This window comes from Arachis stenosperma, chromosome 4, assembly GCF_014773155.1.
Source record: "Arachis stenosperma cultivar V10309 chromosome 4, arast.V10309.gnm1.PFL2, whole genome shotgun sequence".
In the NCBI taxonomy this organism is placed as follows: domain Eukaryota; kingdom Viridiplantae; phylum Streptophyta; class Magnoliopsida; order Fabales; family Fabaceae; genus Arachis; species Arachis stenosperma.
This window is the reverse complement of record NC_080380.1, coordinates 112,544,876-112,616,964: the sequence shown is the minus strand read 5'-3', so window position 1 is coordinate 112,616,964 and position 72,089 is coordinate 112,544,876. Positions and strand designations below refer to the sequence as shown.

At 39.5% G+C, this 72,089-nt stretch overlaps 3 non-coding genes across 3 annotated transcripts; 1 reads left to right on the top strand and 2 right to left on the bottom strand.

Annotated features, from left to right (window-relative positions):
- Positions 1-15,957: 15,957 nt before the first annotated feature.
- LOC130978237 (small nucleolar RNA R71) lies at positions 15,958-16,061 on the bottom strand. Its single transcript, XR_009085891.1, has one exon. It is a non-coding gene; the product is annotated as a small nucleolar RNA R71 (small nucleolar RNA).
- Positions 16,062-44,449: 28,388 nt separating this feature from the next.
- LOC130978500 (small nucleolar RNA R71) lies at positions 44,450-44,553 on the bottom strand. Its single transcript, XR_009086128.1, has one exon. It is a non-coding gene; the product is annotated as a small nucleolar RNA R71 (small nucleolar RNA).
- A 25,967-nt stretch (positions 44,554-70,520) lies between these two features.
- On the top strand, positions 70,521-70,628 carry LOC130977902 (small nucleolar RNA R71). Its single transcript, XR_009085573.1, has one exon. It is a non-coding gene; the product is annotated as a small nucleolar RNA R71 (small nucleolar RNA).
- The last annotated feature ends 1,461 nt before the right edge of the window (positions 70,629-72,089 follow it).

Below are 72,089 nucleotides of genomic sequence, written 5' to 3'. Positions count from 1 at the left end.
AAACTTGTACAGATAAAGGCGAGGGAAAAAGTAACTAATACGACATAAAACATCGTTTGCACAAAAGAGAAACAAAATGGGCTCTTCCAAACTTCGTCGTCCATAATCTGAAAAGGAAAGACCTGTAGGAGAGTGAGAACATCGTCTTCGCTGGTTCTCACTATAGGGTTACAAAATTGCTATAATAAGATACGTAAAATAAATATTTTTAAATTACAGTGATCATTGCTCGTCTTATGTGCCTTTTCAAAAACCAATGATTCACATTTAAACTCCAGAAATCCTTTTCAAAGAGAACTTTGTTAATTCCTCAAAATCAAAAACCCTTTTTCTTTCTTGTAAAATCATAAAAGTTTTCCTAGATAGTATGAATGACCAACATGTCCCAAGCGTAGGTTCAATTAAGTCTATGCTGTAAGAGTTTAATTTTTCATACTTTACTAGACCATAAACATAAAGGCACTTACCTACGTGGTATAAATGATCATCCTATTCCAAGCATAGGTTCATTAAGTCTATGCTGAACCAATCAGATACTTTATACAGAACTAGACCTCATACATACCAACCATGGCCTCAGGCCCATCCAATCCAACACGGCCCCCAGCCCAAACAACTCAATCATCAACTAATTCAGCACAAGCCAGCCAATCAAACACAATCACTATTAATGTAGTTCAAGCACAATCAAGAGCAATTACAACAAGTATAATAGTTAGCAGTTAACATAAGTATTCACATAGGCAAATTAGTTACAATATGCACACCCAAACAATGTCACGCAGATGCAAATGATGAATGTCTGTCCTACTAGTTGTGATATCACATTGTCAGTTCAACTGCCAACCCAACACATCCCCATGGGAATGTCGCCTTTCGGTCACGAATATAAAAATGGGATCCCCCCACGGATATAGTGCCGGGTACACTACCCGCGGATATAGTAACGGGCACAATCTTGTGATCTGAAAGGATGTGAGCGGGACTATCTGCCTCCATCCTCACATAACCCATAGATATAGTGCCGGGCATAGTCTTGCAGCAAAATATCTGCCAGGCCAAGGATATAGCACCCTGCACACTCACCCACGGATATAGTACCAGGCACACTCTTGCAGCAGAAGATCTGCCATGTCAGGGATATAGTGCCCTGTACACTCTTTCAATAACCAACAATCTCTTATTCACCTCCAAGTTCCAAAACTTATCACCAATTCCAAATTTCTCAAATTAATTTCCTTCAAAATCAAAACCCATTTCTTTGGTAACATTTTCCCGAAAATTCCAAATATTTCAAAATCATATCAATTGTGATTCTCTTCCAAGAGTCATAAAAAATCATTCATTCTAAATCAGGATTTGGTTATAAACTTCCTCAGCAAAGTTTGAAAGCTTTAAGGGAGAATAACCTAATTCATTTTCTTAAATTCATTTAAAACCTCTAAAATCTTAGCTTTTTTATTTGCCAGATAAAATAGAATTTAAAACAAAACTAACTCATATAGCCAAATATTCCGAACCAATTTCAAAGTCCACTTACTTAAACAACCACCAAATCATTTAAACCTAAAACTAAATTTCAATTTCATTCTTAAATCTGTTTCCAAAAACTCGAAAATGATTTCAGTTTTGCTAAATCAAAGTTTTAGAGACTACTTCAACTTTTCCAAAAACGGCATTAAGTGAAATTAGTTAATCAAAATTCAAGTTTCTTTTAAATCCACTAAAACTCCTCCAAATCTGTTTACTTAAATAAAATTCTAAAACATAAGAATTTTCATATTTAAATTGACTTTAAAACATAATTCTTTTCTTATATAAATTACATTTAAAATATAATAATTTTCTTAATAAAGTTCAAACATAATTCATTTATCAATAATTCAATTCAAAGTAATTCATTATTTTTAAAATAACATTTCAAACAAAGTCTCGAATTTTATAGAAATTTCGGCAACATCTCCCCTAAAACTTGTACTTTGCCACCTTTTTCGGGTCCCAACTAAACCAATCCTCAACTGTAACACCCTAACTTCTAGCACCTCATGATCGTACTAAAAGTCCAAGCGTTACTAAACTCTACTCCTTTAATTTAATACTATATTTATTTAATATTGAGCCTTCGCGAATACAAACCGAATCCTTAGTTACAAAATCGAAAAGCCTTTACTTAATTCACTTAATCACACAATAACATCCACATAATAATAAATACATAGACTTATTCAAAACTCAAAATACAAGTCCTGCCCCTTTGAAATCTCAAAATGACAATTGACGAGGGGTAAAAATCTTAACTAAACCATCAAACAGAAAAAAATACAACATATATGTATAAATCTTGTAGATTAGTCGTGGCTTCACGCCAACACTTCCTGAACCTATCACTAAAAATAAAATCTGTAGGGGGTGAAAACATCATCCTCACAGGTTCTCAGTAAGGGCAAAAATACTATCAAAGTAAAGAGATACTTGCAAATAGAATTAGTTTCATTAAAAAAAAAAAACAGTTTATCCTTGAAATAACCTTAAAAAATGCTTTACGGAAAGTTTACTTTGAAAAGCCGTAAGAAAACTTCTTTAGTTTACAAAAATAGTGCGGTGAATAATTTAAAATTTAAAGGACCACAAGCGTGTCTAAAGGGCTTTCTACCTAATAACTTCCCCCATTCAAAATTCAAAACCATGTATAACTACAACATATATTCTCAAGCTTTTATCCAAAACTCCACTCAGCCTATCTCTTTCCATTACCACAGTCTATCAGCATATAATTCAACAATTCAGTATTAAAACTCAGATTTCAGCAACATTCCATCATCAACATCAAGTACAACCTTCAGCATCACCACCGCCAGCATGAGGGATCTCTCGATTATACAAACACAGGCAACGCAGACAAATAATACACAAGTAGGTTCAAGTAAGGCAAATAGCACATAATCTCATAAAATGGCATATACAATTAGGCAAACCAATACAAATAAGAAAATCCAAATATTTCAAACATATGCAAATGATGTATACCTGTCCTATGGCTGATGATATCATCTGTCGGTTATGTAGCCAACCCGACACATCCTGGTTGCTAACCATGGACTGAAACACCCATTGCGGAGCAAGTAGATTTGAGCTACAACCCCCTTACTACTACCCGCTCAACCCAGAGCCAGTGGAATAACCACTACTGCGACTATTACCTAAGCGGGTGTTTAAAAACTCAACCTAGAGCTAGTGGAATAACCACTACTGTTGCTACTACCCAGGCGTCACAATCACTGACCTAGAACAAGCAAGACAAACCACCATCCTTGCTACTGCCCAGGGTCTCAAACATACATTCATTTAGTTTAAATCAAGCATCATCGTTATCAAATCTCAAACATTAACTTGGAGCAAGCGGGACGAACCACCATCCTTGCTACTACCTAGGTATCACAAACATACATTCATTCAAAACTCCATAATTAAATTCATTTTTCCTAATTCTTCTTCCTCATCTCATACCAGAGCAAGTGGACATCGCCACTGCCTACTACCCGGGCAGGTGTATCACAATCACTTTCAATCTCAAGCATAATCTTCAAACTCACACTCCTATTCGTAGACCCTTGAATTTATATTCAAATTGCTATTTTAAAGACTTTGAGTAGTTAACAAAATTCTCTTTTTCGGTATTATTAAAAATCAAATAAGTTAAAATCATAAATCAACCAAGGCATAAAAATTCGATTCTCTTTGAAATCCTTTAAAACATTTAAAACTTGTCTCTCTTGACAATTAATTCAAATCAAACTCGTTTTTGAAATCATAACCAAATCAACTCTAAATTTTTAGAAAAATTTTGACAGCATCTCCCCTAAAAACCAGAGTTTGCCACCTATCACGGGCCCCTTATTTTCAATCCTCAACATAACCAAAACCAGCCTTTCAATTAACAATTCCAAACCCATTATTCATAACCATTTATTATTAATTTCTATTTAAAATCCAAAATTGACGCATTCAATCAATTTTTACCAGAAATTTAGAATCAATTCAATATCAAACACAACATATCAATCTCAACAGAAAATCATTTATATCACAGGCATTTATCCATTTGCATTAATCTACTAAAATTATTAGGTATTCAAAGCCCAAAACATTTCTTGTTAACACAAACCCCTACATAAAAAGTCGAATCCCTTTTTATTCTTAACTCACGGTAGCAACCTCATTGACTTCCAAGCAATATCAACAGCAACAATCAATGTTCACAGCAACGACGACTTATCTGACATAAATCAAAATTAACGTGGATTCGATATTAAGCAGAATTAAAATAGAATTAGTGATAGAATATTGTGGTAAATAGGAATGAAACAAAATAGTCTCACTGCAAGAAACGAAGCAGGATGACACCACATCGGCTTTTATTTTAATCATACAATTTCCGAAACTCAACCCTGGGATGTTAACATTGTGAAATTCTCAATAATTTATAGCAGAATAATAGCGGTAAGGGTTTCAAGACTAAAATAACTCACTGCGGCTAAAGAGAAATGAGGCAACGAAGCAACAATAACTCCGTTAACTACCTCAAGTGACGGCAGCAGCCCGAATCTCTGATGACAACAACTGTAATAGCTATGTAGTGACAACAAGGTTCCAGAAATTCAGAAGAATGAAAACTAGAAGCAAGTACGCCCTTACCAGCAGTGGATCCTGATGACTTGCATCATTTACCCTTTCTACCTATGCAAAAAGACCATAAAAGATCACATATCCATTGTTTTAATGCAATTTCATGAGCTAAATGATAAGTATTATGGTACATTGCTTTGAAATGGGTTTGTGCGGAATTTCAGATGAAAAGTGCAACAAAAAGGGAATAAAACAACAAAACAGAGCTGTGCGTGTGAAATTGGCGTGCCACTTAAAGCAAACGCCATGAAAGTATATGGGCGTGGCACGCTAGTACAAGTTTTCAGAGAGCAATGCTAGAAGCCACAAGAGGGTGTGGCACGCCAGGATGGGCGTGGCACACCAGGATGGGCATGGCACGCCAGCACCATTAACTACTATGGGCGTGCCACTTGAAACATGGGGCGTGGCACGCCAGTTCATCAATCCAAAGGTCCAAGCACTTGGGCGTGCCACTTGAGATCGAAGGCGTGGCACGCCAAGCCCTCATCATCACTTGGGCATGCCACTTGAGGAGCCAGGCGTGGCACGCCAAGCTTAAAGAAGGCCATCATCACTTGGGCGTGCCACTTGAGCAGCACGGCGTGGCACGCCAATACAAATTTCCAGAGGCAAGATTGAAGGTCCAAACACATGGGCGTTCCACTTGAGATCGAAGGCGTGGCACGCCAAGCCCTCATCCTCACTTGGGCATGCCACTTGAAGACCCAGGCGTGGCACGCCAAGCTTCAAAGAAGGCAAAGTAGAGCTGGGCGTGCCACTTGAGATCGAAGGCGTGGCACGCCAAGCTCCCATCTCACTTAGGCGTGCCACTTGAATGCCAAGGTGTGGCACGCCAATCCTCATTGATCATTTGGGCATGCCATTTGGATGTTGGGCGTGGCACGCCAGCTCTTGGAACGAAGAAGAATTGTGGGCGTGGCACGCCAGGAGCTTGGCGTGGCACGCTAGTTATATTTTTCAGAGAGGGAGATAAGAGGCCAACCACTTGGGCGTGCCACTTGGTGTCAAAGGTGTGGCACGCCAGCTATCATTCCTCACTTGGGCGTGCCACTTGGGTCTCAGGCGTGGCACGCCAGCATCACCCATCAACAAGAAGAAGACATGGGCGTGCCACTTGAGCTCTGGGTGTGGCACGCCAATGAAGGAACCAACCCATACAAGGGGCGTGGCACGCCAGACACTGGGCGTGGCACGCTAGTACAACTTTTCATAATGGAGTGGAAGAAGACAAAGGATTAGGCGTGCCAATTGAGCACGAAGGCGTGGCACGCCAGGCTATACAAGTGTTTAAAGAACCTTGGGTGTGCCACTTGAGCTAAAAGGCGTGGCATGCCAGAGATGTCAACGATAAGGGCGTGCCACTTGAAGAGTTGGCGTGGCGCGCCAAGCCAAAATTGGAGCTGGGCGTGGCACACCAATGAAGCACCAGACATACGCCAGTCTCTAGAGGTCACGTTTATTGAGTTTTCTCTTTCCCTACACTTGTAATTTTCTTTTCTTTTTGTATTTTCTTTATTCTAGTAGTAGGATTAGTATAAATAACGCCTCGAAGTACTGAGAAAGGAGGGTCATGTGGTTGAGTAGTAGTTTGTTAAAGTAGTTTTAGATCCACTTTTCATCTCTTCCATCTCTCTTGCACTTTTCGTTTAGCTATGAGTAGCTAAATTCCCTCTCATTGAGAGAGGGAGCTCTGTTATACTTGATGGATTAATGATAGTGAATTTTTTCTTCTCTTCATCTTCTCTTTGATTTGCTAGAAGAAATTTTGTTTTGATGCTAGCATTCAATCATCCTGGGAAAGAGGTTGAATATAAAATGGGTTTCATGGGAACCTTGGAAAAAGAAACATGGAACCATGCTTGAAATCCCTTCTCACACTTGAGTAAAATCTGGGTTTTGGTGATTGGATATGGTGACATATAATCCACCCTCTATTCTGGATGTACAAGGATATGTGGTATAATCAAGGACCAAGCATATCTCTCTTCATGAGCAATTAGACCAAGGAATTGGTTGATTATCAAGATTTGAGAGATTGAGTCACCAAGGGATTGGGGCTCAATCAATCATGATTGCCAAGAGGTCAATGAGTTGCATGATTGAAGATGAGATGAGCTGGATTTAATCCAAAGAGAACAATATCTCCCAATCTCAAAGAATTCCCATATTCTTATCTTCCACATTCTTATAGCTTTTCTTTATAATTCTGTCAAATCCCCATTCCCATTTACAATTTAGTCATTTATGATTCTGCACTTTACTTTATTGCCATTTACTTTTATGCACTTTACTGATTCCCTTTACTTTTTGAGTTATTTACTTTCATGATCATTTACAATTCCGCAATCCTATTCTATATTGCTCAGCTTAACTAATTCACTAATTGATTAAAATTGCTCAAATCTACCAATCTCTGTGGATATAATCCCACTCCACTATGGGTTATTACTTGACGATAATTTTGGTGCGCTTGCCAAAAGAACGGATTCATAATAAAAAATTTTGAGGGGTGTGAATTCCAGCCATTAGATTCCGGGAATAGAAACTTAGTGGCGCGACTTACAGTGACGGTGATAGCTGAGCAGTGACGGAGCTTTTGCAATGGCAGGAGACGCTCAGCGACGGCGGAGACAACAATGTCGTTCTTCCCTCGCGTGCGTGCACGCGCTTTCCCTCTTGCATCGGGCTCCTACCACGCGTCCCTCTTGTTTGCAGCTCTATTTTTGATGAGGTTCAAGGACGATAGGCAGTGATGACTAGATCTCTAGCGGCGGCGACAAGGATGCACGGTAGTGCCTTCTCCCTTTTGGTCCTGGCTCGTGCTCGCCTCTCTCTCCCCTGGCTCCCTCCGCGAACTCTCTCTCTCTCTCTCTGTCTCTCTCTCTCTCTCGCTCTCTCCATGGTCTGACAATGACGCAACGACGGCGGTGAGGTCTAGCGCACCGGCATGGTCTTCCCCCTCATATTCTCTTCTTTTTCCTCAGGCTTGAGTGCTTTTTGTGTGGGTGTGTTGGTGTTTCTGATTTCCCCTCTCCTTGTAACCGTGTATGTGCGTGTAGTGAGGTGAGAGTGTGAGTGGAAAATTAGGGTTAGGATTTAATTTGGGAAAAAAGTGGAATTTAGGAATTTTATGACTAATGTAGGTATTTTGGTAAAATTGGAGAGTAGTGTAGTAAAATAAAAACCTAATTTAATCAAACAATAATTATTATATATGAAAATAATGTTTATTCATCAACTTGCAAATTATCTCTAAATAAGTATTCTAATTTAAAATATAAGATAATATAATTAATTTTCTTTATTCATTAAAAAAATAAAATTATTAAACTCCGAATCTCAATTATTTAAATCAATTCATATAAAATACTTATTATTTTACAATTACTAAACTCTATAATTTAAATATGGAATTTATCCAATAATTGAAAAAATAAATAAAAAATCTAATTTAATTATCAAAACTTGATTTAATTAGCTTTAATAAAATAATTTTTGAAATTTAAGTCATTAATGAATAAATAAATTAAATTTGGCTCATAATAAGATTTTCAAAAAATTATGGGTCTTACATCAACTCTTTTCAAGGGTTCAAGACCAAATCAGTTTCCAATAAGTAAAATTCAGACTTCAAATATTAAAATCCTTTCAATTCAAAACAAATCAGAAACCTCCATTTTGGACAAAATCAGACATTCTTTCAATCAAACCTACAACCATATTCATCCAAGATAAATCAGACAATTCATAAGACTTACATAATCACCAGAATACATTTCGCACATCATATCTATTTATAGCAATTCCAATTTAAAATAGAATTAGATTTTAGAAAAAGCCCCTACCTCGACAAGCCGAAACGATAACCCAAAATGCATCAACGAAACCTTTTCTCTCAACCTGAATCCAACAACAACCACAAACTCAGTCCCTGCTCACTTTTTCAGCACTCACAACAACTTAAAAGCGACATGCGATGCCCAGAACACGACCCTACGTTACCAGAACCTCAAAGTTTATAACGAAACATAACAGAATACTAATGCAGGGTTTTCGAAACATAAACACTTAATATAATAAGAAAAACAAAATAGCAGCGGTTTCTAAACTGATATGGCGGCAGCCACCCCAAGCGGCAGCGGCGACCTGAACAACATGCAGCTATGATAAAGTTCCCAAAAACTCAATAGAAAGGAAAACCAACTTAAAACCCTTACTGGCAGTAGATCTCAGTGGCGCCAGTGGCATTCCCGATGACAGAGGCTCAGTAGAAGCTTCGGCAACAGCAGATTTGGTGGCGGTTTGGATGAAGACGGTGCCAGCAACATGAACAGCGACTGAGCATGGTGGCTGGACAGGCCACAGCCCTCCCTTCCTCGCGGATCTCTCTCCTCTACTTCACTCATGGACGATGGCGATGCTGGTTCCCTTCGATGATGGCGATGACGCGGACAACTGTAGCAATGGCAACAGGATTCATGGCGAAGAGAACGACGGTGAAAGAAGTCACTAACGGCGACAGTAGAAGCGGCGAGGAAAGGCGGCGGACGGGAGGCAGCAGTGGTTCACGAGAATGGCACGAGCTCCTCCTTCCTCCTCCGGTGCTGTCCTCTCTTTGATTTTCTCTCTTCCTTTGTCAAGAGCGACGACGACGGTGGTAGTGACACCCACTGATGAGCGGATATTTATATACTTTTTAGTACTATTTACTCATTGTTTTCAGTACGTTTAGTTAAGTTTTAGGGATAAGTATGATTTTGGTCCCCAACGTCTTTTTTTCGCTATAAAATGGTCCCCAAGGTTTCAGTTTGTTTTAAAATTGTCCTTTTTACCAATTTTATTTTTTTATTACTAAATTACCCTTCATTAAAAAATTATAAAATAAAATAAATATAAAATAAATAAATAAAAAGAAGAATGAAAATGATACAGAAAAGGGGGGTCGGAGAGAAAGAAAGGGGGGGCGAGAAAAAGGGGGGAGGAGGGGGGAGAGAAGGGGGACCACCGCCCTGCCGCCCTGCCGCACTGTACCGCACCACCGTACCACCACCACCATCTTCTTCTTCTTCTTCTTCTTCTTCTTCTTCTTTTTCTTCAAAGGGGGAAGGGTCTCTAGAGCTCGAGGTTGCAGGTGGGGGTGGGGATTTGGTTCAGGCAAGAAGAGGGGGAAGGGCCACCGTTGCTGCTCCTCGCCGCCACCACGCCTCGCCGCCGCCGCACCTGCTCCTCGCTGTTGGATCTCACTACGAGGGTTGAGCCATTTCTGCTCCTCCTCCTTGCCCTCGTGCCAGCAAAACCACTGTCCACCACCGCTTCAGCTCCTCTGCCTTCTGCTTCAACTTCTGCTTCTATTTTTGCTTTTGTTGTTGCTTCACCATTGTTGATTCACCATTGTTGATGAACCTTTCACAATTGTTGTTGTTAATTTATTATTGGTAATACTGCTTCTGATTATAGTAATTGCATGATGATGATTTTTTTGTTTTCTGAGTTCTGAGTTCTGCATCTGGGTTCTTGTTTTTCTTGGTTCTTGGCAATGATGATGATGATTTTTTGGTGTTTCTTCTGATGATGTTGTTTTTGGGATTTTCTTCTTCTCTTATTTTGGGTTTTTATTGTTGTTCTTCTGATTTCATTATCTTCTAGGTTCTTGCTTTTGTTGTTGTCCTTCTGCTGATTCCATTATCCAATTGTTGTTCTGCTTCTGGTTGTTTGTTTTATTAGTATTGCTTCAGCTTCAGCTACAATGTCTGGTTCAACTATTGTTATTTTGTTCCTGCTTGTGCTTTTGCTGGTGCTTCTGCTTGTGTTTTTGCTGGTGCTTCTGCATGATTTTGGGGAAGAATGGATAGAGGAATTTTGGTCCGAAGGATAGTTTTAAAATAAATTGAAACCTTGGGGACTATTTTGTAGCGAAAAAATGGTCAGGGACAAAATAAATTTTAGGCCTCTATGTTAGGGACCAAAATCATACTTATCCCTATGTTTTATTAAGTTTTAGTGCAAAAATCACTTTTTGGATGCTACTATGAGTTTTTGTGGTTTTTCTATGATTTTAGGTAATTTTTGGGTGATTGTGGCAATTTCTAGGAAAGTCTGATTCAGAGGCTGAGAAAGGACTACAAATGCTGTCATATTCTGACCTCCGTGCATTCAAACGACCATATCTGGAGCTAAAAAGATCCAAATAGAGCATCCTCAACGGCGTTGGAAAGCGAACTTCTAGGGCTTTCTAGCAATATATAAGAGTTTATACTTTGCTCTAGAAATGATGGTCCAAAATAAGCATTGAATGCCCATCTTACCCTCTGTCTGGAGTTGAACACCCAAAAGGGAGCAAGCCTGGAGTTGGACACCCAAAAGGGAGCAAGGCTGGCATCCAATGCCCCAAGGGGAGTCTCAACACGTGGACTCACTCAAAGCTCAGCCCAAACACTCACCAAGTGGGCCCAAAAAGTGAATTTTCGCACCAAGAGTCTAGTCTATCTTATTTCTATAATCTCTAGTTACTAGATTAGTATATATAGAACAAGGATCACCCTTGTTCAGGAATTTTGTGTATTTTTGAATTCACCATTGTTTCTCTGTAAAATATGAGCAACTAAACCTCCTAAGTTAAGGTTAGGAGCTCTGCTGATTCTCATGGATTAATAATATTACTCTTTCTATTTCAATCAGTGTTTGATTCCATTCTAAGATGTATCTCCGTTCTTTAATCTAATGAAACCCAGTGGAACGAGTGTATGACCCATTTTCTACATGGGTTCTTGCGAGTCCTTAGGAGGATAGTATTGAACCACAAGCTTGATTATACTTCTTTTAGACGGTGATGACTTGCATCATCTACCTTTTTTTCTTACATAAAAAGGACCATAAAAGAGCTTAATCTCATTGATCATTACAATTCATGCAATATTTGATGAATATTATAATACATTACTTTAAAATGAGTTTGAGCTGAATTTCAGGTGAAAAAGACATCAAAAATGGGAAGAAAACAACAAAACAAGCTGGGCGTGTGAAACTGGCGTGCCACTTGGAGCAAACGCCACAAAAATGCACTGGCATGGCACGTCAGAGCTAGGCGTGGCACGCCAATGCTGAAGTCCAGAGGGGATCCTCAAAGCATTTACATGGGCGTGGCACGCCAGAAGCTGGGTGTGGCACGCCAGTACAATTTTCCAGAGAGCAACAATGAAGGCCACTAAAGGGGCATGGCACGCCAGGCTGGGTGTGGCACACCTAGCATACCACTTACTATGGGCATGCCATTTGAGCCATGGGTGTGGCACGCCAATTCATCACTCAAGAAGGGATCATCACTAGGGCGTGCCACTTGGAGTCGAAGGCGTGGCACGCCAACTTCAAAAGTTACTTGGGCATGTCACTTGAAGAGCCAGGCATGGCACGCCAAGCTTAAGAAACCCACAAATGAATGGCCGTGCCACTTGAGCAACATGGCGTGGCACACTAGTACAAAAATTTAGAGAAAAGTTAACGGCTGATGAGCGGATAATTTATACGCTTTTTGGCATTGTTTTTATATAGTTTTTAGTATGATTTAGTTAGTTTTTAGTATATTTTTATTAGTTTTTAAGCAAAATTCAAATTTTTGGACTTTACTATGAGTTTGTGTGTTTTTCTATGATTTCAGGTATTTTCTGGCTAAAATTGAGGGACCTGAGCAAAAATCTGATTCAGAGGCTGACAAAAGACTGCAGATACTGTTGGATTCTGACCTCCCTGCACTTGAAGTGCATTTTCTGGAGCTAAATAACTCCAAATGGTGCGCTCTGAATTGCGTTGGAAAGTAGACATCCAGGGCTTTTCAGCAATATATAATAGTCCATACTTTGCTCGAGTTTTGATAATGTAAAATGGCGTCAAAATGCCAGCTCTCTGCCCTTTTCTGGCGTCAAAACGCCAGAACTAGCATAAAAGTTTGAGTTAAACGCCCAAAATAGCACCAAAGCTGGTGTTTAACTCCAAGGAAGACCTCTACATGTGTAAAGCTCAATGCTCAGTCCAAGCACACACCAAGTGGGCCCGGAAGTGGATTTCTGCATCATTTACATATTTCTGTAAACCCTAGTAGCTAGTTTCATTATAAATAGGACCTTTTACTATTGTATTTTCATCTTTGGATCATATAGAGAATTCTAGATATCATATTTTCATATTTGGGGAGGCTGGCCATTCGGCCATGCCTGGACCTCCAGACCACTTATGTATTTTCAACGATGGAGTTTCTACACACCATAGATTAAGGTGTGGAGCTCTGCTGTTCCTCGAGTATTAATGCAATTACTACTATTTTCTATTCAATTCAAGCTTATTCTTGTTCTAAGATATTCACTCCCACTTCAACCTAATGAATGTGATGATCCATGACACTCATCATCATTCTCACCTATAAACGCGTGACTGACAACCACTTCCGTTCTACTTAAGATTGAGCGTGTACCTCTTGGACTACTGACTCATGCATGTTGATTACCTCTCCTGACAATAGAGCCTTCAACTCCTTGAGATCAGAGTCTTTGTGGTATAAGCTAGAATCCATTGGTAGTATTCTTGAGATTCGGAAAGTCTAAACCTTTTTTGTGGTATTCCGAGTAGGAACTGGGATGGGATGACTGTGATGAGCTTCAAACTCGCGACTGTAGGGCGTAGTCACAGACGCAAAAGGATAGTAAATCCTATTCCTACATAATCAAGAACTGACAGATGATTAGCCCTACGTAACCCGTAGCTGGACCATTTTCACTGAGAGGACGGGAGGTAGCCATTGACGCCGGTGAAACCCAACATACAGCTTGCCATAGAAAGGAGTATGAAGGATTGGATGAAGCAGTAGGAAAGAAGAGATTCTGAAGGAACAATGCATCTCAATATGCTTATCTGAAATTCCCACCAATGAATTACATAAGTATCTCTATCTTTATTTTATGTTTTATTTATCTTTTAATTATGAAAACTCCATAACCCAATTGAATCCACCTGATTGAGATTTAAAAGGTGACCATAGCTTGCTTCAAGCCGACAATCTCCGTGGGATCGACCCTTACTCACGTAAGGTTACTTGGACGACCAAGTGCACTTGCTGGTTAGTTGTGCGAAGTTGTGACAAAGAAGTGAGATTACAATTGTGCGACCAAGTTGTTGGCACCATTGTGTATCACAGTTTCGCGCACCATGTTTTTGGCGCCGTTGCCAGGGATTGTTCGAGTTTGGACAACTGACGGTTCATCTTGTTGCTCAGATTAGGTAATTTTTATTTTCTTTTCAAAATGTTTTCAAAAATCTTTCAAAAGTTTTTTATTTGTTTTCGTTTTCCAAAATAATTTTCGAAAAAATCCAAAAAAAAATTCATAAAATCATAAAAACTCAAAAATATTTCATGGTTCTTGTTTGAATCTAGTGCCAAATTTTAAGTTTGGTGTCAATTGCATGATTTTAATTGTCTTGCAATTTTCGAAACACATGCATTGTGTTCTTGATGATCTTTAAGCCGTTCTTGATGAATTGCCTTGTTTGATCTTCATGATTTATTGATTTGCACTGCATGATGTTCTACATATGCATTCTTGCATTCATATGGCCCAAACATGAGAAAGTTCTAAGTTTGGTGTCCTCCATGTTTTCTTTCATTAAGAAAACTGAGTTCTTCATATTCATCTTGATCTTCATGATTGTTCTTGGTGTTCATCTTGACGTTCATAATGTTCTTGCATATATCTTGTGTTTTGATCCAAGAATTATATGTTTTGACTCATTTTGTTGTTTTTCAAAATTGAAAATATATCTTCTTGAATAAAGGATTTAGCAAAATGAAGATCCAAGAACATAAAGCAAAGGAATTACAGAGAAGAAGCTGGGCGTTCAAAACTCCCAGTAAAGAAGGAAAACTGGCGTTTAAACGCCAGCCAGGATACCTGGCTGGGCGTTTAAATGCCCAAACCATGCAGTAATTGGGCGTTAAACGCCCAAAACATGCAGCTCCTGGGCGTTTAACGCTAGGATGACACTAAGGGAGGAATTTTGTTTTCAAATCAAATCTTTTTCAAATCTTCATAATTTTTTTTTTTCAAAAGCAAATCTTTTTCAAATCAAATATTTTCAAACATATCTTTTTCAAAAATCAAATCTTTCCCTCATATTTTCAAAAATCTTGATTCAAAATTTTCAAGTTTGTTACTTTCTTGTTAAGAGAGATTCCATATTTGAAATTTAGAATCATATCTTTTAGTTTCTTGTTAATCAAGTCATTAATTTTAAAAATAAAATCTTTTTAATTTGTTTTTCAAAATTATCTTTTTTTTAAATCATATCTTTTTCAAATCACATTTTTTAATTCTAATTTCAAAAACCTTTTTTCTAACTTCTTATCTTTTCAAATTTATTTCTTATCTTTTTTCTAACTTCTTATCTTTTTCTAACCATATTTTTTTACTTCAATTTTCGAAAATCACTTCTAATTTTTCAAAATTTCATTTAAAACTTAATTCTTTTTAAAAATTTAGTTTTCAAAAGTTTTCCCCCCTCTCATCTTTTTCTATTTAAACATTAACATTCCTCCTCCATTGTCAATTCGAACTCCATCTCTTTTGTGTGTTCAAAATTTTACCTACCTCCTTCTTCTATTCTTATTTTCCTCTGACACCTCAAGGGATCTCTACTGTGACATAGAGGATTCCATATTCTCTTTGTTTTATTCTCTTTCATATGTGCAGGAACAAAGATAAAGGCATACTTGTTGAAGCTGATCCTGAACCTGAAAGGACTCTGAAGAGGAAGCTAAGAGCAGCTAAAGCACAAAACTCTAAAGAGGACCTCACTGAAATTTTCAAAAAGGAGGCAGCCAAAGAAACAATTGTGGCCAAACCAAACAACAATGCAAGGAAGATGCTTGGTGATTTTACTACACCAACTTCCAACTTTTATGGAAGAAGCATCTCAATCCCTGCCATTGGAGCAAACAATTTTGAGCGAAAGCCTCAATTAGTTTCTCTACTGCAACAGAACTGCAAGTTTCATGGAGTTCCATCAGAAGATCCTTATCAGTCTTTAACTGAGTTCTTACAGATCTGTGATACTGTTAAGACCAATGGAGTTGATTGTGAAGTCTACAAGCTCATGCTTTTCCCTTTTGCTGTAAGAGACAAAGCTAGAACATGGTTGGACTCACAACCCAAAGATAGCCTAGACTCTTGGGATAAGCTGGTCACGGCCTTCTTGGCCAAGTTCTTTCCTCTTCAGAAGCTGAGCAAGCTTAGAATGGATGTTCAGACCTTCAGACAAAAAGATGGTGAGTCCCTCTATGAAGCTTGGGAAAGATACAAGCAACTGACCAAAAAGTGTCCTTCTGACATGCTATCAGAATGGACCACATTAGATATATTCTATGATGGTCTGTCTGAATTTTCTAAGATGTCTCTAGTCCACTCTATATGTGGATCCATTCACCTAAAGAAAATGCATGCAGAAGCTCAGGAACTTATTAAAATGGTTGCAAATAACCAATTCATGTATACCTCTGAGAGGAATCCTGTGAGTAATGGGATGCCTCAAAAGAGATGAATTCTTGAAATTGATGCTCTGAATGCCATACTGGCTCAGAATAAAATATTGACCCAACAAGTCAATATGATCTCTCAGAGTCTGAATGGATTGCAAAATGCATCCAACAGTACTAAAGAAGCATCTAATGAAGAAGAAGCTTATGATCCTGAGAACCCTGCAATGGCAAAGGTGAACTACATGGGTGAAGCCTTTGGCAGCACCTATAATCCTTCATGGAAAAATCATCCAAATTTTTCGTGGAAGGATCAACAGAAGCAAGGCTTCAATAATAACAATGGTGGAAGAAACAGGTTTAGCAATAGCAAACATTTCCCATCATCATCTCAGCAACAGACAGAGCATTCTGAGCAAAATCCTTCTAACTTAGCAAATATAGTCTCTGATCTATCTAAGGCCACTCTTAGTTTCATGACTGAAACAAGATCCTCCATTAGAAATTTGGAGGCACAAGTGGGCCAGCTGAGTAAAAGGGTTACTGAAACTCCTCCTTGCATTCTCCCAAGCAATACAGAAGAGAATCCCAAAGGAGAGTGCAAGGCCATTGATATAATCAACATGGCCGAAACCTTAGAGGAGGAGGAGGACATGAATCCCAATGAGGAAGACCTCAGGTGACGTCCAATGGTCAGTACGGAATCCCCTAATGAGGAACTAAAGGAATCTGAGGCTCATACAGAGACCATAAAGATTCTCTTGGACCTCCTTTTACCATTCATGAGCTCTGATGACTATTCATCTTCTGAAGAGGATGAAGATATTGTTTAAGGGCAAGTTGCCCAATATTTAGGAGCAATCATGAAGCTGAATGCCAAGCTGTTTGGTAATGAGACTTGGGAGGAAGAACCTCCCTTGCTCACCAATGAACTAAATACATTGATTCAGTAAACATTACCTCAAAAGAAACAGGATCTTGGTAAATTCTTAATACCCTGTTGGTGCACGAAATTGTGATCATCAATGGCGCCATCAACATGGTACGCTCAATGGAAATCTCAACTCTTTATCTCAACTTCGCACAACTAACCAGCAAGTGCACTGGGTCGTCCAAGTAATAAACCTTATGCGAGTAAGGGTCGATCCCACGGAGATTGTTAGTATGAAGCAAGCTATGGTCATCTTGTAAATCTCAGTCAGGCGAATTCAAATGGTTATGGAGGAATAATTATTAAAAGATAAATAAAACATAAAATAAAGATAGAGATACTTATGTAATTCATTGGTGAGAATTTCAGATAAGTGTATGGAAATGCTTTGTCCCTTCCGTCTCTCTGCTTTCCTACTGTCTTCATCCAATCCTTCTTACTCCTTTCCATGGCAAGCTGTATGTTGGGCATCATCGTTGTCAATGGCTACAGTCCCGTCCTCTGAGTGAAAATGTTCAACGCGCTCTATCACAACACGGCTAATCATCTGTCGGTTCTCAATCAGGTTGGAATAGAATCCAGTGATTCTTTTGCGTCTGTCACTAGCGCCCAGCCTTCAGGAGTTTGAAGCTCGTCACAGTCATTCAATCCTTGAATCCTACTCAGAATACCACAGACAAGGTTTAGACCTTCCGGATTCTCTTGAATGCCGCCATCAATTCTAGCTTATACCACGAAGATTCCGATTAAGGAATCCAAGAGATAAATATTCAACCCTTGTTTGCTTATAGAACGGAAGTGGTTGTCAGGCACACGTTCATAAGTGAGAATGATGATGAGCGTCACATAATCATCACATTCATCATGTTCTTGGGTACGAATGAATATCTTGGAATAAGAATAAGCTGAATTGAATAGAAGAACAGTAGTAATTGCATTAATACTCGAGGTATAGCAGAGCTCCACACCTTAATCTATGGTGTGTAGAAACTCCACCGTTGAAAATACATAAGAACAAAGTCTAGGCATGGCCGAGAGACCAGCCCCCAATGATCTAAGAACTAGACGTCCAAAGATGATCCTAAGATATAAAGTGATCAAAAAGATGAAAATACAATAGCAAAAGGTCCTATTTGTAGAGAACTAGTAGCTTAGGGTTTATAAAGATGAGTAAATGACATAAAAATTCACTTCCGGGCCCACTTGGTGTGTGCTTGGGCTGAGCATTGAAGCTTTCATGTGTAGAGACTTTTCTTGGCGTTAAATGCCAGCTTTTGTGCCAGTTTGGGCGTTTAACTCCTATTCTTGTGCCAGTTCCGGCGTTAAACGCCAGAATTCTTGAGCTGACTTGGAACGCCTGTTTGGGCCATCAAATCTCGAGCAAAGTATGGAGTATTATATATTGCTGGAAAGCCCAGGATGTCTACTTTCCAACGCAATTGAGAGCGCACAAATTGGGCTTCTTTAGCTCCAGAAATTCCACTTTGAGCGTAGGGAGGTCAGAATCCAACAGCATCTGCAGTCCTTTTCAGCCTCTGAATCAGATTTTTGCTCAGGTCCCTCAATTTCAGCCAGAAAATACCTGAAATCATAGAAAAATACACAAACTCATAGTAAAGTCCAGAAAAGTGAATTTTAACTATAAACTAATAAAAATATAATAAAAACTAACTAAAACATACTAAAAACATACTAAAAATAATGCCAAAAAGCGTATAAATTATTCGCTCATCACAACACCAAACTTAAATTGTTGCTTGTCCCCAAGCAACTGAAAATCAAATAAGATAAAAAGAAGAGAATATGCAATGAATTCCAAAAACATCTATGAAGATCAGCATTAATTAGATGAGCGGGGCTTTTAGCTTTTTGCCTCTGAACAGTTTTGGCATCTCACTCTATCCTTTGAAATTCAGAATGATTGGCTTCTATAGGAACTCAGAATCCAGATAGTGTTATTGATTCTCCTAGTTAAGTATGATGATTCTTGAACACAACTACTTTATGAGTCTTGGCCGTGGCCCAAAGCACTCTGTCTTCCAGTATTACCACCGGATACATACATGCCACAGACACATAACTGGGTGAACCTTTTCAGATTGTGACTCAGCTTTGCTAGAGTCCCCAATTAGAGGTGTCCAGGGTTCTTAAGCACACTCTTTTTGCCTTGGATCACGACTTTATTTTTTTCTTTTTCTTTTTCCTTTTCTTTTTTTTTTTGTATTCACTGCTTTTTCTTGCTTCAAGAATCATTTTTATGATTTTTCAGATCCTCAGTAACATGTCTCCTTTTTTCATCATTCTTTCAAGAGCCAACATTCATGAACAACAAATTCAAAAGACATATACACTGTTCAAGCATACATTCAGAAACCAAAAGTATTACCACCACATCAAAATAATTAATCTGTTATAAAATTCAAAATTCATGCAATTCTTCTCTTTTTTAATTAAGAACATTTTTCATTTAAGAAAGGTGATGGATTCATAGGACATTCATAACTTTAAGGCATAGACACTAAGACACTAATGATCATAAGACACAAACATAGATAAACATAAGCATGAAAATTTGAAAAATAGAAAAATAAAGAACAAGGAAATTAAAGAACGGGTCCACCTTAGTGATGGTGGCTTGTTCTTCCTCTTAAAGATCTTATGGAGTGCTTGAGCTCCTCAATGTCTCTTCCTTGCCTTTGTTGCTCCTCTCTCATGATTCTTTGATCTTCTCTAATTTCATGGAGGAGGATGGAATGTTCTTGGTGATCCACCCTTAGTTGTCCCATGTTGGAACTCAATTCTCCTAGGGAGGTGTTGATTTGATCCCAGTAGTTTTGTGGAGGAAAGTGCATCCCTTGAGGCATCTCAGGGATTTCATGATGAGTGGGATCTCTTGTTTGCTCCATCCTCTTCTTAGTGATGGGCTTGTCCTCATCAATGAGGATGTCTCCCTCTATGTTAATTCCAACTAAATAACAGAGGTGACAAATGAGATGAGGGAAGGCTAACCTTGCCAAGGTAGAGGACTTGTCTGCCACCTTATAAAGTTCTTGGGCTATAACCTCATGAACTTCTACTTCCACTCCAATCATGATGCTATGAATCTTGATAGCCCGGTCCATAGTAACTTCGGACCGGTTGCTAGTGGGAATGATTGAGTGTTGGATAAACTCCAACCATCCCCTAGCCACGGGTTTGAGGTCATGCCTTCTCAGTTGAACCGGCTTCCCTCTTGAATCTCTCTTCTATTGAGCGCCCTCTTCACAAATGTCTATGAGGACTTGGTCCAACCTTTGATCAAAGTTGACCCTTCTAGTGTAAGGGTGTTCATCTCCTTGCATCATGGTCCTTGTAAAATCTAAGTATTTCCCCCGGACCATTGTAAGCCAATTCTTTGGGTCCGGGTTCACACTTTGATCATGGTTCTTGGTGATCCATGCATTGGCATAGAACTCTTGAACCATTAAGATTCCGACTTGTTGAATGGGGTTGGTAAGAACTTCCCAACCTCTTCTTTGGATCTCATGTCGGATCTCCGGATATTCACTCTTTTTGAGTTTGAAATGGACCTCGGGGATCACCTTCTTCATGGCCACAACTTCATAGAAGTGGTCTTGATGCACCCTTGAGATGAATCTCTCCATCTCCCATGACTCGGAGGTGGAAGCTTTTGCCTTCCCTTTCCTCTTTCTAGAGGTTTCTCCGGCCTTAGGTGCCATAAATAGTTATGGAAAAACAAAAAGCAATGCTTTTATCACACCAAACTTAGAAGGTTTGCTCGTCCTCGAGCAAAAGAATAAAGAAGAGAGTAGAAGAAGAAGAAATAGAGGAAATGGAGGTGGCTTTGATTTTCGGCCAAGGGGGAGAAGTAGTGTGTAGGTTGTGTGAAAATAAAGGAGTGAAAATGGGTTTATATAGGGGTAGAGAGAGGGGTAGGGTTCGGCCAATATGGGTGGGTTTGGGAGGGAAAGTGGTTTGAATTTGAATGGTGAGGTAGGTGGGGTTTTATGAAGGATGGATGTGAGTGGTGAAGAGAATGGTGTCATTTAATAGGTGAGATATATTTTTGGGGAAGAGGTATTGAGGTGATTGGTGAATGGGTGAAGAAGAGAGAGAGTGGTGGGGTAGGTGGGGATCCTATGGGGTCCACAAATCCTGAGGTGTCAAGGATAATTCATCCCTGCACCAAGTGGCGAGCAAAAATGCTCCTTCTGCCAATCCTGGCGTTAAATGCCGGGCTGGTGCCCATTTCTGGCATTAAACGCCAGTCTGGTGCCCCTTTCTGGCGTTAAACGCCAGTCTGGTGCCCCTTTCTGGCGTTAAACGCCCAGAATGGTGCCAGACTGGGCGTTAAACGCCCATTTGCTGCCCTTATTGGCGTTTAAACGCCAGCAAGTTTTTCCTCCAGGGTGTGCTATTTTTCATTCTCTTTTTCATTCTGTTTTTTCTTTTTCAATTGTTTTTGTGACTTCACATGATCATCAACCTATAGAAAACATAAAATAACAATGGAAAATAGATAAATATAACATTGGGTTACCTCCCAACAAGCGCTTATTTAATGTTAGTAGCTTGACAGTGGGCTCTCATGGAGCCTCACAGATGTTCAGAGCAATGTTGGAACCTCCCAAAACCAAACTTAGAGTTTGAATGTGGGGGTTCAACACCAAACTTAGAATTTGGTTGTGGCCTCCCAACACCAAACTTAGAGTTTGACTGTGGGGGCTCTATTTGACTCTGTTTTGAGAGAAGCTCTTCATGCTTCCTCTCTATGGTTACAGAGGGATATCCTTGAGCCTTAAACACAAAGGATTCTTCATTCACTTGAATGATCAATTCTCCTCTGTCAACATCAATCACAGCCTTTGTTGTGGCTAGGAAGGGTCTGCCAAGGATGATGGATTCATCCATGCACTTTCCAGTCTCTTGGACTATGAAAACAGCAGGGATGTAATGGTCTTCAACCTTTACCAGAACATCCTCTACAAGTCCATAAGCTTGTTTTCTTGAATTGTCTGCCATCTCTAGTGAGATTCTTGCAGCTTGTACCTCAAAAATCCCTAGCTTCTCCATTACAGAGAGAGGCATGAGGTTTATACTTGACCCTAGGTCAAACAGAGCCTTCTCAAAGGTCATGGTGCCTATGGTACAAGGTATTGAGAACTTCCCAGGGTCCTGTCTCTTCTGAGGTAATTTCTGCCTAGTCAAGTCATCCAATTCTTTGGTGAGCAAAGGGGGTTCATCCTCCCAAGTCTCATTACCAAATAACTTGTCATTTAGCTTCATGATTGCTCCAAGGTACTTGGCAACTAGCTCTTCAGTGACATCTTCATCCTCTTTAGAGGAAGAATACTCATCAGAGCTCATGAAGGGCAGAAGTAAATTCGATGGAATCTCTATGGTCTCAGTGTGAGCCTCAGATTCCCATGGTTCCTCATTAGAGAACTCATTTGAGGCCAGTGGACGTCCATTGAGGTCTTCCTCAGTGGCGATCACTGCCTCTTCCTTCTCTCCAAGTTCGGCCATGTGGGTCATGTTAATGGCCTTGTATTCTCCTTTTGGATTCTCTTCTATATTGCTTGGAAGAGTACTAGGAGGGAGTTCAGTAACTTTCTTACTCAGCTGTCTCACTTGTGCCTCCAAGTTTCTAATGGAGGACCTTGTTTCAGTCATGAAACTTTGAGTGGTTTTGATTAGATCAGAGACCATGGTTGCTAAGTCAGAGTGGCTCTGCTTAGAATTCTCTGTCTGTTGCTGAGAAGATGATGGAAAAGGCTTGCCATTGCTAAACCTGTTTCTTCCACCATTATTGTTGTTGAAACCTTGTTGAGGTCTCTGTTGATCATTCCATGAGAGATTTGGATGATTTCTCCATGAAGGATTATAGGTGTTTCCATAGGGTTCTCCCATATAATTCACCTCTTCCATTGAAGGGTTCTCAGGATCATAAGCTTCTTCTTCAGATGAAGTGTCCTTAGTACTGCCTGGTGCAGCTTGCATTCCAGACAGACTTTGAGAAATCATATTGACTTGCTGAGTCAATATTTTGTTTTGAGCCAATATGGCATTCAGAGTATCAATCTCAAGAACTCCTTTCTTCTGATTCGTCCCATTATTCACAGGGTTCCTTTCAGAAGTGTACATGAATTGGTTATTTGCAACCATTTCAATGAGTTCCTGATCTTCTGCTGGCGTCTTCTTCAGATGAAGAGATCCTCCAGCAGAGCTGTCCAATGACATCTTGGATAGTTCAAACAGGCCATCATAGAAGATACCTATGATGCTCCATTCAGAAAGTATGTCAGAGGGACACTTTCTGATCAATTATTTGTATCTTTCCCAAGCTTCATAGAGGGATTCACCTTCCTTCTGTCTGAAGGTTTGGACTTCCACTCTAAGCTTACTCAATTTTTGAGGTGGAAAGAACTTTGCCAAGAAGGCATTGACTAGCTTTTCCCAAGAGTTCAGGCTTTCTTTAGGTTGTGAGTCCAACCATATCCTAGCTCTGTCCTTTACAGCAAAAGGGAATAGCATAAGTCTGTAGACCTCAGGATCAACCCCATTAGTCTTGACAGTGTCACAGATTTGCAAGAATTCAGCTAAAAACTGATGAGGATCTTCCAATGGAAGTCCATGGAACTTGCAATTCTGTTGCATTAGAGAAACTAATTGAGGCTTAAGCTCAAAGTTGTTTGCTCCAATGGCAGGGATAGAGATGCTCCTCCCATAAAAGTCAGGAGTAGGTGCAGTAAAGTCACCCAGCACCTTCCTTGCATTGTTGGCATTGTTGTTGTTTTCGGCTGCCATGTCTTCTTCTTGTTTGAAGATTTCTGTTAGGTCCTCTACAGAGAGTAGTGCTTTAGCTTCTCTTAGCTTTCGCTTCAAGGTCCTTTCAGGTTCAGGGTCAGCCTCAACGAGAATGCTTTTGTCTTTGCTCCTGCTCATATGAAAGAGAAGAGAACAAAAAAATATGGAATCCTCTATGTCACAGTATAGAGATTCCTTGAGGTGTCAGAGGAAAAGAAAAATAGAAGGAAGAGGTAGAAGAATTCGAACTTATCAAGAGAGATAGAGTTCGAATTGTGTATTGAGGAGGAGTGTTAGTCCATAAATAGAAGGATGTGAAAAGAGGGGAAGAAATTTTCGAAAATTAAAGTGAATTAATTAAAAGAAATTTTGAAAAAAAGATAATTGATTTTCGAAAACTAAGATTGAGAAAGAAATAAAGTGATTTTGAAAAAGATTTTGAAATTAGAAATCAAAAAGATATGATTGAAAACTATTTTGAAAAAGATGTGATTAAAAAGATATGATTGAAAAGTTATGGTTTTAAAAAGATATGATTGAGAAGATATGATTGAAAAACAATTCAAAAAGATTTGATTTTGAAAATTAATGACTTGGCTAACAAGAAATTTAAAAGATATGATTCAGACATTAAACCTTTCTCAACAGAAAAGGCAACATACTTGAAATGTTGAATCAAATCATTAATTGTTAGCAAGTATTTTTTGAAAAATGGAAAGAAATTGATTTTGAAAATATATGATTGAAAAGATATGATTTGAAAAAGATTTCATTTTGAAAAATTATGAAAACTTGAAAAAAATTTGAATTAAAAACAAAATCTTCCCTCTTGTGCCATCCTGGCGTTAAACGCCCAGAATAGTATACATTCTGGCGTTTAACGCCCAAAATGCTACCCTTTTGGGCGTTAAACGCCCAGCCAGGTACCATGGCTGGCGTTTAAACGCCATTTTTCCTTCTTCACTGGGCGTTTTGAACGCCCAGCTTTTTCTGTGTAATTCCTTTGCTGTATGTTCTGAATCTTTAATTCTCTGTATTATTGACTTGAAAAGACATAAATTAAAATTTTTTTTGAATTTTTAATGATGAGAAATAATCAAAATGCAACTAAAATCAAATAAACAATGCATGCAAGACACCAAACTTAGAAGTTTGTATTCTATTGACACTAAAATGCATATAAGAAACAACAAACACATAAAACAAGAGAATTTAAAGATCAGAGCAAGGAAATCAGTGATCAAAAAGATGAAAATACAATAGCAAAAGGTCCTATTTGTAGAGAACTAGTAGCTTAGGGTTTACAAAGATGAGTAAATGACATAAAAATTCACTTCCGGGCCCACTTGGTGTGTGCTTGGGCTGAGCATTGAAGCTTTCATGTGTAGAGACTTTTCTTAGAGTTAAACGCCAGCTTTTGTGCCAGTTTGGGCGTTTAACTCCCATTCTTGTGCCAGTTCTGGCGTTAAACACCAAAATTCTTGAGCTGACTTGGAACGCCTGTTTGGGCCATCAAATCTCGGGCAAAGTATGAACTATTATACATTGCTGGAAAGCCCAGAATGTCTACTTTCCAACGCAATTAAGAGATCACGAATTGGGCTTCTGTAGCTCCAGAAAATCCACTTCGAGTGCAGGGAGGTCAGAATCCAATAGCATCTGCAGTCCTTTTCAACCTCTGAATCAGATTTTTGCTCAGGTCCCTCAATTTCAGCCAGAAAATACCTGAAATCACAAAAAACACACAAACTCATAGTAAAGTCCAGAAAAGTGAATTTTAACTAAAAACTAATAAAAATATAATAAAAACTAACTAAAACATACTAAAAACATACTAAAAACAATGCCAAAAAGCGTATAAATTATCCGCTCATCACCTGTACCATAGGCACCATGACCTTTGAAAAAGCTCTGTGTGACCTGGGGTCAGGGATAAACATGATGCCCCTCTCTGTAATGGAGAAATTGGGAATCTATGAGGTACAGGCTGCCCAATTCTCATTAGAGATGGCAGATAAATATATGAAAAAGGCTTATGGACTAGTAGAGGACATGCTAGTAAAGGTTGAAGGCCTTTGCTTCCCTGCTGATTTCATAATTCTAGACACTAGGAGAGATGAGGATGAATCCATCATCCTTGGAAGACCCTTCCTAGCCACAGCAAGAGCTGTAATTGATGTTGACAGAGGAGAGTTGATCCTTCATGTGAATGAAGAACGCCTTGTAGTAAAGACTCAAGGTTCTCCATCTGTAACCATGGAGAGTAAGCATGAAGAGCTTCTCCCAATACAGAGTCAAACAGAGCCCCCACATTCAAACTCTAAGTTTGGTGTTGGGAGGCCACAGCCAAACTCTAAGTTTAGTGTTGAGAGATCTCAACCATACTCTAATCATCTGTGAGGCTCCATGAGAGCTCACTGTTAAGCTATTGACATTAAAGAAGCGCTTATTGGGAGGCAACCCAATTTTATTTTTATTTTATCTATATTATTTTGTTTTCTTTTAGGTTGATGATCATGTGAAGTCACAAAGACAATTACAGAAATAAAGAAAAAATCAAAAACAGCATTAAAAATAGCACACCCTGAAGGAAGGACTTACTGGCGTTTAAACGCCAGTAAAGGTAGCAAAATGAGCGTTTAAACGCCCAATCTGGCACCTTTCTGGGCATTTAAACGCCAGAATAGGGCACCAGACTGGCATTTAAATGCCAGAACAGGGCAACAAATTGGCGTTTAGACGCCAGAACAGGAAGGAAAGCTGGCGTTTAAATGCCAGAACAGGGCAGCAGACTGGCGTTTAAACGCCAAGATTGCACTCTAAGGAGTTTTGTACGCACACTTTGAGCAGGGATGAGAATTCCTTGACCCCTCAGGATCTGTGGACCCCACAAGATCCCCACCAACCTCAACTCATTCTCTTTCCTCTTCACACCTTTCCACAACACTCTTCCCCAAATACCCTTCACCAATCACCTCCATATCTCTTCCCCAAATACCTTTCACCAATCACTTCCTTTACTCTTCCCCAAAAACCCCATCCACCTTCAAAAATTCAAACACATTTCCCTCCCAAACCTACTCAAACCATTCGGCCACTCTCCATATAAATCCCCCCCTTCACCCCTTCATTTTCACACATCACAAACACCTTCTTCCCCTCTTGGCCAAATGATGAGCGGATAATTTATACGCTTTTTGGCATTGTTCTTAGTATGTTTTTAGTATGATTTAGTTAGTTTTTAGTATATTTTTATTAGTTTTTAATTAAAATTCACTTTTCTGGACTTTACTATGAGTTTGTGTGTTTTTCTGTGATTTCAGGTATTTTCTGGCTGAAATTGAGGGTCCTGAGCAAAATTCTGATCCAGAGACCAAAAAGGACTGCAGATGCTGTTGGATTCTGACCTCCCTGCACTCGAAGTGGATTTTCTGGAGCTACAGAAGCCCAATTGGCGCGCTCTCAACGACATTGGAAAGTAGACATCCTGGGCTTTCCAGCAATATATAATAGTCCATGCTTTGCCCAAGATTTGATGGCCCAAACCGGCGTAGCAATTCGGCCTCAGAAATTCCAGCGTTAAACGCCGGAACTGGCATAAAACTTGGAGTTAAACGCGCAAACTGGCATGAAAGCTGGCGTTTAACTCCAGAAAAGGTCTCTACACGAAAATGCTTCATTGCTCAGCCCAAGCACACACCAAGTGGGCCCGGAAGTGGATTTTTCTGTCATTTACTCATTTCTGTAAACCTTAGGATACTAGTTTACTATTAATAGGACCTTTTGACATTGTTCCTGTACCTCATGACATTTTTACACGTTTTATTGTATACTTTCCACGGCATGAGTCTCTAAACCCCATAGTTGGGGGTGAGGAGCTCTGCTGTGTCTTGATGGATTAATGCAATTACTACTGTTTCTTATTCAATCATGCTTGCTTCCATTCTAAGATATCACTTGTTCTTAACCCGGATGAATGTGATGATCCGTGACACTCATCATATTCTCAACTATGAACGTGTGTCTGACAACCACCTCCATTCTACCTTAGATTGAGTAGATATCTCTTGGATTCCTTAACCAGAATCTTCGTGGTATAAGCTAGAACTGATGGCGGCATTCAAGAGAATCCGGAAGGTCTAAACCTTGTCTGTGGTATTCTGAGTAGGATTCAATGACTAAATGACTGTGACGTGCTTCAAACTCCTGAAGGCGGGGCTTTAGTGACAGACGCAAAAGAATCACTGGATTCTATTCCGGCCTGATTGAGAACCGACAGATGGATAGCCGTGCCGTGACAGGGTGCGTTGAACATTTCCAATGAGAGGATGGGAGGTAGCCACTGACAACGGTGAAACCCTACATACAGCTTGCCATGGAAGGAGCCTTGCGTGTTTGATGAAGAAGACAGTAGGAAAGCAGAGATTCAGAAGATGGAGCATCTCCAAAACCTCAACCTATTCTCTATTACTGCATAACAAGTACTTATTTCATGTTCTTTTGCTTTTTACAATCAATCTTGATAATTTCTGATATCCTGACTAAGATTTACAAGATAACCATAGCTTGCTTCAAGCCGACAATCTCTGTGGGATCGACCCTTGCTCACGCAAGGTATAACTTGGACGACCCAGTGCACTTGCTGGTTAGTTGTGCGGGATTGCAAAAGTGTGATTGCAATTTTGTGCACCAAGTTTTTGGCGCCGTTGCCGTGGATTGTTCGAGTTTGGACAACTGACGGCTTATCTTGTTGCTTAGATTAGGACTGTTTTGTTTTTAATTGGTTTGAGAGTCTTTAGTGAGTCTAGTTTCATATTCTAAGTTTGGTGTCAATTGCATGCTTTTGCTTTTCTTTTAATTTTCGATTTTGCATGTCCTTAGTCCCTTTTTGATCCGTAAAAGTTCTAAGTTTGGTGTCCTCTTTGTGTTTTTCCCTTAAAATTTTCGAAAAATTAGTGTTTGATTTTCTAAAAATTTTAAGTTTGGTGTCTTTTTGTGTTTTTCTCTTTCCTCTTTTCAAAAATCAAATCTTTTTCATAAAAATTTTTCAATCATATCTTTTTAATTGCTATTTTCAAAATCTTTTTAATTACTTAATTGATTCAGTTCTCAATTTGCTTTGATCTTATTTTCTTTTTTATTTTCGAATTTGTATTTTAATTTCCTATTTTTTTATTTTATTTTTTTCGTTTAACTCAAAAAAAAAAAAAACAAAATTTATCTGTTTGCAATCATTGTCATTTCCCTTTTGTCCATTATGGACATAAGTGGGATTGATCAGTCCAAAAGGACTCTGGGGTCATATGCTAACCCCATTATAGCTGCATATGGGAGTAGCATCTGTACACCTCCCATCAAAGCAAGCAGCTTTGAGCTAAATCCTCAACTCATTATCATAGTGCAGCAAAATTGCCAGTATTCCGGTCTCCCACAAGAAGAACCTACTGAGTTTCTGGCACAGTTCTTACAAATTGCTGACACAGTACATGATAAAGAGGTGGATCAGGATGTCTACAGACTATTACTGTTTCCATTTGCTGTAAAAGATCAAGCTAAAAGGTGGTTGAATAACCAACCTACAGCAAGCATAAAGACATGGAAACAGTTGTCAGACAAATTCCTGAATCATTTTTACCCTCCAAAGAGGATGACACAGCTAAGGCTGGACATCCAAGGCTTTAAACAAGAGGATAACGAATCCCTTTACAATGCCTGGGAGAGGTATAGAGGTATGCTAAGGAAATGTCCTTCTGAGATGTTTTCAGAGTGGGTACAGTTAGACATTTTCTACTATGGGCTTACAGAAAAAGCTCAGATGTCTTTAGACTACTCAGCTGGTGGATCTATACACATGAGGAAGATAATTGAAGAAGCTCAAGAGCTTATAGACACTGTTGCTAGAAACCAATATTTATACTCTAGCAATGAGTTCTCTCCAAAAGAGGAAGTCATGGCAGTAGTCACTGACCCTAATCCTCAAGAACAGATAATTGAGCTTAGTCAACAATTGCTCCTGATGACAGAACAGTTAGCAGAATTTAAAGAGATGCTCCATGAAACTAAAGTTGCTAACAAGAGCATAGAACTACAGTTGAATCAAGCAAAACAGCAAATATCTAAACAAATAACAGAGGAGTGTCAAGCAGTTCAACTGAGGAGTGGGAAGATACTGAATACCACTGCTCAGAAGAGCAAAAAGCCAAACAGGGAACAATTGACAGAGGATAACCAAACCACTGTTCAAAATCCCTCTGAGGACAGTAAGAGCCCAGAGAGGAATGTTATTGGCGTTCAAACGCCAGAAAGGGAAGGAAAGTTGGCGTTAAACGCCCATTCCTTGCCCAATTCTGGCGTTCAAACGCCAGAAAAGGGAGAGAAGTTGGCGTTTAACGCCCAATCTTCACCCATTCCTGGCGTTCAAACGCCAAGGGAAGATCAGACACCTGAGAGTGCTGACAGTAATCCCTCTAAAAAGGCTTCTTCAAGCACTTCTGTAAGGAATAAACCTGCAGCATCGAAGGTTGAAGAATATCAAGCCAAGATGCCTTATCCTCAGAAACTCCGCAAAGCGGAACAGGATAAGCAATTTGCCCGCTTTGCAGACTACCTAAGGACTCTTGAAATAAAGATTCCGTTTGCAGAGGCACTTGAGCAAATACCTTCTTATGCTAAGTTCATGAAGGAAATCTTAAGTCATAAGAAGGATTGGAGAGAAACTGAAAAAGTGTTTCTCACTGAAGAATGCAGTGCAGTCATTTTGAAAAGCTTACCAGAAAAGCTTCAAGATCCTGGAAGCTTTCTGATACCATGCACATTAGAAGGCGCTTGCACCAAGACAGCCCTATGTGATCTTGGAGCAAGCATCAATCTAATACCTGCATCCACTATCAGAAAGCTTGGGTTGACTGGAGAAGTCAAACCAACCAGGATATGCCTCCAACTTGCTGATGGCTCCATTAAACATCCATCAGGCATAATAGAGGATATGATTGTCAAGGTTGGGCCATTCGCCTTTCCAACTGACTTTGTGGTGTTGGAAATGGAGGAGCACAAGAGTGCAACTCTCATTCTAGGAAGACCTCTCCTAGCAACTGGACGAACTCTCATTGATGTACAAAAAGGGGAAGTAACCTTGAGAGTCAATGAGGATGAGTTCAAGTTAAATGCTGTAAAAGCTATGCAGCATCCAGACACAACAAATGACTGCATGGGCGCAGACATTATTGACTCTTTGGTGGAAGAGATCAATATGACTGAAAGCCTAGAATCAGAGCTTGAAGACATCTTCAAGGATGCTCAGCCTGATCAAGAAGAACCACAGGAAACAGAGGAATTTTTGAAAATTCCTCAGGAGGAGGATAAACCTCCCAAACCTGAACTCAAACCACTACCACCATCCCTGAAATATGCATTTCTGGGAGGGGGTGAAACTTTTCCAGTAATTATAAGCTCTGCCTTAAATCCACAGGAAGAGGAAGCACTGATTCAAGTGCTGAGGACACACAAGACAGCTCTTGGATGGTCCATAAGTGATCTTAAGGGCATTAGCCCAGCTAGATGCATGCACAAGATCCTGTTGGAGGATAATGCCAAACCAGTGGTCCAACCACAGAGGAGGCTAAATCCAGCCATGAAGGAGGTGGTGCAGAAAGAGGTCACTAAATTACTAGAGGCTGGGATTTGATTTATCCTATTTCTGATAGCCCCTGGGTGAGCCCTGTCCAAGTTGTCCCCAAAAGGGAGGCATGACAGTGGTTCATAATGAAAAAATGAACTGGTTCCTACAAGAACAGTCACAGGGTGGCGTATGTGTATTGACTACAGAAGGCTCAATACAGCCCCAGAAAGGATCATTTTCCTTTACCATTCATAGACCAAATGCTAGAAAGACTAGTGGTCATGATTATTACTGCTTTTTGGATGGCTATTCAGGCTACAACCAAATTGCAGTAGATCCTCAGGACCAAGAGAAAACACATTCACTTGCCCTTCTTGGCGTGTTTGCCTATAGGAGGATGCCTTTTTGGTCTGTGCAATGCACCTGCAACCTTTCAGAGGTGCATGCTCTCTATCTTCTCAGATATGGTAGAGAAATTCCTGGATGTCTTCATGGATGACTTTTCAGTATATGGAGACTCATTCAGCTCCTGTCTTAATCACCTAGCACTTGTCCTGAAAAGGTGCCAAGAGACTAACCTGGTTTTAAACTGGGAGAAATGTCACTTTATGGTGACTGAAGGAATTGTCCTTGGCATAAAATTTCAAGCAGGGGAATAGAGGTGGATAAGGCAAAGGTAGAGGTAATTGAAAAATTACCACCACCTGCCAATGTTAAGGCAATCAAAGCTTTCTGGGGCATGCAGGATTCTACAGAAGGTTTATAAAAGATTTTTCAAAATTGCAAAACTTTAAGTAACCTGCTAGCTGCTGACACACCATTTGTGTTTGACACACAGTGTCTGCAGGCATTTGAGACCCTGAAAGCTAAGCTAGTCACAGCACCAGTCATCTCTGCACCAGATTGGACATTGCCATTTGAATTAATGTGTGATGCCAGTGATCATGCCATTGGTGCAGTGTTGGGAAAGAGGCATAACAAACTTCTGCATGTCATTTATTATGCTAGCCGTGTTCTAAATGATGCACAGAAGAATTACACAACCACAGAAAAAGAATTACTTGCAGTGGTCTATGCCATTGACAAGTTTAGATCTTATCTAGTAGGATCCAAAGTGATTGTGTACACTGACCATACTGCTCTTAAATACTTACTCACAAAGCAGGATTCAAAACCCAGGCTTATCAGATGGGTGTTGCTTCTGCAAGAGTTTGATATAGAAATAAGAGACAGAAAAGGGACAGAGAACCAAGTAGCTGATCATCTGTCCCGAATAGAACCAGTAGCTGGGGCGTCCCTCCCTTCTACTGAGATCTCTGAGACTTTCCCAGATGAGCAACTCTTTGCCATTCAGGAAGCTCCTTGGTTTGCAGATATTGCAAATTTATAAGCTGTAAGGTTCATACCCCAGGAGTACAGCAAAGTGCAAAGAAAGAAATTAATTTCGGATGCCAAGTACTACCTCTGGGATGAACCATATCTCTTTAAGAGATGTGCAGACGAGTAATCCGCAGATGTGTACCAGAGAAGAAGCACAAAAGATCCTATGGCATTGCCATGGATCACAGTATGGAGGGCATTTTGGAAGTAAGCGAACAGCCACTAAAGTCCTCCAATGTGTCTTACTGGCCTACTCTCTATAAAGATTCCCGAGAGTTTGTGCGAAACTGTGACAGTTGCCAAAGAGCTGGTAACTTGCCTCACGGATATGCCATGCCTCAAACAAGGGATATTAGAGATACAATTGTTTGATGTATGGGGAATTGACTTCATGGGTCCATTCCCACCATTATACTCAACACTTACATTCTGGTGGCAGTGGACTACGTATCTAAGTGGGTAGAAGCAATTGCTACACCACTAATGATACCAAGACCGTGCTAAAATTCCTCCAGAAACATCTTCAGCAGGTTTGGTGTTCCCATAGTACTAATCATGACGGGGGCACTCATTTCTGCAATAAACAGCTATACTCTGCTATGGTTAGATATGGAATCAGCCATAAAGTGGCAACTCCATATCATCCAGACATGGGCAAGCTGAAGTCTCTAACAGAGAGCTAAAAAGAATCCTAGAACGGACTGTGATAGCCCGAAGAAAGGATTGGGCAAAGAGCTTGGATGATGCTCTGTGGGCATACAGAACAGCATTCAAGACTCCTATAGGAACCTCTCCATACCAACTGGTGTATGGGAAGGCCTGTCATCTGCCCGTGGAACTGGAACATAAAGCCTATTGGGCAACCAGATTCCTAAACATGGATGCACAGTTAGCTGGAGAAAAGGGATTACTTCAGCTAAATGAGCTAGAAGAGTTCAGACTCAATGCCTTTGAAAATGCAAAAATTTATAAGGAAAAGGCAAAGAAATGGCATGACAAGAAATTGTCAACCAGAGTCTTTGAGCCAGGACAAAAAGTTCTGCTCTTCAACTCCAGGCTCAAATTATTCCCAGGAAAACTCAAATCCCGGTGGAGGGGTCCGTATGTGATCACAAGAGTGTCACCATATGGATATGTTGAGCTTCAAGATATTGATTCTGACAAAAAGTTCATTGTTAATGGACAGAGAATCAAGCATTATCTTGAGAGCAATGTTGAGCAGGAATGCTCAAAACTGAGACTTGAGTGATTCTCAGTAAAGGTCCAGCTAAAGACAGTAAAGAAGCGCTTGCTGGAGGCAACCCATTAGGAAGTTATATGATTAGTTCTTACAGAGGCAAGTATCAAAATGAAGGAATTCACAGAGTTACAAAAGGATTCAGCTCAAAAAGCGAGAAAATGAGCTTACTGGCGAAAAAAGCCAGTAAGGGACACTTTGGGCGTTAACGCCAGAATGGGTACCATTCTGGGCGTTTAACGCCAGGAATGGTGCCATTTTGGACGTTAAACGCCAGAAGGGGCACCATTCTGGGCGTTAACGCCAGGTGTGTAGCATCCTGGGCGTTCAGAAAAATGCCCAGTGATAAAAGGATTTCTGGCGTTTAACGCCAGCCAGGGCACCTGGCTGGGCGTTAAACGCCCAAAAGGGGCACCAAATGGGCGTTAAACGCCAGAATGGGTGCCATTCTTGGCGTTTAACGCCAGCAAGGTGGGGGGACCACAATTTTGTTTTCAAATAAAATTTTTTCAAACTTTCCTTTTCTCACCCATACTTTTCTACAAAATCCCAACTCAATCATTCACTTTCAAATCTTCAAAAATCAAAACCATTCTTCAAATTTATTTCAATCAATTACAAACATTGTTCAAAAATTTCACCCTTCTCTCAATTTCTTTCCAAATCTTCTCAAATCTTCTTCAAATTTCTCTCTTTTTTTTCGAAACTCCCCTCCCCACCTTATAAATACACGTTTGGCTCCCTCATTCCACCACACCATTCGAATTTTCTCTTCCTCCCCCTCTCTTCTCTCTTTACTTTTGCTTGAGGACAAGCAAATCTCTAAGTTTGGTGTGCTTTTCCGTGATCACTATCCAAGAGCAAATTCGAAACAGAGGATGGGAAGTTCTAACCAATCCTGCGAGACAAAGGTTGGAAGGAACATGGTTCAGGAATTCTACTCAAATCTGTGGCTGACAGATAAGCAGAGAATGACTGGAACCGCTTACCATACCTACAGAACTATGGTCAGAGGAAAGTTATGTACTTTCATCTGGACAAAATAAGAGAAATCTTCAAGTTACCTCAACTGCAAGATGATCCTGAATCCTTTATAGGAGGATGGTGAGAGTAGATAAAGGGTTGGATCAAATTCTAGAGGACATATGCCTCCCTGGAACTAAGTGGATAACCAATTCAAAGGGTGTCCCAAACCAACTCAAGAGGGAGACCTCAAGCCAATTGCAAGAGGTTGGCTAGACTTTATTGGGCGTTCCATATTGCCCACTAGCAACCGTTCAGAGGTCACCATCAAGAGAGCAGTGATGATTCATTGCATTATGCTTGGAAAAGAAGTGGAGGTTCATATGATTGCCTATGAGATCTACACAATTGCAAATAGGAATTCCACTGTAACCAAATTGGCTTACCCAAGCTTGATCTCCTTGCTCTGTAAAGAGGCTGGGGTGAAGATGGAAGCAGATGAATTCATACCCATTGAACATCCAATCACCAAGAAGACAATGGAAGGAGCAAGAGAAGCAGGGGCGTGAACTCCAAGAGATGAAACGCCAAAAGCTCTCTCTCAAGCTGAGGGAGCATCCACTTCTCAAAATCAAGGTTGTTGAGTCCTAACTCTGTGAAACCTCTATCATTAGGAGCCTTTTTCGTTTTGTTCTTGTTTTTCTATTTCTAGTCTCATCTTATATCTATATTTGAGTCTTGTTCTTAATTAATAAAATTTAAAGTTTATGCCTTAAAAGCTATGAATGTCCTATGAATCCATCACCCTCTTAAATGAAAAATGCTTTAATCACAAAAGAACAAGAAGTACAGGATTTCGAATTATCTCTGAACTAGTTGAATTAGTTTGGATGTGGTGACAATCTTTTATTTTCTGAATGAATGCTTGAACAGTGCATATGTCTTTTGAATTCGTTGTTTTAAGAATGTTAAATTGTTGGCTCTTGAAAGAATGAGGAGAAAGAGAACTGTTATTGAGGATCTGAAAAATCATCAAATTGATTCTTGAACTGTTATTGAGATCTGAAAAATCATCAAATGATTCTTGAAGCAAAAAAGCAGTGAAAAAAAAATTTCGAAAAAAAGAAAGAAAAAAAAGAAAAAGAAAGAAATAAAGTTGTGAACCAAGGCAAAAAGAGTGTGCTTAAGAACCCTGGACCTCTAATTGGGGACTCTAGCAAAGCTGAGTCACAATCTAAAAAGGTTCACCCCAATTATGTGTCTGTGGCATGTATGTATCCGGTGGTAATACTGGAAGACAGAGTGCTTTGGGCCACAGCCAAGACTCATACACTAGCTATGTTCAAGAATCATTATACTTAACTAGGAGAATCAATAACACTATCTGAGTTCTGAGTTCTCATAGATGCCAATCATTCTGAACTTCAAAGGATAGAGTGAGATGCCAAAACTGTTCGGAGGCAAAAGCTACTAGTCCCGCTCATCTAATTGGAACTATGTTTCTTGATATTTGGAGTCTATAGTATATTCTCTTCTTTTTATCCTATTTTGATTTTCAGTTGCTTGGGGACAAGCAACAATTTAAGTTTGGTGTTGTGATGAGCGATAATTTATACGCTTTTTGGCATTGTTCTTAGTATGTTTTTAGTATGATTTAGTTAGTTTTTAGTATATTTTTATTAGTTTTTAATTAAAATTCACTTTTCTGGACTTTACTATGAGTTTGTGTGTTTTTCTGTGATTTCAGGTATTTTCTGGCTGAAATTGAGGGTCCTGAGCAAAATTCTGATCCAGAGACCAAAAAGGACTGCAGATGCTGTTGGATTCTGACCTCCCTGCACTCGAAGTGGATTTTCTGGAGCTACAGAAGCCCAATTGGCGCGCTCTCAACGGCATTGGAAAGTAGACATCCTGGGCTTTCCAGAAATATATGATAGTTCATGCTTTGCCCAAGATTTGATGGCCCAAACCGGCGTAGCAATTCGGCCTCAGAAATTCCAGCGTTAAACGCCGGAACTGGCATAAAACTTGGAGTTAAACGCCCAAACTGGCATGAAAGCTGGCGTTTAACTCCAGAAAAGGTCTCTACACAAAAATGCTTCATTGCTCAGCCCAAGCACACACCAAGTGGGCCCGGAAGTGGATTTTTCTGTCATTTACTCATTTCTGTAAACCTTAGGATACTAGTTTACTATTAATAGGACCTTTTGACATTGTTCCTGTACCTCATGACATTTTTACACGTTTCATTGTATACTTTCCACGGCATGAGTCTCTAAACCCCATGGTTGGGGGTGAGGAGCTCTGCTGTGTCTTGATGGATTAATGCAATTACTACTGTTTCTTATTCAATCATGCTTGCTTCCATTCTAAGATATCACTTGTTCTTAACCCGGATGAATGTGATGATCCGTGACACTCATCATATTCTCAACTATGAACGTGTGCCTGACAACCACCTCTGTTCTACCTTAGATTGAGTAGATATCTCTTGGATTCCTTAACCAGAATCTTCGTGGTATAAGCTAGAACTGATGGCGGCATTCAAGAGAATCCGGAAGGTCTAAACCTTGTCTGTGGTATTCTGAGTAGGATTCAATGACTGAATGACTGTGACGTGCTTCAAACTCCTGAAGGCGGGGCGTTAGTGACAGACGCAAAAGAATCACTGGATTCTATTCCGGCCTGATTGAGAACCGACAGATGGATAGCCGTGCCGTGACAAGGTGCGTTGAACATTTCCAATGAGAGGATGGGAGGTAGCCACTGACAACGGTGAAACCCTACATACAGCTTGCCATGGAAGGAGCCTTGCGTGTTTGATGAAGAAGACAGTAGGAAAGCAGAGATTCAGAAGATGGAGCATCTCCAAAACCTCAACTATTCTCTATTACTTGCATAACAAGTACTTATTTCATGTTCTTTTGCTTTTTACAATCAATCTTGATAATTTCTGATATCCTGACTAAGATTTACAAGATAACCATAGCTTGCTTCAAGCCGACAATCTCTGTGGGATCGACCCTTGCTCACGCAAGGTATTACTTGGACGACCCAGTGCACTTGCTGGTTAGTTGTGCGGGATTGCAAAAGTGTGATTGCAATTTCGTGCACCACCAAACTCTATACACCCTCCATCTCCTTAATTTTCTTCTTCTTCTACATCTTTCTTTCTTCTTTTACTCGGGGACGAGAAAATATTTTATGTTTGGTGTGGTAAAAGCATTTTTTTGTTTTTCCATAACCATTTATGGCACCTAAGGCCAAAGAAACCTCTAGAAAGAGGAAAAGGAAGGCAACTGCCTCTACCTCTGAGTCATGGAAGATGGAGAGATTCATCTCAAAGGTCCATCAAGACCACTTCTATGAAGTTGTGGCCAAGAAAAAGGTGATCCTTATGCAATCCAGCTGGAATTGTCATAGAAGAAGACATCCTCATTGAAAAGGACAAGCCCATTACTGAGAAGAGGATGGAGCAAACTAGAGAGCCCATTCATGGCACTCAACAAGAGCATGAGGAAGTCCCTCATCAAGAAATCCCTGAGATGCCTCAAGGGATGCAATTTCCTCCACACAATTATTGGGAGCAACTCAACACTTCTTTGGAAAGCTTGGGTTACAACATGGACCAATTAAGGGTGGAACACCAAGAGCACTCCATCATTCTCCATGAGAATAGAGAAGATCAAAGAGCTATGAGGGAGGAGGAACAAAGGCAAGGAAGAGATATAGAGGAGCTCAAGAGCACCATTGGTTCTTCAAGAGGAGGAAGACGCCACCCTCACTAAGGTGGACTCATTCCTTAATCTCTTTGTCTATTTATTTTCTGTTTTTCGGCTTTATGTTGTATGTTCTATCTATGTTTGTGTCTTCATTACATGATCATTAGTGTCTAGTGTCTATGTCTTAAAGCTATGAATAACTCCATGAATCCTTCACCTCTCTTAAAATGAAAAATGTGCTTAATTACAAAAGGACAAGATTTCAAATTTTATCTTGAAACTAGTTTAATAATTTTGATGTGGTGACAATAATTTTTGTTCTCTGAATGAATGCTTGAACAGTGCATATTTTTGATAGTGAACTTTATGAATGTTAAAATTGTTGGCTCTTGAAAGAATGATGAACAAAGAGAAATGTTATTGATAATCTGAAAAATCATGAAATTGATTCTTAAAGCAAGAAAAAGCAGTGAAAAAAAATTTGAAAAAAATGTCGAAAAAAAGAGAGAGGAAATAAAAAGAAAAAGCAAGCAGAAAAAGCTAATAGCCCTTTAAACCAAAAGGCAAGGGTAAAAAGGATCCAAGGCTTTGAGCATCAATGGATAGGAGGGCCCAAGGAAATAAAATCAAGGCCTAAGCGGCTAAATCAAGCTGTCCCTAACCATGTGCTTGTGGCATGAAGGTCCAAGTGAAAAGCTTGAGACTGAGTGGTTAAAGTCATGATCCAAAGCAAAAGAGTGTGCTTAAGAACTCTGGACACCTCTAACTGGGGACTTTAGCAAAGCTGAGTCACAATCTAAAAAGGTTCACCCAATTATGTGTCTGTGGCATTTATGTATCCGGTGGTAATACTGGAAAACAAAGTGCTTAGGGTCACAGCCAAGACTCATAAAGTAGCTGTGTTCAAGAATCAACGTACTGAACTAGGAGAATCAATAACACTATCTAAACATCTAAGTTCCTATAGATGCCAATCATTCTGAATTTCAAAGGAGAAAGTGAGATGCCAAAATTGTTCAGAAGCAAAAAGCTATAAGCCCCGCTTATCTAATTAGGACTAAGTTTCATTGATACTGTGGGATTCATTGTATATTCTCTTCTTTTTATCATATTTTGTTTTCAGTTGCTTGGGAACAAGCAACAATTTAAGTTTGGTGTTGTGATGAGCAGATAATTTATACGATTTTTGGCATTGTTTTTATATAGTTTTTAATATGATTTAGTTAGTTTTTAGTATATTTTTATTAGTTTTTAAGCAAAATTCACATTTCTGGACTTTACTATGAGTTTTTCTATTTTTCTGTGATTTTAGGTATTTTCTGGCTAAAATTGACGGACCTGAGCAAAAATCTGATTCAGAGGCTGACAAAGGACTGCAAATGTTGTTGGATTCTGAGCTCCCTGCAATCGAAGTGGATTTTCTGAAGCTACAAAACTCCAAATGGTGCACTCTCATTTGCGTTGGAAAATAGACATCCAGGGCTTTCCAGAAATATATAATAGTCCATACTTTGCATGCGTTTTGATGACGTAAAATGGCGTCAAAACACCAACTCTCTGCCCTTTTCTGGCGTCAAAACGCCAGAACTGGCATAAAAGTTTGAGTTAAACGCCCAAACTGGCACCAAAATTGGTGTTTAACTCCAAGGAAGACCTCTACACGTGTAAAGCTCAATGCTCAACCCAAGCACACACCAAGTGGGCCTGGAAGTGGATTTCTGCATCATTTACCTATTTCTGTAAACCCTAGTAGCTAGTTTCATTATAAATAGGACCTTTTACTATTGTATTTTCATCTTTGGATCATATAGAGAATTTTGGATATCATATTTTCATATTTGGGGAGGCTGGCCATTCGGCCATGCCTGGACCTCCAGACCACTTATGTATTTTCAACGGTGGAGTTTCTACACACCGTAGATTAAGGTGTGGAGTTCTGCTGTTCCTCGGGTATTAATGCTCGACCCTTACTCACGTAAGTTTTATTACTTGGACGACCCAGTGCACTTGCTGGTTAGTTGTGTGAAGTTGTGACAAAGAAGTGAGATTACAATTGTGCGACCAAGTTGTTAGCGCCATTGTATATCACAATTTCGTGCACCAATGGCTAAAAAGGGCTGGGCGTGCCACTTGGTATCGAAGGCGTGGCACGCCAGCTCAAAAGTCCCACTATGGCATGCCACTGGAATGCTGGGCGTGGCACGCCAGCTACTGGAACCAAGGCAAAATGATGGGCGTGGCACGCTGGTTATATTTTCCAGAGAGGGAGTTAGGAGGCCAACCATAAGGGCGTGCCACTTGGTATCGAAGGTGTGGCACGCCAGCTACCACTCTCCACCCAAGCGTGCCACTTGAGTTTCAGGCGTGGCACGCCATCATCCCCAATCAACCAAAAGAAGAGTTGGGCGTGCCACTTGAATGCTGGGCGTGGCACGCCAGCAAAGGAACCAAGCACAAATGGGCGTGGCACGCCAGACCCTGGGCGTGCCACGCTAGTTCAACTTTCCAGAGAGACGAATCAAGCACATAGCATGGGCGTGGCACGCCAATCCCTGGGCGTGCCACGCTAGTTCAATTTTCCAGAAGCAGAAGAAGAGGGAGAAGGCCTGGGCGTGTGATGCCAAGGCATCTTAGGCTAGTTTCACTAGCATTTTTCTGTTAGTTTTAGTTGTTTTATGCATTTTCTTGAGCTTAAAGTAACCAAGAATGGTTAAATGAATAACAAAGCAATAAACCATCCAAACAGTATGATTTTGATGCAAATTTCATGAGTTTTTAGTTATATTACTTGAATGCTATGAATGAAAGATTTCTCATGAAATTTTGCAAGACTTTGATGCAGTTGTTTGGATGATTTCAGGGAAGAAGAGGCTAGGCAAGGAAGCAACAAAATCAATAAAGGAAGCTTGAATATCACATGTGGAGTTTAAGCTCCAGTTTATGCTTAAACTGGAGCTTAAACGCCAAAATCATGAAAGCTGAGGAAAGGCTGAAAGTAGCGTTTAACCTCCAGTTTAACCTTAAACTGGAAGTTAAACGCCAGAATTGAAAGCACCAGGGAGCCATTTCCACGTTTAAGCTCCAGTTTAACCTTAAACGTGTTCGACCATTCTCCTCCAGGGTTGCGTTTTGCATTTCCACGTTTAAGCTCCAGTTTAAGCTTAACTGGAGCTTAAACGTGTTCGACCTTTACCCTCCAGGATGGCTTCCCTCCATTTCCACGTTTAAGCTTCAGTTTAACCTTAAACTGAAGCTTAAACGTGTTCGACAATTCCACACTCCAGGGTTGCCTTCTTCCATTTCGACGTTTAAGCTTCAGTTTAACCATAAACTGAAGCTTAAACGTGTTCGACTCATATCACCTCCAGGAGTGTCCAACGTTTAAGTTGCAGTTTAAGCTTAAACTACAACTTAAACGTCACTAATTGAAAAGGTTTCTGGACCAAAGATATTGCAGTTTAAGTTAGCATTTGAGCACAAACATTAACTTAAACGTACTCTGGTATGAAACCCAATTGAATATCATGGTTTATGGGATTGGGCCTGAAGAATTGATGAGTCTGGAATTTCAAATTGTTGAGTCATGTGTCAGTACTTGATTATCACTAAGTTGGCTCAATGAATGTTACAGAATTGGATCAGCAGCCTCATCAGGATTATGGATCATAAACCCAAGGCAAAAGGAAATCAGGAAAAGGCCTCAAAGCCCAAGAAACACAACAGAAGCTCAATTTAGAAAGTGTATAAATAGAATAGAATTTAACTTTTAGAAACTTTTTATCGGGGAACTTTTGATCATTTTGCTAGTTTTTCATCTTTTTGTAATTGAATTCAGAGCTATGACTCACTAAACCCCCTTTCATTGGGTTAGGGAGCTCTATTGTAATTCAATGAATCAATAATAGTTTTTATCTTATTCTTCAATCTTTTCTCTTGAATTTTGTTAGAAAGCTTCTCGATCTAATTCCATTGGATAGTTGTCTTGGGAAAGAAACTATCCATAATTGGAATCCTTCGGAACCTTGGGAAAGGAATGGAGGATTCATGCTAGAGAAGCTTTCTCACAGTGAATTGGATTGGGGTTTGGATGGATATTGTGACATGTAATCCTACCAAATTGTGGTTCATGAAACTGTGTGGTATAATCAGTGATCGAGCATCATCTCTTCTTATGAACATTTAAACCAAGGGATTGGGAATTTGTTTGTTTTTAGAGAGAATTGGTGAGCCAAGGGATTGGGATCCAATCATATAAGATTGCCAAGCAAAATTCAATGAATGCATTGGTTGAGGAAGGGATAAAAATGTTTTGATTCGGAGATCTCAATATCTCCTGAAACCCAATGAATTCCCCATTTCTGATCTACCACTTTCTCTTTACATTCTTCAATTAAATTCATGCAATCACCCCGATCCCCTTTTAATTTCAGCAATTTAGCTTCTCGCTCTTTAATTCATGCAATTTAAGATTCCGCACTTTCAATTTCTTGCCATTTACATTTCCCGCCAATTTTTCATTCCGCAATTCTCATCTAAATCTTGACTCCGCTCAACTAGAACACACTTCTAATCCGAATTGCTCACTCAACCAATCCTTGTGGGATTCGACCTCACTCTATTGTGAGTTTTTACTTGACGATAACCGGTGCACTTGCCGGAAGGAATTTTTGCCGATCGTGCAATTTCCTAAAATCATAGCTATCAAGTTTATAGCACATCAAGTTTATGGCGCCGTTGCCGGGGATTGGTTTTCGATTGACAATTCTCAAATTGGAAGTTAACTAGATTGAGCATTTTTCTTGTTTTGTTAATTCAGTTCAAGTTACTTGTTGAATTTTAATTTCTGCACTCTGTTACATGCTTTCTTTCTTTATGCCTTTAAATTCAAGCAACTAACTCACTGACCCACTAACTATTTGAATTAATTCCTCAACTGCTCTAACCATACTCTTCCATTAACCAAGAGTATTTCACTTGTTTGTTGCCTGTGCTGTGTTCTTGTATGACAGGTAGGAGAGGAGAGACATCAACTCCTCCATATACCGAACCAGAGAGGACCCTTCATAAACTTAGAAGGGAAGCAAGAGGGAAGAGAGTACTGAGAGAAGAAGAATCTGAAGGAGAATCTGAGGACAATTTTGAGGAAGCTCTAGATCTCAACATGGATAGAGAAGTTCACAACCATGAGAGGGCTGATGGAAATAATGCCATTCCTAAGAGGAGGGTTCTTGGTTCATACATAAACCCAACCTCTGGGAATTATGGTAGCAGCATTCAGAAACCACCCATTCAGGCCAACAATTTTGAACTCAAACCACAGCTAATATCACTGGTGGAGGATCATTGTTCATTTGGTGGGAGTGCTAATGAAGATCCAAACCAACATCTTACAAAATTCCTGAGAATTTGCGACACTGTGAAGTCCAATGGAGTCCAGGAAGATGCCTATAAACTGCTCTTGTTTCCATTTTCACTTAGGGACAAGGCAGCTAAGTGGCTGGAATCATTCCCAAGGGGGAGCCTAACCACCTGGGATGAAGTGGAAAGCAAGTTTCTGGCACGTTTCTACCCCCCACAAAAGGTCAATAGGCTTCGATCTGAGGTTCAGACTTTTAGACAACAAGATGGTGAAACTCTCTACGGGGCATGGGAGAGGTTCAAGGAGTTGACAAGGAAATGCCCACCAGACATGTTCCATGACTGGGTGCAATTGCATATTTTCTATGATGGACTTTCTTATGAATCAAGGAAGGCTGTAGACCATTCATCAGGAGGTTCATTGAACAGGAAGAAGACTGTGGAAGAAGCCATTGAAGTGATTGAGACAGTGGCTGAGAATGAGTACTACTATGCTTCAGAGAGACACAACACTAAGGGAGTCATGGAGCTGAACCATGTTGATACAATTCTAGCCCAAAACAAGGTGTTTGCCAAGCAACTAGCAGAGCTCACCAGGAAATTAGGAACAAATCAAGTGGCTGCAATACACACACAAGATCAAGAGGAGGTAAGCACTGAAGGAGGTGATTGGGAAGAGGCCAACTATGTGGGAAATCAACAAAGGCAACCATATGATCCACATTCCAACACTTACAACCCAGGCTGGAAAAACCACCCAAACTTTGGGTGGGGAAACCAGCAAACCCAACCACAAAACCACAAACCTTACAACCCCAACCAAAGATCATAGCAAGCCACACAAAACACCTACTCCCAACCACCATATCATGGCCAAAATAATCAACCTGCCCAACCTAATCCGAACCAACAATTTCAAGATCAATTAAACAGGATAGAAAGAATGCTTGCAACCATGGGTCAAGACATAACCGAATTGAAAGCCTTTAAGGAAGAAGTAAATTCTAACTTGCAAAATCAAGGAGCTGCCATCCAGAAGTTAGAAAATCAAATTGGGTATTTGTCTAAGCAAACCCCTGGGCCAAGCGTTTCTCATGCTGCCAAGGTTATTGCAAGGGAAGAATGTAAGGCCATAACCCTCAGAAGTGGAAAGAAGCTAAAGGAGATCTCAAAGGAAACCACAGAGGATGAAGCAAAGGAAAATGTGAGAGACAAGGAACAGGGACAATCTTTTACACCGTCTGCAACAAAAGAAAAAGAAAAAGAGGTCCTGAAGCCTTATACACCCAAAGCACCATATCCTCAACGTTTGATGAAAAGTGAAAAGGATGGCCAATTCTCCAGATTTTTGGAGATTTTCAAGAAGCTTCAAATCAACATTCCGTTTGCTGAGGCAATAGAGCAAATGCCACTCTATGCAAAATTCTTAAAGGAATTAATGACCAAGAAGAGAAGCTGGAGAAATGAGGAAACTGTGTTGTTGACTGAAGAATGCAGTGCCATCATTCAACACAAATTGCCTCAGAAATGGAAGGATCCAGGCAGTTTCCAAATCCCCTGCATCATAGGAGAAGTCATGGTGGAGAAGGCCTTGTGTGACTTAGGGGCCAGTATCAATTTGATGTCTCTAACAATGATGAGAAGAATGAAGATTGAGGAAGCCAAACCAACAAGAATGGCCCTCCAATTGGCAGATCGAACTTTTAAATTCCCTCATGGGATAGTTGAGGATTTGTTGGTGAAAGTGGGAGATTTTATATTTCCCGCCGATTTTGTGGTGTTAGATATGGAGGAAGAAGCCAAAGCTTCGATAATCCTGGGAAGACCCTTCCTGGCTACTACTGGAGCCATCATAGATGTCCAAAAGGGTGAACTCACTCTTAGACTACATGATGAGCAATTGGTGTTTAACGTATTCAAGGCAATGAGCTATCCATCAGAATCACTAAAGGAATGCATGAGGGTGGATGTAGTGGACATTGCAGTACAAGAAACATTTGAGGAAACAACAAAGGAAGTGGCAGAGGAGGAGTTCACCAAGGATATTGAAGTTAGTGACATCAAGGCTGCTGAAACAACCATGCCAAGCATGCCAGAGAGAGTGAAAGAAGAGAAGGAAGCACCAAAACCTGAGCTCAAAGCATTGCCCCCTAATCTCAAGTATGCATACTTGGGTAGTGATGAGAGCCATCCTGTTATCATTAGCTCTGCCCTGAGCCAAGAACAGGAGGAAGAATTGATCAAGGTGCTACAAACTCATCAAGATGCCATTGGATGGACCCTAGCTGATTTGAAGGGGATAAGTTCATCCATATGCATGCATAAAATCTTGTTAGAAGAGGATGCTAGACCCTTCATTCAAGCTCAGAGAAGATTGAATCCCGTCATGAAAGAAGTGGTACAAAAGGAGGTCATGAAGTTATGGCAGGCAGGGGTAATCTACCCCATTTCTGATAGCCCATGGGTTAGTCCCATCCATGTAGTTCCCAAGAAAGGTGGCATAACTGTGGTGCCAAATGAGAGGAATGAACTCATACCCACAAGAACTGTCACTGGGTGGAGGATGTGCATAGACTACAGGAAGCTCAATGAAGCCACCAGAAAAGATCATTTCCTACTCCCATTCATGGATCAGATGCTTGAAAGGCTTGCAGGACATGCTTACTATTGCTTTCTGGATGGATACTCAGGCTATAATCAGATAGTAGTTGATCCAAGAGATCAAGAGAAAACATCATTTGTTTGTCCATATGGAGTTTTTGCTTATAGACGCATGCCCTTTGGATTGTGCAATGCACCTGCCACTTTCCAAAGATGCATGCTGTCCATCTTTTCGGACATGATTGAAAAATTCATTGAGGTTTTCATGGATGATTTTTCTGTGTTTGGAGATTCTTTTCCTAGCTGCCTACACCACCTTGCCTTGGTGCTTAAGAGATGCCAAGAGACCAACCTAGTATTAAACTGGGAAAAGTGTCATTTCATGGTCACAGAAGGAATAGTCCTTGGCCATAAAATCTCTAATAGAGGCATTGAGGTGGACAGAGCTAAGGTGGAACTCATTGAAAAACTACCTCCACCAAGTAATGTCAAGGCAGTTAGGAGTTTTTTGGGACACGCTGGCTTTTACAGAAGGTTTATTAGAGACTTTTCTAAAATAGCCAAACCTTTGAGTAACTTGCTTGTCTTTGATACACCCTTTGTATTTGATAAAAATTGCATGATAGCCTATGAACTCTTGAAGCAAAAACTTTCCTCTGCACCTATCATTGCCCTACCTGATTGGAACTTACCTTTTGAACTGATGTGTGATGCATCAGACCTTGCTATTGGGGCAGTGTTAGGGTAAAGGAAAGACAATTTGGTACATGTGATTTATTATGCCAGTAAAGTCTTGAATGATAACCAAAGGAATTACACAACCACTGAAAAAGAACTCTTGGCAATAGTTTTTACATTTGACAAATTTAGATCCTATCTCATTGGATCTAAAGTCATTGTCTTCACTGATCATTCAGCTTTAAAATACTTACTTGCTAAACAAGAATCCAAACCAAGACTTATTAGATGGGTTCTTTTGTTGCAGGAATTTGACATTGAAATCAAAGACAAGAAGGGTGTAGAGAACAAGGTGGCAGACCATTTATGAAGGATACCATGTGAAGAAGGAAGCACACAAAGCACACATATAAATGAGTGCTTTCCTGATGAACAACTCATGGTAATTCACAAAGCACCCTGGTTTGCAGACATAGCAAACTTCAAGGCCACTGGGAGTTTGCCATTGGAATTTAACAAGCATCAAAGGAAGAAATTGGTAAATGATGCCAAATACTTCATCTGGGACGAACCATACTTGTTCAAAAAATGTTCGGATGGCATACTCAGAAGATGCATATCAGAGGAAGAAGGAAGGGAAGTCTTATGGGACTGCCATGGCTCAACTTATGGAGGACATTTTGCAGGAGAAAGAACAGCAGCTAAGGTGTTGCAGTGTGGTTTTTATTGGCCCACTATCTTCAAAGATGCAAAGGAACTAGTGAAGCACTGCCATGAATGCCAGAAAGCGGGGAACCTGCCAAGAAGAAATGAAATGCCACAACAATTCATTCTGGAACTTGAATTGTTTGATGTCTGGGGGATAGATTTCATGGGACCCTTTCCCACCTCATACTCAAATAATTACATTCTTATGGCAGTAGACTATGTCTCCAAATGGGTTGAAGCAATAGCAACTCCAACCAATGATAATAAGGTAGTCATGAACTTCCTCAGAAAACACATTTTTTGCCGTTTTGGGGTTCCAAGAGCAATCATCAGTGATGGAGGAAGCCACTTCTGTAACAAACCATTAGAGGCATTGCTTCTAAAATATGGAGTCAAACACAAGGTAGCCACACCATACCATCCACAGACAAGTGGGCAAGCCGAAATATCTAATAGGGAACTCAAAAGAATCCTGGAAAAGACTGTGGAAACTTCAAGGAAGGACTGGTCGATTAAGCTAGATGATGCTCTTTGGGCATATAGGACAGCTTTCAAAACACCAATTGGAATGTCTCCTTACCAACTAGTATATGGAAAAGCTTGCCATTTGCCACTGGAGTTGGAGCACAAGGCATTCTGGGCCTTGAAACTCTTGAACTTGGACAGCAAAGTTGCTGGAGAAAGAAGGATGCTGTAAATTCAAGAGTTGGAAGAATTCAGAGCTGAAGCTTATGAGAATGCCAAAATTTACAAAGAAAGAGCAAAGAAGAAGCATGACAGCAACATAGCCCCAAGGAAATTTGAAGAGGGACAAAAAGTATTGCTCTACAATTCTAGGCTGAAGCTATTTCCAGGGAAGCTAAAATCAAGGTGGTCTAGACCATTCCTTGTCACCAAGGTCTCCCAATATGGACAAGTAGAAATCATGGAAGAAAAGTCACAACGAACCTTCACTGTGAATGGTCAAAGACTCAAACATTACTTGGGAGATGTGGAGGAGAAGGACAAGATTAAATATCACCTCAACTGAGGAAGCTGACCGTCAAGCTAATGACGTTAAAGAAGCACTTGTTGGGAGGCAACCCAACCTGAGGTAATACTCCTTTGCTATTTCTTTTATTTGTTTCAATAAAAAGGTGAAGTAGTTTCTGTGCATTGCAAAGAATTAAGTTTGGTGTTTCACACCAAACAATGAATTCGTGGATCAATAATTCAAAGGGGAATGTGTGACTCTAAGTTTGGTGTTCCACCATACAGATCAACTGAACACAACAACCTTTGAATTATATGAAAGGAACAACCATTCTAAGCAATCACAGAAATGCTTAAAATCCTTAGCAGCAACTTCATTCCAAGGAGAATTCAAGGATTCAAAGAGCAGAGGAGTAAGTAGGAGACTAAGTTTGGTGTTCACACACCAACTTAAGACTCAGACACTTGCCCATACATAGTTGAGCTAACCACTCAAGTGCTTGAGAAGCAAGCAACTTCATCACTCTTTGCAGGAAAGGAAACAAGGATCTTAGAAAGAACATGAAGCAACAACTAGGAGAAGAAGGAGAAATCAAATTGTTTCCTGGCAACAAAGAGAAAACAAGAAATTTCACAAGGTGGTGTTGTTCCTTGACCATTCTTTAAAAGGCAAACAAAAGCATGCTTGTTCTGGTTTAAACTGTAATTGTTGAATCTTTCTGGAATGTGAAGTTTTTAGTATGAGTGTTGGTTTACTGCCTTGAATAAAGTTAATGCCTAGATGTTTGGATATAACTTCACCTTCTTAAACAAATGCTTGCCATGCTTGTTCTGTTTCCAAAAATAAAAGAAAAGTTTGAACAAAAGTAACTTGGCTCAATTAGTGACAAATCAAGTAGAATTAAGTGGTGGTATGCATGCTTGATTGTTTAGTCAGATCACTTGAAATTGAGTGTAGAATTATCATTTTTGTGTAGAAGTTTGAATACTGTCTATGGATCTTGATGAATAAATGTCTTTGGCCATGAAAAAGAAAGAAGAAGAAGAAGAAAAAGCCACTGAAAAAGGGCAACCAAAAAGCAAAAAATTGAGAAAATAAGCTAGGCACCAATGGTTTGAACTTCTGAGACAAATGCCTGTGGTGTTTATGTATTAAGGATATGCTTGGATGAATAGGTTCTGAGGAGTGTTTCAACACTTGGTAACTTGGGTTAACTAACCCGGGATTATCAGCCAAAAGTCCATTATCAAGAGCAACCTAAATACAAAACATTTAGTCACACAAAGAGGTGCTGGGCACCAATGTCTCAAGAAGAAATGTGAACTAAAATGCCTGTAGTGGATATGTGTAGTGCACTGATAAGAAAAAGAAAATGCCAAAGGCTTGTGCAATACATGACACTGAGCAAACAAGGAGCAAAGGAGCTTTAAGAAAAAGAAAAACAAAGAAGGGAAAAGTGCCAAGGACCTAAGAATAACAAGATGCCATAGCAGTGTTTGATGGATGCAATGAAAAAGTGATAATCTTACCTGGTCAGAATGAAAAAGTGATGCTGCAACTTTCTGCATAAAACCCTTCTGATGAACTTCAAATGCTTGCTAATATAGCCAATGTAATTGCTTTCTGTTTCATACTTTCTTCTCAAATAACTCAGGACTTGCTTAGGGACAAGCAAGTATTAAGTTTGGTGTTGTGATGCCAAGGCATCTTAGGCTAGTTTCACTAGCATTTTTCTGTTAGTTTTAGTTGTTTTATGCATTTTCTTGAGCTTAAAGTAACCAAGAATGGTTAAATGAATAACAAAGCAATAAACCATCCAAACAGTATGATTTTGATGCAAATTTCATGAGTTTTTAGTTATATTACTTGAATGCTATGAATGAAAGATTTCTCATGAAATTTTGCAAGACTTTGATGCAGTTGTTTGGATGATTTCAGGGAAGAAGAGGCTAGGCAAGGAAGCAACAAAATCAATAAAGGAAGCTTGAATATCACATGTGGAGTTTAAGCTCCAGTTTAAGCTTAAACTGGAGCTTAAACGCCAAAATCATGAAAGCTGAGGAAAGGCTGAAAGTGGCGTTTAACCTCCAGTTTAACCTTAAACTGGAAGTTAAACGCCAGAATTGAAAGCACCAGGGAGCCATTTCCACGTTTAAGCTCCAGTTTAACCTTAAACGTGTTCGACCATTCTCCTCCAGGGTTGCGTTTTGCATTTCCACGTTTAAGCTCCAGTTTAAGCTTAACTGGAGCTTAAACGTGTTCGACCTTTACCCTCCAGGATGGCTTCCCTCCATTTCCACATTTAAGCTTCAGTTTAACCTTAAACTGAAGCTTAAACGTGTTCGACAATTCCACACTCCAGGGTTGCCTTCTTCCATTTCCACGTTTAAGCTTCAGTTTAACCTTAAACTGAAGCTTAAACGTGTTCGACTCATATCACCTCCAGGAGTGTCCAACGTTTAAGTTGCAGTTTAAGCTTAAACTACAACTTAAATGCCACTAATTGAAAAGGTTTCTGGACCAAAGATATTGCAGTTTAAGTTAGCATTTGAGCACAAACATTAACTTAAACGTACTCTGGTATGAAACCCAATTGAATATTATGGTTTATGGGATTGGGCCTGAAGAATTGATGAGTCTGGAATTTCAAATTGTTGAGTCATGTGTCAGTACTTGATTATCACTAAGTTGGCTCAATGAATGTTACAGAATTGGATCAGCAGCCTCATCAGGATTATGGATCATAAACCCAAGGCAAAAGGAAATCAGGAAAAGGCCTCAAAGCCCAAGAAACACAACAGAAGCTCAATTTAGAAAGTGTATAAATAGGATAGAATTTAACTTTTAGAAACTTTTTATCGGGGAACTTTTGATCATTTTGCTAGTTTTTCATCTTTTTGTAATTGAATTCAGAGCTATGACTCACTAAACCCCCTTTCATTGGGTTAGGGAGCTCTATTGTAATTCAATGAATCAATAATAGTTTTTATCTTCTTCTTCAATCTTTTCTCTTGAATTTTGTTAGAAAGCTTCTCGATCTAATTCCATTGGATAGTTGTCTTGGGAAAGAAACTATCCATAATTGGAATCCTTCGGAACCTTGGGAAAGGAATGGAGGATTCATGCTAGAGAAGCTTTCTCACAGTGAATTGGATTGGGGTTTGGATGGATATTGTGACATGTAATCCTACCAAATTGTGGTTCATGAAATTGTGTGGTATAATCAGTGATCGAGCATCATCTCTTCTTATGAACATTTAAACCAAGGGATTGGGAATTTGTTTGTTTTTAGAGAGAATTGGTGAGCCAAGGGATTGGGATCCAATCATATAAGATTGCCAAGCAAAATTCAATGAATGCATTGGTTGAGGAAGGGATAAAAATGTTTTGATTCGGAGATCTCAATATCTCCTGAAACCCAATGAATTCCCCATTTCTGATCTACCACTTTCTCTTTATATTCTGCAATTAAATTCATGCAATCACCCCGATCCCCTTTTAATTTCAGCAATTTAGCTTCTCGCTCTTTAATTCATGCAATTTAAGATTCCGCACTTTCAATTTCTTGCCATTTACGTTTCCCGCCAATTTTTCATTCCGCAATTCTCATTTAAATCTTGACTCCGCTCAACTAGAACACACTTCTAATCCGAATTGCTCACTCAACCAATCCTTGTGGGATTCGACCTCACTCTATTGTGAGTTTTTACTTGACGATAACCGGTGCACTTGCCGGAAGGAATTTTTGCCGATCGTGCAATTCCCTAAAATCGTAGCTATCAAGTTTATAGCACATCAGCGTGCCACTTGGGCTCGATGGCATGGCACGCGAGGAAAGCTAATGAAGGAGGGCGTGCCACTTGACGAGCTGAGCGTGGCACGCCAAGCCAGAATCAGAGAAAGGTGTGGCACGCCAATGAAGCGCCGGCCACACGCCAGCTGGGGGATCACATTTATTGAGTTTCTTTTCCCTCCAAATTGTATTTTTCTTTTCAGTTTTGTATTTCTTTTATTTTTAGAGCCAGGAGTAGTATAAATAACCCCAAGAAGTACTGAGAAAAAGGGGGTTAAGTAGTTAGGAAGCTAAGTTGTAGAAAATAGCTTTTAGATTTAATTTTTACTTCATCATCTTCTTCATCTTGAGTACTTTTCTCTGAGCTATGAGTAGCTAAATTCCCTATCATTGAGAGAGTGAGCTCTGTTGTACTTGATGGATTAATGATAGCAAATTTCTTCTTCTCTTCATCTTCTCTTTGATTTTCTAGAAGGAATTTTGTTCTTCATGCTTAGTGTTCAATTATCTTGGAAAAGAGATTTAATGCAAAATGGGTTTCATGGGAACCTTAGAAAAGGAAAAAATGAAACCATGCTAGAAATCCCTTCTCACACTTGAGTAGGATCTGGGTTTTGGTGTCTGGATATAGTGACATAAAATTCTCCCTCTACTTGGACCTATGATGATGTGTGGTATAATCTGGGACCAAGCATATCTCTCTTCATAAGCAATTAGACCAAAGAATTGGCTATTGATCAAGATCTGAGAGATTGAGTTACCAAGGGATTGGGATTCAATCAATCGTGATTGCCAAGAGGCCAATGAGTTGCAAGATTGAAGAGGATATTAGTTGGATTTAATCCAAAGAGACAACATTCTTTATATCTTTCTTTATAGCTTTCTTCTATATTCTGAAATCCCTATTCCCATTTACATTTATGTCATTTAAGCTTCTACCCTTTACATTCTTGCCATGTTCATTTCTGCATTTTACGGCTTCTCTTTATTTTTGAGTCAATTATAATTCTGCCCATTTATAATTACGCAATCACAATCTATTCTGTTAGCTTAACTAATTCACCAATTGATTAAAATTGTTCAAATATACCAATCTCTGTGGATACAATCCCACTCCACTATGGTTTATTACTTGACGATAATTTTGGTGTGCTTGCCAAAAGAACGGATTCATAATAAAAAATTTCGTGGGTAGTGAATTCCGGTCATTAGACGGCTAATCCATGACTTCGTTGGGGACATGGGAACATCTGTTCAGCCAAGGTATGGGGCGTTTAGGGCCTTTGTGGTATAAGCTAGGATCATAAAGCTTCATTCTCTGATCCTGGAGATCCGACCTTGTCTGTGGCGTTTCGAGTAGGATCTTTATGGGACTGAATTGCTAGAGCTTCACCCTCGTTCAAATTGGATGACCATTTGCACTGGCGTTTGATCTGAAGCATAGGAGATTAATGACCACTAGCCCCGGTGTTAATCACTTACAGCTTGTCATGGAATGAATCATCCATTGTTGAAGTAGACAGTGAGAAAACTTGATCCAGAAAGAGAAAGAATCTCCGAAGCCTCAACTGCTCTCTTATTAAATATTTAACACTAATCAAGTAACTCTTTCCTTATTCTGTTTTATGCGTTTTTCAACCAAACAACCATCTTTTCTAATCACCTGAATGAGATTCGCAAGATAGCCATTGCTTGCTCAATTCGACAATCTCCGTGGGATTCGACCCTCACTCACCTGAGGTATTACTTGGACGACCCGGTGCACTTGCCGGTTCATCTGTGCGAAAGTTTGCAGAGTCAATTTCGTAAACCAAGTTTTTGACATCGTTGCCGAGGATTATTCTGAGATTGACAAACTACCGGATTATCTTGCTGCTTAGATTAGGTACTTTTTGAGGTTTAATTGTTCTTTCAATTGTGTTTCTCATTTTCTTTTTCAAAACCTTTTCTTCTCTTTAGTAATCTTTTTATTTTGTTTGAGTCTTGTGTCAGTCCTTAAGTTTGGAACCTTTTCTTGGTTTTCTATTGGTCTGTCTTTTCTTGAATTTTTGGAAAATTGTTCTTGTTTTTCTTCTTGGTATTCAAATTGTTCTTGGTGTTTTTCTTTGTTTGATCTTAAAAATTTTAAGTTTGGTGTCTCTTAGTTGTTTTTCTTTAAAATTCGAAATTCCAAAAAAATATTTGTCTTATCTTTCTTCAAATTTTCAAAAATCTTGCTACCTTTTCTTATCATGATTTAAAAATTTTAAGTTTGGTGTTTTCTTGTTGGTAAAGTTTCAATTTTTAATTTTAATTTTAAGATCTAATCTTTTCAAATCTTTATCATATCTTTCCTTTCCAAAATTTTTCAAATCTTTATCATATCTTATCTTTTCAAATCTTTTTCAAATCTTTATCTTATCTTAAATCAATTTCAAATTTCAAAATAAATCTTTTTTCAAAATTCAAATTCAAAAATTTTCAAAATCAAATCTTTTCAATTCTTATCTTTTCTTGTTTGACTTATTCTTTCAAATTTTAATTTTCTAAATCTTTCTTTAACTCTCTTTTTCAAATTTTCAAAATCAAATCTTTTGCTTTATTTTCAAATCTTATTGATTAGTTGGTTACTTATTTTATCTTATTCTCTTCTCTACTCTTCTTTCTCTTTCCTCTTTTTCAAAAATTCCTAACTAATTTCTCTCTCTTGTTTTCGAAAATCATCTACTTATTTCTCTCTCTTCTTTTTCAAAAATTACCATTTAATTTTCAAACCTCTGTTTTTAGTTAATTGATTGTCATATCTTTTCTTAATCTTTCTTTTTCTTATTTTTTTTATTTTTTTAATTAAATTTTTTTATTTTATTTTTCGAATTAGTTCTTATTTTATTTATTCATTTTCGATATTTGAAAAAAATTATTTTATTTCTAGTTTCTTTTTGGGCATCTCACTGGGAGCTCTCTATACTTTGACATAGAGACTCTCTGATGAGCGGATAATTTATACGCTTTTTGGCATTGTTTTTAGTATGTTTTTAGTATATTTTAGTTAGTTTTTATTATATTCTTATTAGTTTTTAGTTAAAATTCACTTTTATGGACTTTACTATGAGTTTGAGTGTTTTTCTGTGATTTCAGGTATTTTCTAGTTGAAATTGAGGGTCCTGAGCAAAAATTTGATTTAGAGGCTGAAAAGGACTACAGATGCTGTTGGATTCTGACCTCCCTGCACTCGAAGTGGATTTTCTGGAGCTGCAGAAGCCCAATTGGCGCGCTCTCAACGGCGTTGGAAAGTAGACATCCTAGGCTTTCCAGCAATGTTAATAGTCCATACTTTGCTCGAGATTTGATAGCCCAAACCGGTGTTGCAAATCAGCTTCAGAATTCCCAGCGTTTAACGCTGGAACTGGCATAAAAATTGGAGTTAAACGCCCAAACTGGCACAAAAGCCGGCGTTTAACTCCAAGAAGAGTCTCTACACGAAAATGCTTCAATGCTCAGCCCAAGCACACACCAAGTGGGCCCGGAAGTGGATTTTTCTGTCATTTACTCAATTCTGTAAACCCTAGGTTACTAGTTCACTATTAATAGGATCTTTTGACATTGTATCTGTACCTCATGACACTTTACACATTTCTCATTGTATCTACTACGGCATGAGTCTCTAAACCCCATGGTTGGGGGTGAGGAGCTCTGCTGTGTCTTGATGGATTAATGCAATTACTACTGTTTTTCATTCAATCATGCTTGCTTCCATTCTAAGATATCACTTGTTCCTAAACCTGATGAATGTGATGATCCGTGACACTCATCATCATTCTCAACTATGAACGTGTGCCTGACAACCACCTCCGTTCTACTTTAGATTGAGTAGATATCTCTTGGATCCCTTAATCGGAATCTTCGTGGTATAAGCTAGAATTGATGGCGGCATTCAAGAGAATCCGGAAGGTCTAAACCTTGTCTGTGGTATTCTGAGTAGGATTCAAGGATTGAATGACTGTGACGAGCTTCAAACTCCTGAGGGCTGGGCGTTAGTGACAGACACAAAAGAATCACTGGATTCTATTCCAACCTGATTGAGAACCGACAGATGATTAGCCGTGCTGTGACAGAGCGCGTTGAACATTTTCACTGAGAGGATGGAAGGTAGCCATTGACAACGGTGAAACCCTACATACAGCTTGCCATGGAAGGAGCCTTGCGTGCTTGAAGAAGAAGACAGTAGGAAAGCAGAGGTTCAGAAGATAGAGCATCTCCAAAACCTCAACCTGTTCCCTATTACTGCAAAACAAGTACTTATTTCATGTTCTTTTGCTTTTTACAATCAAACCTGATAATTATTGATATCCTGACTAAGAGTTACAAGATAACCATAACTTGCTTCAAGCCGACAATCTCCGTGGGATCGACCCTTACTCACGTAAGGTATTACTTGGACGACCCAGTGCACTTGCTGGTTAGTTGTGCGGGATTGCAAAAGTGTGATTGCAATTTCGTGCACCACTCTCACTATTCTTTATCTCTTGCTTGTGCAGGAATACCAAAAATCACTATGGATCCAAATGAGGATGCACAACCCAGAAGAACTTTGAGGTCTTATACAACACCCACTCCTGACTTCTATGGAAGGAGCATTAGTACACTTCCTATTGGAGTAGGAAATTTCGATCTCAACCCATAGTTGATCATTCTGGTGCAACAAACTTGCCAGTTTCATGGGCTTTCACAGGAAGACCAAAACAAGTTTATATTAGATTTCTTACAGATCTGTGATATTGTAAAGACTCATCGAGTGGATCCTAAAGTCTACAGGATGATACTCTTTCCATTTGCTTTGAGAGATCAAGTAAAAGTTTGGTTGGATGTCCAACCCAAGAAGAGCTTGAACACCTGGAGTGAGGTAGTCAGCAAATTTCTAAACAAGTACTTTTCGCCAAGGAAGCTGACTAAGCTACGGAGGGATATTCAAACTTTTAAGCAGGAAGAGAGCGAGTCCCTCTATGATGCTTGGGAAAGGAACAAGTTGATGCTCAAAAAATGTCCCATTGAAATGTTCACAGAGTGGGTCAAGCTGGATATCCTCTATGACGGACTCTCTGAAAGAGCCAAGGTATCTCTGGATTATTCTACAGGTGGATCTTTACACATGAAGAAAACTTTGGAGGACGCCAACGAACTCATTGAGATGGTGGCTAACTGGTGCACGAAACTCACTCCGCACGTTTGTCAAATCCAGTAGTTTGTCAAATCCGAACAATCCCTGGCAACGGCACCAAAAACTTGGTGCACGAAACTGACTCCGCATGTTTTGCATAGATAGACCGACAAGTATACTGGGTCGTCCAAGTAATACCTCAGGTGAGTGAGGGTCGATCCCACGGAGATTGTTTGTTTGAGCAAGCAAAGGTTACCTTGCAGATCTTAGTTAGGCGGATAAAAAATATAGTTGTCACGAGAAAATGTATAAAATAGATAAGTAAATAAAACATTACTAAATAGGTGTGAACTCAATGGTATGAGAACGGTTGAGGCTTCGGAGATGCTTTGTCTTTCTGGATTAACTTTTCTTATTATCTACTTCAATAACTTTTTGATTTATCCAATGGCAGCCGTGAGTAATTAACTCATGTCCTCTCATTAAGTTAACCTCCTCCACTGCAGCAATCCACCAGGTTGAAAGTGACTCATGTCCTCTTATCAAGCCACCTCTAGGTTTTTCATTGTAACAGAAGATGAAGCTCTAAGCAATCCATTTCCCTTCAAGATCCTACTCAAGGTGTCACAGACAAGGAAGATCTTCCAGAGTAGGGAACGCTGCTTCTCAGACTCTAGCCTTAGCGCCACAGAGACCTCACTTACCCACGGTCAATGGGATTTCGTGTCACATATCCAAAGTTGCCCAGGTACTCTATTGGAATCCGCAATGCAATCTCTAGCTTCGGTTTAATGCTATTCGGGTTAGGACTCGCACGGAACCCATGTAGAAGAAGGGTGATTGTCACGGGTCACCCTCAATTCATAAGATGATGAACGAGAATGCATAAGAGAATAGAATTAGACATATTGAACTAGAATAGTAATATTATTAATCCATGAAACTCAGCAGAGCTCCTAACCTTAACCTTAGGAGTTTAGTGACTCATACTGTTCGAAAAGTAAAACGGGGGAAGAAGAAGATCAAAAAATAAAACTCTTTTAAACAAAGGTGATCTCCTCCAATATATACTAATCTGCGAACTAGGAATTACAAAAATAATATATTGGTGCGAAAATCCACTTTCCGGACCCACTTGATGGGCGTCCAACGCCAGGAATAGGGTAGGTGGCATGCATTAAATGCCAGTTTTGGGCCTTTGTTTTCAGAGCAAAGTATAAACTATTATATATTTCTAGAAAGCCCTGGATGTTAGCTTTTCATAGCCATTGAGAGCACGGCATTTGGACTTATGTAGTTCCAAAAAAGCTCCTTTGAGTGCACGGAGGTCAGATCCTGACATCATCTGCAGTCCTTTCTCTGTCTCTGAATCAGAATTTTGCTCAAGCTCCTAAATTTCAGCCAGAAAACACCTGAAATCACTGTAAAGCACACAAAATTAAAGTAGAATCCAAAAATGTGAATTTTTTACTAAAACCTATGAAAATATAATAAAACTTAAACAAAACATAGTAAAAACTATTTGAAAATGATGCGAAAAAACGTATAAAATATCCGCTCATCAAAACACCAAACTTAAGTTGTTGCTTGTCCCCAAGTAACCAAAAACAAAGTAGGATAAAAAGAAGAGAGGGATACAATAAATCTCAGAGTTCTCAATGAAGCTTAGTTTCAATTAGATGAGCGGGACTAGTAGCTTTTTGCTTTTGAATAGTTTTGGCATCTCACTATCCTTTGAAGTTCAGAATAATTGTCATCTTTAGGAATTAAGAATCCAGATGATATTATTGACTCTCCTAGTTCAGTTCTTTTTTATTCTTTAATACAACTTCTTTAGAGTCTTGGTCATGACCCAAAGCACTTTATTTTCCAGTATTACTACCGGATATATAAATGTCATAGACACTTAACTGGGTGAACCCCTTAGGATTGTGATTCAGCTTTGCTAAAATCTCCAGCCAGTGGTGTCCAAAGTTCTTAAGCACACTCTTTTGCTTTGGATTACGACTTTAACTGCTCAGTCTCAAACTTTTTACTTGATACCTTTACACCACATGCATATAGTTAGGGGAGGAGTTCAATTGAACTTTTTAGGCCAAGATTTGTTTCTTTTAGGCCCTCCTAACCATTTATGCTCAAAGCCTTGGATCCTTGCTCTTGCCTTTTAGTTTAAAGAGCTATTGGCTTTTTCTTTTTTTCCTTTTTCAATTTGCTTTTTTTTTGCATATACCTCTGTTTTTTTTTTGTTTTTTGCTGCTTTTTCTTGCTTCAAGAATCAATTTTTGGATTTTTCAGATTACCAATAATACTTCACTTTTATCATCATTCTTTTAAGAGTCAACATTCGTTAACTCCAACATCAAATATGCACTGTTGATTCATGCATTCAGAAAATAAAAGTAATGCTACCGCATCAAATAATTGAACTATTCTTACTATATAACTCAAAATTCAAGTATCTCACCTTTCTTTTTCAATTAAAAATTTCTTTTAAGAAAGGTGAGGGATAGAATATTTCATAGCTTTAAGACATAAGACAAAGATGATCATGCACTAGAAACAGAAAAATAACATAAGCAAAGGGGATTAAGGGAACGAATCTACCTTAGTGATGGCAGCTACTACTCCTTTTGGAGGATCCAATGGAGTGCTTGATTTATTTTATGTCATTCCCATGTCTCTGTTGTTCTTCCCTCATAACTCTTTGATCTTTCCTCATGGCCCTTTAATCTTCTCTTATTTCATAGAGGATGGTGGAATGCTCTTGATGTGCCATCCTCAATTGATCCATGTTGGAGCTTAATTCTCCTAGAGAAGTTTGTAATTGGTCCCAATAGCCTTGGGGATGAAAATGCAATCCCTTGAGGCATCTCAGGGATTTCTTATTGAGGTAGCTCCACATGCTCTTGTTGTGGTCCATATGCTGGCTCTCTAGTTTGCTCCATCCTTCTTTTAGTGATGGCTTGTCTTCCTCAATGGGAATGTCTCCTTCTATGACAATTCCAGCTAAATTTCATAGGTGAAATATAAGTTAGGGGAATGCCAACCTTGCTAGGATGGAAGGTTTCTCAGCTTTCTTGTACAACTCCTGAGGTATTACCTTATGTACCTCCACCTCACTCACAATCATGATGCAATGAATCATGATGGCTCTGTCAATGGTCACTTCTGACCAATTGCTAGTAGGGATGATAGAGCATTGGATAAATTCCAACCATCCTCTAGCTACGGGCTTGAGGTCAAGCCTTCTCAGTTGGATAGGTTTGCCTTGAACATCCCTCTTCCACTGAGCTCCTTCCACACAAATGTCTGAAAGGACTTGGTCCAGCCTCTGATCAAAATTTACTCTCCTAGTGTAAGGATGTGGGTCTCCTTGCATCATTGGCAAATGGAACACCAACCTTACACTTTCCGGGCTAAAACCCAACTGTCTCCCTCAGACCATGGTTCTCCAATTTTTGGAGCTTGGGTTCACACTTACATCATGGTGTTTAGTGACCCATGCATTGGCATAGAACTCTTGTACTATTAAGATTCCAATTTATGGGATAGGATTGGTTAGGACTTCCCAACCTCTCCTCCGGATTTCTCTTCGAATCTTCGGGTACTCATTCTTTTTTAGTTTAAAGGGGACTTCAAGAATCACCTTTTTCTGTGCCATTACTTCATAAAAGTTGTCTTGATGAGCTTTGGTGATGAATCTCTCCATCTCCCAAGATTCGAAGGTGAAAGCAACTGTTTTTCCCTTTCCTCTTTCTAGAGGATTCTCCGACTTTAGGTGCCATAAGTGTGAATGGACAGCAAAAAGCAAGGCTTTTCCAACACCTAAACCTAAAAGTTTTGCTTGTCCTCGAGCAAAATAAGAACAAAAGGGAAAAAAGAGTAGAAGAAAAAGAGAATAGAGAAGATGGATGGAGAGAGGAGGATTCGGCCAAGTGGAGCTTTATTGTATGAATGGTCTGTCTATGAAGGGTAGGAAGAAAGGGTATTATAGGAATGGGATAGGTTAAGGTTCAAATGAATGGGTGGGAATTGGGTGGTAATTTTTGAATTTGAAGTGGGTGGGGGTTGGTGGGAGTTATGATGGTTTTGGGAAGAGATATGGATGTGATTGGGTTAGGGTTAATAGGAAAGAGTATGTAGAGAGAAGAAGGTGGGGTAGGTAGAGATTCTGTGGGACCCACTAATTCTGAGGGGCTAGGGAATTCGAGTTCTCTGCCCCCTTGTGGGTGTTCAACGCCCAGCATCTGCTCCTAGCTGGCATTCAACGCCAGCTATGTGCTCCATATAGGGCTTTGAACGCCCATTAGGGTGTTTTTTCCTGGCGATTAACGCCAGGTTTGTGCCTCTGCTGGGGCGTTGAATACCTAGTCTCTGCCCTCTGGCTGGTGTTCAATGCCAGCAATGTGCTCCTTGGCTGGAGTTCAATGCCAGCAAGGTATTTGCTCTAGGGTGTGCTATTTCAAGTTCTAATTGTTTCTGTTTCTATTATAACTACTGCACATGATCACAAACTTAAACAAATATGAAAATTAAATTGATATAACTGAAATAAACTTAATGAAAAATAGAAATAACTTTAATTATGCTTGGGTTGCCTCCCAACAAGTGCTTCTTTAATTTCATTAGCTTGATGGTTAGCTCCTTACAGAGATGGATATGGGCTCAAATTCCTTACAGTGAACTTCTTTCCTGTGCTCTCATAGACAAGTTCCACATGTTCCAGAGACAGGATCTTGTTACAATATGTAGAATGACTGGATTATTAGTGAAGATAATTCTCAGGTCAAGAGAGAGGCCTTCAGTGGGGATCTTCTTGTCCCTCCAGCCTTTAGGTACTTTCTTCTTAGTACCAATGTTCTCAGTGCTTGATAATGGCTACCCAACACCAAACTTAGAGTTGATGTCTGGGGGCTCTGTATAGCTCTGCACTCAGAGAGAGGGTTGAAACACTAAGTATTGCACAACTGTCTCCTTTTTGTCAAAGGGAGAATCGGGGTTAAGCATCTTGAACAAGATGTGGTCCTCATATAATTGTAGAATCAATTTTCCCTTTGCTACATCAATGATGGTATTGGCGGTGGCTAGGATGGGTCTTCCAAGGATGATGGATTCATCCTCTTCCTCCCCAGAATCTAGGATTATAAAGTCAGCAGGGATGTAAAGGTCTTCAACCTTCACCAAGACATCCTCTACTCGACCATATTCCTTCTTTATTGACTTGTCTGCCATCTCTAGAGAGATTCTTGCAGCTTGTACCTCAAACATTTCCAGCCTCTCCATTACAGAGAGAGGCATGAGGTTTATGCTTAACCCTAAGTCACACAGAGCCTTATTGGTACACGAAATCATGATCTCACACACTTTCTTCACAACTCTGCGTAGTTGACCAGCAAGTGCACTAGGTCGTCCAAGTAATACTTTACGTGAGTAAGGATCGATCCCACGGAGATTGTCGGCTTGAAGCAAGCTATGGTCATCTTGTAAATCTCAGTCAGGCAGATTCAAATGGTTATGAGATTTTTATAATTAAAAGACAGATAAAACATAAAATAGGATAGAGATACTTATGTAATTCATTGATAGGAATTTCAGATAAGCGTATGGAGATGCTTTGTTCCTTTTGAATCCCTGCTTTCCTACTGCTTTCATCCAGTCATGCGTACTCCTTTCCATGGCAAGCTGTATGTTGGGGGATCACCATTGTCAATGGCTACTGTCCGTCCTCTCAGTGAAAATGGTCCGGCTACGGGTTACGTAGGGCTAATTATCTGTCAGTTCTCACTTGTGCTGGAATAAGATCCAATGATCCTTTTGCGCACTATCACTGCACCTAGCACTCGCGAGTTTGAAGCCCGTCACAGTCATCCCATCCCATATCCTACTTGGAATACCACAGACAAGGTTTAGACTTTTCGGATCTCAAGAATGCTGCCAATTGATTCTAGCTTATACCACGAAGACTCTGATCTCAACGAATGGAAGGCTCTGTTGTCAGGAGAGGCAACCATGCGTCGTGGACCAGGAGGCTAAGAGATATATATTCAAGCTTGTTTTCAGGTAGAACGGAAGTGGTTGTCAAGCACGCGTTCATAAGTGAGAATGGTGATCAGTGTCACTTGATCATCACATTCATCATGTTGAAGTCTGAATGAATATCTTAGAATAAGAATAAGCTTGAATTGAATAGAAAATAGTAGTAATTACATTAATTCATGAGGAACAGTAGAGCTCCACACCTTAATCTATGAGGTGTAGAAACTCTACCGTTGAAAATACATAAGTGATGAAGGTCCAGGCATGGCCGAATGGCCAGCCCCCTAAACGTGAACAAGAGATCAACAATGATACAAAGATAGTCTCCAAAATGATCTAAAGATCTCTCGATATAAATACAATAGTAAAAGGTCCTATTTATAATGAACTAGTTACCTAGGGTTTACAGAAATAAGAAAATGATGTAGAAATCCACTTCCAGGGCCCACATGGTGTGTGCTTGGGCTGAGCATTGAAGCTTTCACGTGCATAGGCTTTTTTTGGAGTTAAACGCCAGCTCTGGTGCCAGTTTGGGTATTTAACTCCAGCTTTTATGCCAGTTCTGGCGTTTAACGCCAGAAAAGGGTCTCTGACCGGCGTTTTAACGCCAATTTGGGCCATCAAATCTTGAGAAAAGTATGGACTATTATACATTGATGGAAAGACCAAGATGTCTACTTTCCAAAGAAATTGAGATCAGGCCAATTGGAATTTTGTAGCTTCAGAAAATCCATTTTGAGTGCAGGGAGGTCAAAATCCAACAGCATCTGCAGTGCTTTTTCAGCCTCTAAATCAGATTTTTGCTCAGGTCTCTCATTTTCAGCCAGAAAATACCTGAAATCACAGAAAAACACACAAACTCATAGTAAAGTCCAGAAATGTGATTTTTGCATAAAAACTAATAATTATATACTAAAAACTAACTAAATCATACTAAAAACTACCTAAAAACAATGCCAAAAGCGTATAAATTATTTGATCATCACAACACCAAACTTAAATTATTGCTTGTCCCCAAGCAACTGAAAACAAAATAGAATAAAAAGAAGAGAATATACAATGAATTCCAAAATATCAATGAAGCTTAGCTCCAATTAGATGAGCGGGACTAGTAGCTTTTTGCTTCGGAACAGTTTTGGCATCTCACTTTATCCTTTGAAGTTCAGAATGATTGGCATCTCTAGGAATTCAGAATTAAGATAGTGTTATTGATTCTCCTAGTTCAGTATGTTGATTCTTGAACACAGCTACTTTATGAGTATTGGCCGTGACCCTAAGCACTTTGTTTTCCAATATTACCACCGGATACATAAATGCCACAGACACATAACTGGGTGAACCTTTTCTGATTATGACTCAGCTTTGCTAAAGTCCCCAGTTAGGGGTGTCCAGACTTCTTAAGCACACTCTTTTTGCTTTGGATCATGACTTTAACCACTCAGTCTCAAGCTTTTCACTTGGACTTTCATGCCACAAGCACATGGTTAGGGACAGCTTGATTTAGCCGCTTAGGCCAGGATTTTATTCCTTTGGGCCCTCCTATCCATTAATGCTCAAAGCTTGGATCCTTTTTACCCTTGCCTTTTGGTTTTAAGGGCTATTGGCTTTTTCTGCTTGCTTTTTCTTTTTCTTTCTTTTTCTTTTTCTCTATTTTTTTTCGTAAGCTTTGTTATTCATTGCTTTTTCTTGCTTCAATAATCAATTTCATGATTTTTCAGATTGTCAATAACATTTCTCTTTGTTCGACATTCTTTCAAGAGCCAACAAATTTAACATTCATAAACTTCACTATAAAAAACATGCACTGTTCAAGCATTCATTCAAAAAACAAAAAGTATTGCCACCACATCAAAATAATTGAACTAATTTCAAGATAAAATTTGAAATTTATGTACTTCTTATTCTTTTGTAGTTAGGAACATTTTTCATTTAAGAAAGGTGAAGGATTCATGGAATTATTCATAGCTTCAAGACATAGACACTAGACACTAATGATCATGTAATGAAGCTAAAACATAGATAAAACATCAAGCATAGAAATCGAAAAATAGAAAAATATTAATAAGAAAATTAAAGAATGGTTCCACCTTAGTGATGGCGGCTAGTTCTCCTTCTTGAAGATCCTATGGAGTGCTTGAGCTCCTCAATGTCTCTTCCTTGCCTTTGTTGCTCTTCCCTCATGGCTATCTGATCCTCTCTAATTTCATGGAGAATAATGGAGTGCTCTTGGTGCTCCATCTGTAGTTACTCTATATTGGAACTCAAATCTCCCAAAGAGGTGTTGAGTTGCTTCCAATAGTTGCATGGAGGAAAATGTATCCCTTGAGGCATCTCAGGAATTTCTTGATGAGGGACTTCATCATGCTCTTGTTGAGGTCCATGAGTGGGCTCTCTTGTTTGCTCCATCCTATTTTTAGTGATAGGCTTGTCCTCTTCAATGAGGATGTCTTCTCCTATGACAACTCTAGCTAAATTGCATAGGTGACAGATGAGATGAGGAAAGGCTAACCTTGCCAATGTGGAGGTTTTGTCAGCCACTTTGTAGAGTTCTAGAGATATGACCTCATGAGCTTCTACTTCCTCTCCAATCATGATGCTATGGATCATGATAGCCCGATCTACAGTCACTTCAGATCAGTTGCTAGTAGGAATGATGGAGCATTGGATGAATTCCAACCATCCTCTAGCCACGGGTTTAAGGTCATGCCTTCTCAATTGAACCAGCTTGTCTTTGGAGTCTCTTTTCCACTAAGCTCCTTCCACACATATGTCCATGAGGACTTGGTCCAACCTTTGATCAAAGTTGACCCTTCTAGTGTAGGGGCGTGCCTCTCCTTGTATCATTGGCAAGTTGAATGCCAACCTTACATTTTCCAGACTGAAATCTAATCATTTCCCCTGAACCATTGTAAGCCAATTCTTTGGGTTCGGGTTCACACTTTGATCATGGTTCTTGGTGATCCATCCATTAGCATAGAACTCTTGAATCATTAAGATTCTGACTTGTTGAATGGGGTTGGTGAGAACTTCCCAACCTCTTCTTCAGATCTCGTGTCAGATCTCCGGATACTCATTCTTTTTGAGGATGTCTTCCTCTGTGACAATTCTAGCTAAATTGCATAGGTGACAAATGAGATGAGGAAAGGCTAACCTTGCCAAAGTGGAGGACTTGCAGCCAGCTTGTAGAGTTCTAGAGGTATGATCTCATGAACTTTCACTTCCTCCCTAATCATGATACTATGGATCATGATGGCCCGATCCATAGTTACTTCGGATCGGTTGCTAGTAGAAATGATGGAGCGTTGGATGAACTCCAACCATCCTCTAGCTATAGGCTTAAGGTCCGATCTTCTCAATTAAATCGGCTTGCCTCTTGAGTCTCTTTTCCATTGAGCTCCTTCTATACATATGTTTATGAGGACTTGGTCCAACCTTTGATCAAAGTTAACCCTTCTAGTGTAGGGGTATGCGTTTTCTTGCATCATTGGCAAGTTGAATGCCAACCTTACATTTTCTGGACTGAAATCTAAGTATTTTCCCCGAACCATTGTAAGCCAATTCTTTGGATTTGGGTTCATACTTTGATCATGGTTCCTATTGATCCATGCGTTTGCATAGAACTCTTGAACCATTAAGATTCTGACTTGTTGAATGGGGTTGGTGAAAACTTCCCAACCTCTTCTTCGGATCTCATGTTGGATCTCCAGATACTCATTCCTTTTGAGCATGAAATGGACCTTAGGGATCACCTTCTTCTTGGCCACAACTTCATAGAAGTGGTCTTGATGGACCTTTGAGATAAATCTCTCCATCTTTCACGTCTCGGAGGTGGAAGCTTTTGCCTTTCCTTTCCTCTTTCTAGAGGTTTCTCCGGCCTTAGGTGCCATAAATGGTTATGGAAAAACAAAAAGCAACACTTTTACCACACCAAACTTAAAAGGTTTGCTCGTCCTCGAGAAAAAGAAGAAAGAATGGAGGAGAAGAAGAAGAAAATAGAGGAGATGGAGAGGTGTGAGTGGTTCGGCCAAGGGGCGAAAGGAGTGTTTATGATGTGTGAAAATGAAGATGGGATGAGGGGTTTATATAGGAGTGGAAAGAATGGTAGGGTTTGTGTGGGAAAGGATGTGAAGTTGAATGTTGAGGTAGGTAAGATTTTTGGGGAAGAGTGGGTGGATGTGAGTGGTGAAGAGATGATGGGGAAGAGAGATGGAGGTGATTGGTGAAGGGTATTTAAGGAAGGGTGTTGTTGGAATGTGTGAAGAAGAGAGAGAGTGAGTTGAAGTAGGTGGAGATCCTGTGGGGTCCACAGATCCTGAGGTGTCAAGGATTTTTCATCCCTGCACCATTCTGGCATGTAAACGCCCTCTGAGTGCTAATCCTGGCGTTAAATGCCAGGTTGCTGCCCATTCTTGGCGTTAAACACTAGGTTGCTGCCCATTTCTGGTGTTAAACGCCAGTTTTTCTTCCCTTTCTGGCGTTTAAACGCCAGTCTGGTGCCCATTTCTGGTGTTATTCTGCTACTAAATGCCAGTAAGCTTCTCCTCCAGGGTGTGCTATTTTTAATGCTATTTTTGAATTTGCTTTGATTTTTGTAGTTGTTTTTGTGACTCCACATGATCATCAACCTAAAGAAAACATAAAATAACAATGGAAAATGGAAATTAACATAGATAAATAAAAAGTGGGTTGCCTCCCAATAAGCGCTTCTTTAATGTCAATAGCTTGATAGTGAGCTCTCATGGAGCTTCACAGATATTCAGAGCATGGTTGGGGCCTCCCAACACCAAACTTAGAGTTTGAATGTGGGGGCTTTGGTTGACTCTGTATTGAGAGAAGCTTTTCATGCTTCCTCTCCATGGTCGCAGAGGGAGATCCTTGAGCTTTAAACACAAGGTAGTCTTCATTCAATTGAAGGACTAACTCTCCTCTGTCCACATCAATTACAGCTCTTGCTGTGGCTAGGAAGGGTCTTCCAAGGATGATGGATTCATCCTCCTCCTTTCCAGTATCTAGGATTATAAAGTCAGCAGGGATGTAAAGGCCTTCAATCTTCACAAAGACATCCTCTACAAGTCCATAAGCCTGTTTTATGGATTTTTCTGCCATCTCTAGTGAGATTCTTGCAACTTGCACCTCAAAGATCCCTAGTTTTTCCATTACAGAAAGTGGCATGAAGTTTATACCTGACCACAGATCACACAGAGCTTTCTCAAAGGTCATGGTGCCTATGGTGCAGGGTATTAAGAACTTTTTGGGATCCGATTTCTTCTGAGGTAATTTCTGCCTAACCAAGGTATTCAGTTCATTGATGAGCAAGGGAGGTTTATCCTCCCAAGTCTCATTACCAAATAACTTGGCATTCAGCTTCATGATTGCTCCTAGATATTTAGCAACTTGTTCTTCAGTAATATCTTCATCCTCTTCAGATGAAGAATACTCATTAGAGCTCATGAATGGCAAAAGTAAGTTGAATGGAATCTTTATGGTCTCTTTGTGAGCCTTAGATTCCTTTGGTTCCTCAATAGGGAACTCCTTTTTGTCCAGAGGACGTCCCATGAGGTCTTCCTCACTGGGATTCATATCCTCCTCCTCCTCTGTACATTCGGCCACTTTGGTTATGTTGAAGGCCTTGCACTCTCTTTTTGGGTTCTCTTTTGTATTGCTTGGGAGAGTACTAAGAGGAGTTTCAGTAACTCTTTTACTCAACTGACCCACTTGTGCCTCCAGATTTCTGATAGAGGACCATGTCTCATTCATGAAACTGAGAGTGGTCTTGGATAGCTCAGAGACTATGGTTGCTAAGCTAGAGAGACTCTGCTCAGAATTCTCTGTCTGTTGCTGAGAAGTTGATGGAAAAGGCTTGCTATTGCTAAACTTATTTCTCCTACCATTATTATTATTGAAGCCTTATTGAGGCTTCTGTTGGTCCTTCCATGAGAGATTCGGATGATTTTTCCATGAAGGATTGTAGGTGTTTCCATAGGGTCTCCCATATAATTCACCTCTTCCATTGCAGGGTTCTCAGGATCATAAGCTTCTTCTTCAGAAGACGCTTCTTTAGTACCGGATGCAGCTTACAATCCAGTCAGACTCTGAGAAATCATATTGACTTGCTGAGTCAATATTTTGTTCTGAGCTAATATGGCATTAAGAGTATCAACCTTAAGAACTCCTTTCTTCTGGGTTGTCCCATTATTCATAAGATTTCTCTCAGAAGTGTACATGAACTGGTTATTTACAACCATATCAGTGAGTTCCTGGGCTTCTGTAGGGGTTTTCTTCAGATGAAGAGATCCTCCAGTAGAGCTGTCCTATGACATCTTGGACAGTTTAGATAGACCATCATAGAATATGCATAAGATGCTCCATTCTGAAAGCATGTCAGAAGGACACCTTCTGATCAATTGCTTGTATCTTTCCTAAGCTTCATAAAGGGATTCACCATCCTTCTGTCTGAAGGTTTGGACTTCCACTCTAAGCTTGCTCATCTTTTGAGGTGGAAACAATTTGGCCAGGAAAGCACTGACCAGCTTTTCCCAAGAGTTCAGGCTTTCCTTAGGTTGTGAGTCCAACCATGTCCTAGCTCTGTCTCTTACAGCAAAAAGGAAAAGCATAAGTCTGTAGACCTCGGGATCAACCCCATTGGTCTTAATAGTATCACAGATTTGCAAGAATTCAGCTAAGAACTGATAAGGATCTTCCAATGGAAGTCCATGAAACTTGCAATTCTGCTGCATCAGAGAAACTAATTGAGGCTTAAGCTCAAAGTTGTTTGCTCCAATGGCAGGAATTGAGATGCTTCTTCCATAGAAGTTGGAAGTTGGTGCAGTAAGGTCACCAAGCACTTTCCTTGCATTGTTGTTGTTGGGTTCGGCCATGTCTGTTTTGTCTGCTTCCTTTTCAAAAATTTCTGTCAGGTCCTCTTTAGAGTATTGTGCTTTAGCTGCTCTTAGCTTCCTCTTCAGAGTCCTTTCAGGTTCAGGATCAGCTTCAACAAGAATGCCTTTATCTTTGTTCCTGCTCATATGAAAGAGAAGAAAACAAAGAAAGTATGGAATCCTCTATGTCACAGTATAGAGATTCTTTGATGTGTCAGAGGAAAAGAAGAATAGAAGGATGAGGTAGAGAGAAGAATTCAAACTTATAGAGAGGGAGGGGGTTTGAATTATTAAAGGAGGATAAGCATTAGTGATTAAATAGAAAAAGATGGGAGAGAGAAAATTTTCAAAAATTTTTTGAAATGAAAAGAGATTAGAATTTAAAACAATTAGTTAATCAAAAAGAATTTTGAAAAAGTTGTTAGTGGTTTTCGAAAATTGAGAAGTGAGAAAGTAGTTAGGCGGTTTTGGAAAAGATAAAAAATAGTAATTAGTTGAAAAAGATTTGAAAATCAATTTTGAAAAGATAAGAAATTAGAAAAAGATTTTGAAATTAAAGTTTGAAAAATATATGATTTAGAAAAGATTTGATTGAAAAAGACATGTTTGAAAAGATATGATTGAAAAAGATTTGATTTTTAAAATTAAAATTGATGACTTGACTAACAAGAAACTAAAAGATATGATTCTAGAATTTAATGATTGAACCTTTCTTAACAAGAAAGTAACAAACATGAACATTTTTTTGAATCAAAACATTAATTGTTAGCAAGGATTTTTGAAAACATTAAAAGAAAAATGGAAAAGATTTGATTTTGAAAAAGATATGATTGATAAGAGAGGATATGAAAAAGATAAGATTTTGAAAAATTAGTTTAAAAACTTGAAAACTTGAAAAAGATTTGAATTGAAAACAAAATTACCTCCTTGGTATTATCCTGGCGTTAAACGCCCAGAATGGTATCAATTCTGGCGTTTAACACCCACTTGGCTACCTCCTTGGGCGTTAAACGCCCAGCCAGGTACCCTGGCTGGCGTTTTAGTGCACGAAATTGTTATCCCTTG